The sequence below is a fragment of the Micromys minutus genome (genome assembly GCF_963924665.1).
Source record: "Micromys minutus genome assembly, chromosome: 1".
NCBI classification, from domain to species: Eukaryota; Metazoa; Chordata; class Mammalia; order Rodentia; family Muridae; genus Micromys; species Micromys minutus.
In genome coordinates, this window is record NC_137969.1 from 243,216,006 (window position 1) to 243,285,615 (window position 69,610).

Sequence of the window (69,610 nt, forward strand, 5' to 3'; positions counted from 1 at the left end):
CACCAAGGAAAATAGTTTCCCCCACCCAGGGACAGCAGGGCTCTGAAGCTGAGGTTTGCTTTGGGTGCCAGACTATCATCTCAAGTAACACATTAAAGAAGTTCGTTTAAGTAAAAAATTAAAAGTTCATTAAATTACAAAATTGCTGTCCAAAACACATTTAAAGAAGTTCATTCAATTTTAAAAAATCAAAATGCTTTAATCCAAACATATAGCATGAATATTAAAATTGCCTCAGGCCCCTTCCAGACATTGTGTCTCATGTGAGCAATCTCAGCACACTTCCAGTGAGACACAAGGAAAAGACAGAAGCGTCCATTAGAAGCATGCAGGCTAGCTAGCCTGGAGTGTGCTATGTAGCCGCAGAAACAATGAGACAAGACCAAGCCCAAAAAGCCGTTCTCTGGTTTACACATGCATGCTGTAACACGTGCACACACACACACACACACACACACACACACAAATGTGAAGATACTTTAATTAAAAACATAAAGCGTGTAGACAATGTAGTAAGTAGTATATGGCGCTGAGGTGCTTACATATGTTATGTGATATTTAAATGCATAGAAGAACATCTGAATTTTTACTATTAATCACTTCTTTATAGTTAAAACTTGAAACCCTTTCGACTAGCTTTCTCAAACACATGATTTACACGCCGAGGTATTGTGTGAGGCTCTCTGGGTGTGAGACCCAACTGAAGAAAAGCAGCCTATGGTAAGACATTCTGGTGATTTCTACCCACACCTGCCGTCTCAAGTCCGACACCCCCTCCCCCCAGGGCTGCACAGTCTTTGTCCCGTCCAATTATCTCTATCACATTTATTATCGTATGGCATGCTATGCAATTTATTTACCTGCTAATTATAAAATTCCTCAGGGGAACTTTGTTTTCTGCCTGCTCCTTACAGTAGTTCCAGCCCCCTGGGGAGAGCCTGGGGCGTGGTGAGTGTCCAGGAAGAGCGAGTCCAAGAGATCTGGGCTGGGACAGTGATGGAAGTGGCACAAGGTGACCATGAGATGCCCAGACATGGGGGAGGGGAAGCCTCGTCTGGCTTGGGTCTCGTTGCGGTGACGTTCGTTGCGGTGACGTTAGCCAAGATGTTCTCCAACCACCACGTGTGACTATAATCTTATCCCTCTCCTTCCCCTCCCCCATCCTCATCCCCTTCTCTGTATCCTCACCCCTAACTTCCAAAGCATGCAGCTTCTCCTTGGCTGAATCAGTACCAACACCACCTCTCTCTGAAGGACCCAAGAAATAGAAAATAATAGGACAACAAACAAACAAACAAATAAACAAAAAGCCACAAAGCTTACTTTTACTCCATGACAGACAAGTTGAGTTAGCTAAGTCTCTCCAGTGCCTGGGGAGATGGAAGGGGTGGGTGAAAAGAGAGAGCTCCAGCAGTCACTGTGTGGTGGGGGAAAGGAAGAATTTGTTTTTCTGTTTTTTAGTTACATGAGGAAGGGGAGGCTTTGTCTGGCTTGGGTCTCATTGCGGTGACGTTAGCCAAGATATTCTCAAACCACCACACCATACTGTAGTATGTCCCATAGAAGGTAAGTCTTAAGCATTGGTGATGTGTGGCCTCTTAGTGATCCTCCTGTCCTTTCGGTCATATTAGGGTCACATCCCTAGGCATCCCAGGCAATGCCGGCCTTGTAGTGTGTCACATTTAATAGACCAGAACCCTTAAAAACCTTTTCACTTGGAACTTTTTTGCCTCTGAGACGGAGGCTATTTAGCCCTAGCTAGTCTAAAACTTGCTATGTAGGCAAAGCTGGCTTCCAACTCACAGACACCTGCCTGCCTGTGGAGAAAATTCTTGTTCATTTCTTCCCTCTTCAGTGGGGTCCTGGCAGGCCTCGTGCCTCTGCCCACTCTGTGCCTTTCCAGCTTTCCAGTCCTTCTTGCCAGTTCTCTGCTTCTATCACCCCTCTTCCCCACCTCAGACTGCGGTCAAACCAATTCGGTTGCCACCCACCAACTGTTCAGCTGCCAATCATGCGACCTAAGCATTACTGTGGCTGTTGGTCCACCGCCCGTGCTGTCGCCGCGGATCTTCGTGCTATCGGTCTCCAGCCTCCCAAGAGGCTGAGGCGATCTACTGTGATTGTGTAGAGTTTTCTCAGTATGTCTGTGGAGTATTTAAAATAGCCGTTTGACTAAGCGTCCTTTTGTTCGAAGTAGCTATTAATTGTGGATTCAGATTTCCTATCCCTCAAACTCTCACTTAGGAATAGAACGTAAGGAGAACTTACATTGACAACATATCATTAACACTAAAAACACTAATTAATAGCAATGTATAACACCTGCCCAGGGTCCCAAACGAAGTTTGTGTCCCTCCTCGGTGGCACTTGGACTCTGCCGTCTTTCAGTGTCCTGTCCTTTTTTTTAAAAATTATTTTATTTATGTTTACATGTATAAGTTTGCACACCACATGCTTACAGGTGCCCTGGATGGTTGTAGCCACCATGTGGGTCCCCTGCTCTTCCCTGCTGAGCCGTCTCTCCAGCTCCTCGAGGGTAATTTTAACACAGTATTGCCCTCATCAGCCCCTTGTCATCAATGGGAAGAAAAGAAAATGCACACATTTAGATGACTTTAGGCAGAGAAATATTCTCAAGACAACTGGCAAATGACAGAAAGTAAAAAAAGAACATAAATGCTGTGAACACATCAACTTCTCAGTCCCAAGTGCCATTGCTGCCTTTTTTGCATTCTTTTGTCTTAACTTACTGACAAAAGTCTAACAGCAGCTACTATGGATCCCCTCGAGTGAACTATTTTAAGTTTGCCCACGTGTTAACCCAAATCGCTGGAATAAACACTTAGTTCGCAACTTCTCCCGTGAGAAAGTTTGTCCCGATAGGCTTCCGTAGCCTCGCTCTCCTTTTTTTTTTTTTTTTTTTAAAGTCACTTCCGCTCCGGACGGGGTCGCGTTAGTGGATGCACTTCCGGCGGTGGCGACTTGGACGGCTGAAGGAAGATGGTGAGTGACTAAGGGTTTCGGGTGGTAGTCGCGGGTACCGAAGCGCCCCAAGGCGGGAGGACGAGGCGATGCGGCGCTCCGGTTCATTGCAGCCCGCGGGTCGGAGCGTGTCTCGCTCCTCGGCGGGCACGGCGCCCGGGGAGCTACGGGGCAAACCGGCTGTGAGCCGATCGAGTAGGCGCCGAAGGGCTAGAGCGGAGCGACACAGCCCCGGCCGACGCTGGGGACAGCGGCCGAGCTGCAGAACCAGTGTTAGTGTTTATCCGCCGACGGCTCAGCGCTCTCCGGTTTGGTTTGTTGGGCTAGATTCAGATGTGGGCACTCAGAGTACCGGGCGAGCACGGTTGAGGTCGCTTCCTCCGTGGCGCTTCCATTCTAAGGAAGGGAGACAATAAACATGTCAGTGCCAGATCGTTATGTGGCTGTGTTGTAAGAAGGTGAAGTCTGAGTAGAGGCCCAAATTAAGGGAGTAGTAATCCGTGGTAATATCTGAGTGAAGCCGGGGCCGGGCAGAGGGTCAGAAAATACAAAAGGAGAGAGCCCTTTGAGGGAGTACTGAAGTCAGCCTGAATCATAGGCTGCTAGGCCGGTGCTTCTGAGTGTGGGTGAAGACCAGAACACACGAAGGATCTGTGAAGACTTTGAAAAGTATTCCAAACATGCGCCTGACATTTCCCCAGAGTTCTTATTTTTAAGAACAACCCCGAAGATTATTATTAATGTCCCCATTTTAACGAGGAAACAGTGGCCATATAGGTGGGACACAAATCCTTTTCTAGAGCAGTTGAGAAACACTCAGGGTTTGCGCTAAGTCACTTAGTGTGGTTTCTAGCAAGCTTTGTAACAGTATACAAGTCCGTTAACCTCTCTGGACCTTGGTCCTTTGATCTGTCTGTATATCAGGGGTACTTTAAAAATCAAATGGCTCAGGGGCTAAGAACACTTGCTGCACTTTCAGTAAACTCAAGTTTGCTTCCCAGCACAAAGGCCAGGAGACTCCAGAACAGTCTGTAACCCCCATCTAACACCTTCTGGTATCTACCGCCTCGCCCCCGGAAAAAAAAAACAAAAAACAAAAACAAAAAAAAAAACCTTAAAAAAAAATCATTAAAGTCAAATGAGGTATTATTCCAAGGGTGTTTAGTGCTCTGCTCAGCATATTTCCAGAGCTTTATAAAAGGCTTAGCTCTTATTCTTTGAGACTGAGAAGCACGTGAATTGTCTCAGAGATGAGGAAAATATCTTTGACTAGAACCAAACTGGAAAGATGTGGGAATGGTAAATGACCCTAGGAAGGCTAGGTTTGGCAAGGACTGAGCATGCTGAACTAGAGAGTTTAGAGCAAAAAGAACAGGGAACAGCTGATGGGTTTTGAGGATTGAGGGACAGGGTAGTAGCTCTCTGGGGGAGGCTGGAGGCCAAATAAGACATAGACAGGAAGAGAATGGGGTGTGGAGAGACACACTATAACCAGGGTGGATTTGAACCAACCCCTGCGAAGCTGCACTGTAACAATCCTGACCCAGTTGGAACTTAATTCATAGACACGATAAGGAAATACATTTAGTGTATTCATTTTCAGCAGCGAGTGAGAAGAAGCTAGAATCCACTTGACATCCAAGCTCATGGAGGAGCCTGACTTACCCCACAGGCCACATTCCCAGGCTTGTCAGTAATTCATCTGTGACAGGAATCATGAAGCCTGTTTTGGGATTGTGCTGAATTAATTAGTGAAGGAAAAATAGCTAGCACACACATAGACCCGTACTGCCTCCCAGACATTGGCTGTGTCAGCCATGAGCAAGATGTCCTAGGACGTAAGAGGTTGTTAAAGGCTCTAACCTGCTCATCCCATTTCAGCACAACTGAGTCCCCCAGAATCTCTCTTCAGCCCTTAAGTATTTTCAGAGTAAACCACAAAGTTTTAAGAACCTTGCATGTGGTGGAATATGTTTGGCAGCATGTCTGCTTGGTAACCTTGGTGTGGTGGTTTTGTCTTGATACTAAAGCTGCTAGTATTGTAGTGAGAGGTGCCTCCCTGGGGTGGTGAATCAGTAGCCCCACTGTTATTCCTGTTTCAAAGCCCACCATTGGGTGGACGAGATGGCACTTGAGTTTTATGTCCAGGAAAAGAATCAATCCCTAGAAGTTTGTTGTCTGGCTTCCTCACGTGTGCCCTGGTGTGCAGGCACAGATCCACACACACACACACACTAAACAGCGTATTTTGCACAGGAATGTAAAATTCCATCATTTAAGTCATCACCCTGTGTTAAGCATTGTTTTAAAATCAGAAATCCCGGTAAGGTTTTCGTACATTTTAAGATGATAGCTTTTAGGATGAGAGACTTTTCCAGGCATTCCAGGCTGTCGGAGCTTGGTACATAGCTGTCAAAAGTCTTTTGGGTCCTGTGGGCCTCTGGAGAGAGTAAATGGCCATGGATATGCAAGATGTGACGTGACAGCTTTCATAGTCTGGGGTGTAGCTTATATCAGAGAATGGCAAGTCTGAACCTCCTGGTTGAGAGGGGTGCTCTCTGACTGATAGCTTCCTTATGACTTGGTCATTGGCTGGTTCCTAAGTCATGCCTCCACAGTAAATGCGTACCTGGGCTTCCAGGTACTCGATTTCTACACTTCAGTGGAGATGTGCTTGTGGTTTAGAGTCACAGCACCAATAGGATGCTCTTTTGAACTGGTTGTATTCTGAATTGATCTGTGCCTGTCTTTTTTATCCCTCAGGGTCAAAGTCAGAGTGGTGGCCATGGTCCTGGGGGTGGCAAGAAGGATGACAAGGTAAATAAGTAATAAGCAAGATCTGACTGTGCTGTAGAAACTGCCTGAGGTCTCAGCAAGTTCTTTATGGTGCCACCAACTTTAAAAGTGAAGAGCTGCAGCTGTTTCAGTGACCTTGTGTACAGATGGGTACCCTGCTTCATTTTTAAAGAACCTACTGCCCTGAGTTAGTGATATCTTTTTAAAGCATAAACATTGTGGAAGTTTTAAAGTAGATCACCTGTAAGTGTTTGACTTTCTGAGGTGTGAGATGTGCATCATCTAACCAAACAGCAAATAACTCAACTCTGACATCTGTTTATTTACTGAAACAAATCGGACTCGCTGCCATTTCTCTAAGGAAATTACACTTACTTGCTGCAGTCAGATTGTACTAAGAGAGCGGAATGTAAAATCTACTTTTTGAAAGGTGGTCATTTTGCAGACTCGGGTGTGTGTGTGTGTGTGTTTGTGTGTGTGTGTGTGTGTGTGTGTGTGTGTGTGTGTGTGTGTGTGTGTGTGTGTGTGATTAAAAAGAGACCATCTGTGTGAGGTGGGGATGAGAGGAAAGATGGAAATAATGTAACTATATTTTAATTTAAAAAATTAATAAAAGGAAGTTATTTTAAATACCCTAAAATGTTCTAGGGGAGCATTTGTACCCTAGAAATAGATGATAGCAATACAAAAGTAAATGTCCATTTCCTGGTTTCCATGTAACATCTTTTTCCTACTCTTCTAAAAACTGAAGGACAAGAAGAAGAAATACGAACCTCCTGTCCCAACTCGAGTGGGGAAAAAGAAGAAGAAAACGAAGGGACCAGATGCTGCCAGCAAACTGCCACTGGGTAACGTTCTGCTCTTCTGCTGTCCCCCAGCCCCCAGGGAGAGGACTCTGCGTGTATCGTGTATCGTGGAGTACAAAGGAGGGCAGGAAGTGGAAAGACTTAAGCTAGCTCTGGTTATAACCCATGATTAGCCCTCTACTGGGTCACCATAGAAGTTACATTTTATCTTGAAATACAAAGTTACATGAGTCTCATGCTAACCACTCACAGTGAGCCAGGGTGCAGGTCTGTAATCCTAGCACTCGGATCCCGGAGGGAGGGAGGGAGGGAGAGGGGGAGAGAGGGAGAGAGGGAGAGAGAGAGAGAGAATGACATCCTATTCACTGTCTAAGTAGCTAACCTCTCTGAGGTGTTACACATGTAAGTCATTTATCATTTATCGCTTTTTAATGTTTTCTTATCCTATGGAGGGCACACACATGGCATGCTACAGTGTGAGGTCAAGGTCAGAGGGCAGCTTTGGGAGTTCGGTTCTCTCCTGTCACCGTTCTGAGGGTAAAACTTAGATCATGGGCTTGCACAGAAAGTCCTTATAGAACCTTTATCTTGATGGCCCTGTTTGTTGTGAGGCATGGTCTCGGATTTTCGATCCTCTTGCATCAGCTTCCCGAGTGCTGGGTTAATGCACCACAGTGGGAACAGAACTTGAACTGCTGACTTTCATACTGGAAAGTGAAGTATCACTACATTAATGTTGAATATGTCTGAACTAACATTTATTTTAAAATGCCAATCTTTTAATGGACTTCTGATGACCATAAAGTAAATCTTTATTGTAAATTTCTAAGTTCCAAATGTCTAAAGCCTTATTTTTTAATTACAGTAACACCTCACACCCAGTGCCGCCTGAAATTATTAAAGCTAGAGAGAATTAAAGACTATCTTCTTATGGAGGAAGAATTCATTAGAAATCAGGAGCAGATGAAACCATTAGAAGAAAAGCAAGAGGTGAGTGGAGAAGGTTCTGTACTTTTCTTTACTGAGTGAGTTCTGCTGAGAACCTAAAACTGTCATCAGGTGAGAGTCAAGTGGGTGAGCCTGTGCACACTTCTGACTGCCTAGCTTTTAAACCAGGGAAATAGCTTAGCAGGTAAGAGTACTGACTGCACCCTGGCAACCACGTTACCTGTAAAGGTAAAAATCCACATGCAGTGCACACTGGCACCCTGAAGTAAGACAGGAGGCGAGACTAGACAACACAGCCACTCAGGAGTTCTCCAGGTAGCCAGGAGTACACACGCAGCAGGTTATTCTCTGGTCTCTGCACACTCGTGCACTTACACAGAAAATGAATGAATGAGAAAAGCAAGCATTTGCTGCTTTGTAACTCAAGGCAGATGCTTTGTAAATGCATCTTCTGCCTTAAGGTCTAATCTGCTTTTTCTTCTTGGCTATTTAGGAGGAAAGGTCAAAAGTAGATGATCTCAGGGGGACCCCCATGTCTGTAGGAACCCTGGAAGAGATCATTGATGATAATCATGCCATTGTGTCCACATCTGTGGGCTCAGAACACTACGTCAGCATCCTGTCATTTGTAGACAAGGACCTGCTGGAACCAGGCTGTTCAGTCCTGCTCAACCACAAGGTGAGTTGTGGATCTTTAAGGAGACTCATAGGAGTGTGTTCTTTCTCTTAGACATGGCTGCTTGTGCTGGCATTGGGTCAGCAAAGCACTCAGGAAAGGGGGAAAGATACTGGTACTGTTTGTCATAAACAGAGATTGAAAAGGTCACATGCTAAGACTTGATCCTTCGTAGGTACATGCTGTGATAGGGGTGCTAATGGATGACACGGATCCCCTGGTCACAGTGATGAAAGTGGAAAAGGCCCCCCAGGAAACCTATGCAGATATTGGGGGACTGGACAACCAGATCCAGGAAATTAAGGTATGGCGGGGACCAGGTCTGGGTTTCTGGAGTTGTGGTTTCTTAGAGCTGTCCTGTTTGGATGCTTGGAGGTTTGCTTTTTTTCCCTTCACTGAGCAGTTCCAGCTGTGGATCTGTATGTGCTCAGTACTGTTAGGAACTGGGAACCACAGTAAACTATGCTAGTCCTGTAGTGCTCTAACACTCTGCATAGTTAATATGAGTGAGCATTGGGTGAAAATGTGGTGTTCCCAGCTGTGCTGACTTGTGCTGTTATATGGAGGCCCACAAGTGCTGAGGCCCAGGCCATACTCCCTGCTTCTGAGTGCTCCTGGAGCCTGGGGATTGTGGCTGTTCAGAGTGGCTATGTGCCAGCTCTTCCTTCCACCCATAAGGAAGTCGTCAGAACTGCCAAAGATCTCCACTGTTTTCCTTCAGTTTTATTTTGTTCCTGAATAGCTTAAATGTTCCTCAAGGTTGACCTCTGGAAAGGAAAAGGAAAACTGGGTGTGGCTTGGAAAGGGAAGTTGATTAAAAAAAAAAGAAGAAGAACTTGGTGAGACAAAAAAACTCAATGAGACATACGTCCTTTTTAGCATGTCCTACCCTAAGTGGAGGTTCAGAAGAAAGATTTGTGCTTATCTTTGTGGAAAACAAGATATTTTCCTGTCAAGTACTACTAATAACCTCAGTTAAACTTTCCTTTTTACCAAGTGTTTCTTCTCTGTAGGAGTCTGTGGAGCTTCCTCTTACCCATCCTGAGTATTATGAAGAGATGGGGATAAAGCCCCCTAAGGGGGTCATTCTCTATGGTCCTCCAGGAACAGGTATGCCTGCTGAACACTGTGGGCACTCCACTCCTCTCTCCAGCAGCACTGGCAAGACAAGACACCAGTTCCTTAGCTTAGCTCTGGAGCTAGGGTATGGAGGAGAAGTAGAACATGCTGCTTAGCGTGCACAAAGCCATGGGTTGGGTCCACAAGCCGATACCATTCCCATACACACAAAACAAGTTCTTAACCTTGGTTGACTGTGTACACTGACATCAGCTTGGGGGCTCTAAACATTGTTGCTGCTTGTCCCAGCCTCAAAGGCACATTTGCGTTCACCTGCAGCATGGCCAAGCCTCAGACCAGCAGTGAAGATGGCCTTCAAAGTTATTGTGAGGTGCTGGATCGGGTCCATTTCCTGCAATAGCACTACGAAAATACTGTTGGACGATGATAAACACACATTTAATACTACAGTTGGTTGGTTGTCCTAAGCTGTAGAGACCAAAGCTTGGCAGTTGATTACCTTGCAGATTAAAACGAGAGTGGTCATTTGCTTAAGAGAACTCATGTTGAGTTCCTACTGACCTGTGTTGATAGCTATGAAGAGACTGAGAAGTACTTTCCCTAAGAAGCCTGAAGCTAGAAGAAGCCACTCTGCTTTATCCCAGTGGAAATTAAAGCCACAGAGAGGCTGGTGATGACTCAGGGCCACAGAGCTTTTGGCATTAAACTGGTAACAGCTGGAGCTGCAACACTGTCGTCCTGACCCAGCAGTGCACACCTCATGAGGTGTGGACAGGTCTGTCAGAGCGGGGGGCTTGTTCACTGATTCCCTGTGGCACTTGAAGTAACCAGCAGCTTGCCTTGCCTACTCCTATACACTAAGATCTCATTGTCCTAAAGGCCCACCCCGTCTTTACCATCCCAACTTGGTCTCCAGGAATCCTACTGCGTCCTTAGGCTTTTCACCAAGCAGACCACAAAGCTTAGCCCCTGTCATTCCCCAGCTCTCCTTCATTCTGAGCTAATACCCAGCCCTCCTCACTCACTTTCAAATGGCCATGGTCTTAACAACTCTAAAACTCTTCAGCTGGGTACTCTTTGGTGACTGGCCTATGTTAAAGGCTGGTCTTTGGAGCTGGGATGAGTATCAGCGTTGTTTAGTGCTCCCAAAGTGAATTCACAGTACATGGTCAACCAAGGCTAATGGTGTGTGTGTGTGTGTGTGTGTGTGTGTGTGTGTGTGTGTGTGTGTGTGTGTGTACAACCTGAAAGAAAAAATACCAGTGATAGAGCAATGTTAGAAACACTATTTGAGGGGCTGGAGAGATGGTTCAGTGGTTAAGAGCACTGACTGCTCTTCCAGAGGTCCTGAGTTCAATTCTTAGCAACCACATGGTGGCTGACAGCCATCTGTAATGGGATCTGGTGCCTTCTTCTGGTGTGTCTGAAGAGAGCAATAGTGTACTCAAACATAAATTATTTTAAAAGTTTGAGATCCATGAGAGGAAGTGCCTCCCTGGGGAAGAGAATGCCAAGTCTAAGACGTCTTTTGCACTCCCCAACTCCTGTCTGTGGGCTCCGTCGACTGGTTCTGCTTCCAGTATTTTGAAAACCCACAAGCCTACCCAGTACTACCTTCCTGTGGTCTGTGTTGAAGGCTGTTTTGTGTCAAAGTATGTTATCACTAATGGTTCTATGGGAGTTTATTTTGTTTTCTAATCCTGGGTTGAATAAGCCAGATTAATTTTTTGATTTGTTCATTTATTTATTAGTTTTGATATAGGTCCTCATGAAGGCCAGGCTGACTTTGAATTCACTGTCGAGCTCAGGATGACCTTCAACTTCTAGTCCTCCTGCCTCCACCTCCCAAGTGCTGGATTCTAGATGTTTATTACCATGTCTGATTACTTTAAGTTAATTCTATGTGCAACTTAGAATGGATTCAAGAAAAAGCTCCCTCCAGAAAAAAACAGATTGTATTGCTGGTACAGAAAGCTAGTACCTTTCTATAGGTCATTATGGTAATTGTTTAGATCACTGGTTCTCCTAATGCTATGACCTTTTAATACAGTTCTTCATGTTGTGGTGACCCCACCTATAAGATGATTTTTGTTGCTACTTCATAACTGAAACTTTGCTACTGTTATGTTTGTACTATAAATATCTGATATGCAGGATATCTAATGGGTCCCAAGTGGGTGTTGACCCACAAGTTGAAAGCTGCTGCTTTAGATGACACTTTGGGCTCACAAAATGTCTCAGTGATAATAGTGCCTGTCACACAAGCCTGGCAGCCTGAGTTTGATCTTCAGAACCCATTGAACATGGAGGAAGGGAAGTGTTTTTGCCAGGCTGTCTTCTGTCCTCCACACACACTCCATGCCACGTGCCCCATACACAGATACAACATGCACATAAATATTATGTTGTTTAATGAGAAAAACTAAGTAAAGATATTGACAACATTGTCTTGATGACTTTAAGGAAAGCTCAAAGTAGTCAGAGTTTGTATTAGATTAGGAGAGCTGAACGGCAGACAGCGGTGTCTTGTCTGTGTCCGTCCATCAGGTGGGATGCTCCTAACAGCAGTTAAATGGCTTTCTTCTTTGTCTTAATCTCTTTTCCCAAAATAGGTAAAACTCTATTGGCCAAAGCAGTAGCGAACCAAACTTCGGCAACTTTCTTGCGTGTAGTTGGCTCAGAGCTTATTCAGAAGTACCTAGGCGACGGGCCAAAACTTGTTCGGGAGCTCTTCCGGGTTGCTGAAGAGCATGCGCCGTCCATTGTGTTCATTGATGAAATCGACGCCATTGGGACCAAAAGGTAGACTTGCCCTGAACTGGCATGTAAGTTAAACAGCCCTTGCTGTGCGTGGCCCTCTGGATTCTTTGTGCTGGCATGGAGCTCGTACCTTCCAGACTGGGGACTCAAGGGATCATGGTGGTCTTCAGGCAGAGTTGCTGTGCAGTGGAGGGTCTAAAAGTGTGTCTTTCCATCTGTGCCACTGAAGACAAAGCACCACAGCCTGGGTGGTTTAAAAAATAGAAATTTGTTTCCCCTCTGTTCTGGGCCATGAAATCTAAGAGCAGGGCTCTAGCATCATTGTCTACACAGGGCTACGTCTGCTCTAGGAGCATGCCTTGTTGCTCAGTGCTCCAGCAGACAAGCATGTCTCCATCCAGCAGAGCAGCAGAGAAAGAGGGCCCATGCTCACCCCGACCCCCCCTCCCCAGCCCTTTCAGAAGGTGATCATCACAGTGCCCGTTGTCAGGTGTAAACTGAGGCGAGTTTGACCAAGCATGTCGTGCTGCCACTGCTGTACCGGAGACTAGGGAGTGGCTGAGGCTGAGGAGAACCTGTCCTTCTAACAGCGGTTTGGTCTTCTTTGTCTCTTTTTCCAAAGATATGATTCAAACTCTGGCGGTGAGAGGGAGATTCAGCGGACGATGTTGGAGCTGTTGAACCAGTTGGATGGATTTGATTCCAGGGGAGATGTAAAAGTCATCATGGCCACAAACCGGATAGAAACTTTGGATCCAGCACTTATCAGACCAGGTCAAATTTGCTTTCGTTTCCTTGTGGGAAATTAATGGGTTTGTGTTTGAAGTGTACACTGGGGTCGTTGTGCAACAGTACAGAGAACGGAGCACTACTGTGCAGTGTAGTTTACCAGAACACAGCTTCTTGATTGGAGAGATGGTCGGGTTAGGAAAGCGCCTGCCCGTGGGCTAAAGGGCCAGAATTTAGTCTGAGGAACCACATATACAAGGTGGTTATGATGTGTGCTGCTGTGATCCTAGTACTGGGGCAGGGGACCACACACACACCAAATTCAAGTCTCTGACACTGAAGACAGACGCGAGCGCGCGCGCACACACACACACACACACACACACCTAATTCAAGTCTGTTCTCGTTCTAGTTTTGCGCTATTTTCCTCCCATTGCTCAGAATTTCCTTTTTAGCTTAGAGCACTTGCTTTTTACCCTGAAGAAAAGATTGGTAGGCCATGACTTACGATTACATTCAGGAAGCACGAGAAGCCGTACTGTGGAATGATTCTGTGGTGGGATTGCTCTGTCCCAACCCCATCCAAGTTCTCCTTGTGTTTATTCCTGAAGGTAGCAGAGTAGGGCTTAAGTGGGGTGAGCTCAGATGTAGGTACTCACAGAGCACAGAAATGTTCTTTTTAGGGTTCAGGTGGTGTTCCCCACAGCATCGTCTGAGTAAAGCTGCCCTGGTGGATCGGGCTCTGAGTGGGGCCGAGTGTGGGTCTGATGAAAGTAGCTGAAGCTTTGTAACCTGCAGGCCGCATTGACAGAAAGATCGAGTTCCCCCTGCCTGATGAAAAGACCAAGAAGCGTATCTTCCAGATTCACACCAGCAGAATGACTCTGGCCGATGATGTAACCTTGGATGACTTGATCATGGCCAAGGATGACCTCTCTGGGGCTGACATCAAGGTGAGTGGCTAGGTGGGCTTGCCTCTGGAAATGTAGGCTGTTAGACTGCAAACTCTAGGAGTGGCAGTTAGGCTGAGAGTGGGTGCCTGGGTTTACAATCATTCATGCGGCTTTGACATTGCATCCAAATGAAAGATTTGCTTTTTATTAGAAGTCATTTAATGTGTTAATTTATGAAGTAAATGACCCTACCCCCATAAGCCCACAAGGATCAGTTACTAACATTACCACCTGTGCAAGACCTGGGTGACCTGCTTAGGAAAGTCAGACTTTGCCTTTGCCCTCTGTGAGGGAAGCGCCTGCTGGAAGGTCCCCAGAATTGCAGAGTGTACCTACACTCTGCGCTCTTCTTCCCACCCTGTGTGGATGGGCTATACTCAGTTTTACTGTTGGTTTCATTGCAGATGTGAGTTAATATGCTTTTCCACAGCTCTGTGAGCAATGAATGCAGTGCAGGCTCCCTTCCCTCAAGGAGCGGGATCCTCCCCAGTGTGCTGCCTTGGTTAGGGAGGAGCAGCACAGACATTTCCAGACCAGCGCCTGCAGTTGGTTGCTGAGGTCACTGGCATCAGGCCTGTGAAGCTAGGTTAAATAGGTTAAATAGCTGAGGGCACTCTTTCCTATGGACAGTTACTTTAATCGTGCTATACCAACGTTTCAAGAGTTCAGAATCAAGAGTTACCAGGATCTGTGCACCCACACACCCATCACCTAAGTTTAAATGGCTAACCATTTCCTGTCCTCATGCACACCTACTTTTTGGTTGAGCCATTTCCACAGCAACTTTTAGTGCCAGGACTGGAGTCTTTTAGTCTTGTTACTTTGGATTTTTTTAGGTTTAATTTTTTTGTTTTGTTTCTTTTTCAAGACAGGGTTTCTTTGTGTAGCTTTAACTGTCCTGGAACTTACTCTGTAGACCAGGGTGGCCTCAAACTCTGAGACTTGCCTCTGCCTCAAGTTCTAGGATTAAAGGTGTCCCACTACCACCTGGCTCTAATTTTTACTTTGAACTATATTTAAATGTGTATTTGCATGTGGGACTATGCCTAGAAATAGAGGCAGGAAGAGGGCATCAGAATCCCTGAAGCTTGACTTAGTTTGTGAACCCAAAATGGGTGCCAGGAACCAAACTCAGAGACCTGCAAAATGTCAGCGTATTTACGGCAATATATGCTCTGATAAATAAATCAAATGGACATGCACTCACCTCCCTGCCTTTTGGCATATTACTTTTTATATTTCATAGAACTGTTTTTAATGAGGGGACCAGAGTTCAGAGCACTGTCTGCTCTTCCAGAGGACCCAGGTTCAATACTGAGCACCCACATGGCAGCTCCCATCTGTCTGTAACTCCAGCTCCAGAGGACCCAACACCCTCACACAGTCACACATTCAGGAAAAGCACATGAAATAAACTTTTAAAAAAGAAGAAAGTAAGAAAGTTATTTTTAGTGAAAGTAAAGCTACAAGAATTAACTCACTGCCCAGAACTTGAGCCACAGCTCAGAATCCCAGATCTCTGGGCCAGTCTACCCCCTACAGTCTTCCCAGTTTATGCATCTTGGATTCTCAGAAATTATGATACATGAGACATTTAAAAAAATAACCTGTTCCCAAATGAGCAATTTGTGTTTAGTCTGTCTTTTACTTTATTTCAAAATATCTCTGAATTCCTTAAGTTAAAAATAAGTGTTTCAGTCTGAACATACTGTTCTTTTTTCCCCCTTTCTTTGTAGACAGGGTTTCTCTTTGTAGCCCTGGCTGGCCTGGCTCTGCAGCTGACCTGCCTGGGATTAAAGGCGTTTGTAGCACACCCGGCCCACACTGTTCTTTCTTTCAGGCAATCTGCACAGAAGCTGGCTTGATGGCCTTGCGGGAACGCAGAATGAAAGTAACAAACGAAGACTTCAAAAAATCTAAAGAGAATGTTCTTTATAAAAAACAAGAGGGCACCCCAGAGGGGCTGTATCTCTAGTGCCGCAGAGTCCGCAGAGTTGTCTTCAGGGAACTTAATGAGTTTCCCCCATCTGGGAGGATGGGAAGCTGCCCCAAGGAATTATTTTCCAGTTAAGTTTTGCTAGTAGAAAGCCTGTATCATGGAGGATGCCGTGTGGTCTGTCTCCATTGTTGTGGTCATTGTCCCAATAAAGGACTGGTTTGCTTTCTATTACTGTAACGAATACTGTGTCCATAAGCAACTGGGGGTTGGGAAAAGTCCATCTCATCTCAGCTTAGGGTCCATCGTGATGGGAAGTCAGGGCAGGAACCTGGAGCAAGAAGCAGAAGCTGTGGTGGAATCCACTGCCTGGCTTCTCAGTCTGCTTTCTCATACACCCACTAGGGGCGGCACCACTCATAGCAGGCTGGGCCCTCCCACATCAGGCATTTATTAAGAAAATCCAGTACTCCTGCCTATAGGCCAATCTGATGGAGACATTCTCTCAGTTAACATTCATCTTCCCAAACGACTGTAGCTTCTGACAAGTTGACAGAAAGGTACTCAGCATAAGCATGCACTCTCGGTCTGGCTGCACGCCCACACCGCCCTGCAGCAGATGTTCCTGTACTAGGGAAGCTCATAGACAATCACAAGGAGCCCCAGTTCATATTTCTTAAGCCAGTGCCTTGGGCAGAGCCATAGGCCAGTAGTCTTTGAATAGTAAAGGCTAAGTTAATGTGGCTGAAGGAACTGCTTTACTGTGGGCTGTGTAGGGCCTCGACACTGGGCTGAGAGCCCCGAGGAGTCAGGGAAGAATCTTATCCCAACCATGCCTGGCTCAGTTCTGGGTTATAAACCTCCATTCTTAACAGATGGTTTCTTAAAGCCACAAGGAAGTAGGTGGCCTATGGAGGGAAGGTGTATTCCTCTCCTGTTGCCATGACTCAAGTACAAATGTATCGTAGCTTATAGGTCAGAAGGCCACTCAGAAAGCTAGAATCTTGGTGTCCACTGCACTCCTTCCGGATGCGCAAGACAAAAACACATGAGGTCCATATTGGCAGAATCAGCTCCTTGTGTTTGTGGTCAACTGAAGGCCTTTCCCAGCTTGCAGAGGCCATCCTGACTCCTGGACCCCATCAATCTCCACCTTCACAGTCAGAAGGTCACAGACAGTAGGTCAAGCTCTGAGTCTTGTCTTTTTTCCCTCCCCCCCCTTCCAGTGTGTTCCTTTCTACTTTTCCTTTTCACCTTCCAAGAGTCTTCTGACCAGACTGATACCCTAGGACAGCCTTCCTACTTTTTGTCATTAAGATCTTCATATGTAGCCCAGGCTTCATTGTAATCCAGACTTACTGTGTAGGCATTAAGTTCTCAACGTTCCTTCTGCCTCTGCCTGGACCATAAGAATTTGACAGCATCCCTGACTAACCCTCCATAGGTTATTCACAGGTTCCAGGTCTAGAATGTGGCTACCTTGGGGATGGGGAAAGAGTCTGCAGTGGGTAGTCTGTTTGTATGGTCTCCATGAGAAGCTACACAGCATCAAAATTCAGCCCTGAGGGTGCCACCTGGCTTGAAGTGTCAGAGACCTGGGCTCCTGTGAAAGGCAGACCCATGGGTTCTTATGGATGCTCCTGGTCCAAGTCTACCTGTTGGCTAGACTTGCCACACCTAGGACCCAAGACAGGAAACATTAAATAGCCTTCTCCTGTGCTGATGGAAGACAGAGAACAATGTATCAGCCCAAGGGCAAGTAGCCAGACCTGTGACTCCAGGGTCAGAGGCCTAAACCAGGATCCTGGACACATGCAGTGTTGGGCTGAGCGGGCTAGGGCAGAGAGAGTAAGAAGCTGCACACACCTCAACCACAAAAGGTTTATCGCTGGCATGACTCCATCTGTACATACAGATCACATATATAATATGTAAAACAATACATCCAAGCCCCACCAGGACAGTGGAGAAAGCCCCTGCACAGCTGCGGCTCTGGGCTCTGTGGGCAGCCTGGCTGCAATCTAATCCTCCAGCAGCAGCTCCAGCTCCTCAAGGGGCAGGCGCACACGGAGTTCCTTCTCAGTCATCACATCCAGGATCTCCTGCAGCTCATCTGGGAAATACTGCACAGCATCCATGTACAGCACCTGGTGGCAGAGATAACACTGGCCGTAAGCGTGGAAGAGTCCCAGCGTCCCTGTCCTGCTGGTGTCCAGGGAAAACGGGATGGCAGTAAAGACAGTGAAGCCTTCGCCCTGATTTGCTGAGCAGGGTCAGCAGGCACTGCAGTGACCCTGTCTGGTCTGGGTAGGACACGGGCATCTGGGCACTACAGGGGAATGCCGGGAAAGCAGCTCACCCGTAGAGAACCATCTCTACCGCTACAAGGACAGGTACAAGGAACTCATGCTGTGGGGACGGTGTCAGGGGACGGTGTCACGAGGAAAAGGTGTTGGAACAGGGTACTGCCCCGCAAAGCCACACACCCTAACACTCCTAGGCAGGAAGCACCCTGGGAAGCTGAAGATAGCAAGCACTGAGTAAAGCTTACCTTTGCCCAAGGACAGCTCTGGAGGGCCTTGTAGAATACACCTTTGCTTCTTTCCTTGTTTCCCAAGGAAACCTGAGTTAGGAAGAGATTAAAGTGAGCCATGGAGGCAGGGAAGCTAAGGCTACTGTGGCACAATCTACCCCTGCCCTGAGATAACGGAAGATAACCCTGCATGTGGGCTGACACCAAGCAGGGGATGGTTCCCAGTGCCAGAGAACACTCTTGGGCTCAGCCGTGTTAGGTCCCCTTTATACACTATCATATCTGGGTGTTAGAGAGAGTGCTTGGGGGTGAGATGCTCATGGAAAGCCATCTGCTATCTAAAGAACTTTATCTTCAGAGAACCAAGAATCCAGGATCCCCTGGGTACTAGTTACATCATTTCTCTGAGAGGCATTACACATCAAGCATGATGGCACGTCCACCAGGGGAGGCTGAGGCAGGAGGATAACAAATCTTAACTGTTAAGAGGTCCCATCACACTGAGACTGCCATCTGCTGAAGTTCAGCCTATGTAGGAAATTTATCTGCTGTTTGTCTGATTCCTTTTCTTTCTATATCCAACCAACAGTGAGGCTTAATGCCCTAAACATTTCCGCATGCTAGCACGCAGCAAGTGTGCAAGCCACCATCCTTGACAGCCTCACAGAGCAGCTCTCTCCTATCCTGACACCTCTGCCCACACCTTAAACTTTAATTCTTCTTTACTTTTTTTTTTTTCTTTCATCTGTAGTTAATTAACCAAAGTGCTAGGAGCCCACCCAGATGCCTCAGGAACTGCCAGGCAAAGTCACTGCTCTAATTAATCCTTGGTTTTAACACTACTTCAAAGATACAAACTTCTTAAGGGTCCAGACCTTTCTTTTCAAATCAACAGCAGTTTTTTGTATACAACCCAAGCATATCCACTCCCTAAAGTCTCAGTAAAAACACTGTCATCTGACCTGTCCCTGTGTCCATCTAAACACTTGGGACATGAAGCTGACAAATATACAAGTGTCCCCACTCCACTCTGAGACTCTTTCCTTTGCTTAGGAAGGTTGGGAGACAGGGAAAGGGAAAGAGACTGACTAAAGCCAGAGTTTCCTGTTGGCTGTATCAGGCTGCCAGGCAGTCAAATAAGGACACACCATAAATACCATCTCCCCACGCAACCCTCTGCTCTGCATGGAATTCAGCCATAAACCTAGGCTTCCAACCCTAAAGAATTCCTCCAAGTGTTGGGGACACAGTTCAGCTGGTAAAATGCTTGTCATAAGCACAAAGATCCCCAGAACACACGTAAAAAACAAAAACACAAAGCAAGTGTGGTAGCAGAGAGCTGTTATCCCTACACTGGAAGGCAGACCCCAGTGGGCTTAGCCTATTTGGTAAGTTCTAAGCCATGTGAAAGACCCTATTTCAATACAAACAGTGAAATGCACCCAAGGAACAGTGCCCAAGGTTGACATTTTGACCCCCACACGTGTATACACACACAAACACCTACCTAGACAGAAGAATGATTGTGAAGGCTACAACTCTGCACCTAAGAATGTGCCTGCTTTCGCCCCATGCACTAAGAGCTGAACTGGGTAACACATCGTCTGGGTCCCTTAGGCCTTCAATACAGACCGGGCTGATGTGGAGACCAGGGAAGGCACCTTGGTCTAAGAAGTAGGTCAGACTGAATTCCTCTGCCTTCTCCTCTAGTGGTACTGGAGACTGAACCCAGGGCCTGGCATGCTAGGACTGAGCTACATCCCACTCAAAATTTCACATTCTTGATGGAACCTTATCTTTTAATAACAAAGTTAAATCAAGACCAGGAAGTTCTTGTGAATCGAATGGCAGGAATGTCGGCTTCTCTGAAGTAAAAGCTCTTGGACCATCTTCCAAGGCACTACTAGCTTAACAAAGCCAATTCAGAGAAAGCAAATGCCCAGTAATTACTCTTGAATTTCGTTCTTTCAAATATCCTGAAAGAGGAGACACTACTCAATCTGGTCCACATAAAACTTAGCCAATGCCCAAGAGAGGGAAGGAAACAAGGCCCTCCTTCCTGGGCAGCAGCTACAGACGGCTGCAGTTTTGCCTGCTTATAAATTTATACACTGGGCTTTAACAACAACAACAAAAAAAGCAGAGTCCAAAAGTATTTTCTTTTCTTACCAGAAAGTTCAAATACATCCTCCACAGAAGGGGGCACTGGCTGCCCATGTCGCTGCGAATTGCATTTTCAAACAAAGCTCTGATCCGATGTGTGAGGCCAGTCTCGGGGATTGTAGCATGGACCTCCCTGCCACCTACCCTGCAAGGAAAGAACTCAGGTCACTCTAAGACAAGTTCTGTCCCCAACATCACAGCGGGAAAGACATACTTCAGCAATGGCAAAGGGCAGCAGCACCTGAATCCATTTTTCAGGGAAGCTCTGTCCCCCAGGTGTGGACATGCTGGCCGTACACTTGTGGCTCTTCACTATGCCGAACCTGCCCAGCAATCACACACAACCCCATTCATCAGAATGCAAAGTCCTCCCCTGGGAGAAAAAAAGGCCTTCCAATTTAAAGTGGACAAGACTCGGACCAAGTGAATATCACTGGATAAAACAAAAACCAAGCAAAATAAAGTTATCATTCAAAGGAATCCTAATTTATTAGGACTTCACTGGTGTGAAGCAAAGCAAACATTCCAAAAAAAACACAATGATTCCTAAAGCTGACGTGCTTCCCAAGATGATCATCAGCCTTCAGATGTGCCACACTATGTCAGAAGACAAGGAAAGCCTGACTCGGTTCTCAGTGACTGCCAGCAGAGGCCTGCAGCCTCTGGGCCGCATCTTCAGGCCACACACTTGCTGTGCTGGACCTGAGGGGAAACCCCTGAAGTCAGTTCTTCTGTGATTACCATTTGACAGGAGGGAAAACTGAGAGGTGACATGCTTGCCCCAAATCACCCAGGTGACAAGTGGCAGAGCAGGTCCTGGCATCAGAGCCTCTAGAGTGTGTACACTTGACAGCACAGAGCTCTCTTTACAGCTCCTCAGACACACCAGAAACCAGTCAGGGTGAAGCCTGGCACAGGAAGATAGTCGCCACCGGTTCTAAGAGGATGGAGCACTTCCTAAGTGTCTTACTCACTTTTCAGTGACACAACTAGAGCAGTCACACCGGGTGTGGCAGGGCCTGGGCCATGTCCACTGCTATACGCCTGAGACCTGGCAAGTGGCTGCAAACACAGCAGCCATCCCATAAAGGTCTGTGAAGCCCATGCAGGAGACTGCCAGTAATTACCTCTGAACAGATTCCACCAGCTTTTTCCTCAGCTTCTCAGCTTCGATTGCAAAAAGCCAAGGCTCCAAATGTTTGGCAGACCTGGTAACTGTGTCAAAAAATCTTCTGGTCTTGTTAGCACTGTGGGACTTATTCTGAACCTGTACGTAAGCCCTCCAAAGGACCTGGTTGCCTGGATACAGCTTTAAAGCGTCAGAGAGGGTCTCTCGGAGAGGGGCCAGAGGGTACACACAGACGTTCATGTGGAATCGCAGCAGACTTGTGTGCATCAGGGTGACAGCCTCCAGAACACTGGTCAAACTCTGGGAGCTGGTGCTGTCCTCTGGCCCAGGGCCTTCTAGGGGAGCAGAGCCCTTCAGTCTGGAAAATACCTGACCATATATCTGCACAGCAGCATCGATCCCTACGGTCAGATACTGGAAGAGCATAAAGCATTTGACCAAGCTACCCAGGCAGTCCAGAGACTCTGCAGTCACTGGGCTGGAGGCACAGCTCTGTCCCAGGCAGTCCTGCAGAGCATGCTCATAAGCCTTCCGAGCTTTCAGAACCTGAGTGGACGAGACCTGCCCAGTGTAGGGCCCCCAGGGACTGCTCTCCGTCAGGCGCGTTAATATGTGGAGAGCTCGGCCTACGGTGGCTCCTCTAGAGTCGGGCGACAGTTCCATCTCCAGCTCGGCATAGAGCAGACTGAGTTCACAGAGTTCACGGTCCTTCCACTCACTGCTGCCCGCCGTGCTAAGCGCCGTATCGAACACTTTTCTGGCATCCTCTGTGTTACCAAGCAGCCACTCCAGGTGTGCGTACTGCTTCCAGAGGCAGAAGTTGTTGCGGTTTTCCGGCTCCTTAAGGAGAGTCTTGGCTAGTTTCTTGCAGTTCTTTCCCTGAGACTTCAGTCGCTTCTTTTTAGTGTGCAGACACCAAAGGACCTACAGCAAAAAGAAAAGAACAACTCTGGGTCCCCAAACACTCCCTCTGTCTGTCACGCTGGGAGGCACTGGCAAGGCAGCAGTGCCTACACGCCTCAGCCAAATCTGGCTAACACCAGATCCCTGAGCTGGCGATGAAATCAGGGTTTACCATGGCCACAGGGCCCAACATGATCGAGGCTTTTACTCAAACTCCCAACACACAAGCCTGACCCTCTCCAAGTGCTCGCCTCCAAAGGGATGGGCCGCGTTTTCCTCTGAGCAAGAGCTTGCTGTGGGTGGGGTATGATGAAACTTACCATAACTCCATGTCTCTTTCCCACATTTCTGGTAACTCAATCACTTGGTCAATAACATCTTCCAAACTTGTTGTACAGGATGGTATGAGGAGATATGAGATGGGGGGCATGGAAACGATATATATGATCTAAATACATTGTGTTCATGTATGAAATTACCAAAGGATATATTGTTTTTAAAAAATTGAGAACACATTATCCAAAGTGAACAGAAGTCAGTACTAATAATGGCCAGCAGAGGGCGGAGCAGTGACTGGGAACCCGCTACAGAGCACAGTGAAAGTAGCTTATTTCCTATCCTAAGAAGCCCTGCTTAGGCTGATGCTGCCTCTTGGCACTAAGTGCCTGGATAGTCACAGACAACAGACAGCTCTGGCCACCAAGCACGGGGCTGTCTCCTGCCTGCCTGCTGTTCCTCCACATCTGAGGTGACTGCCAGAGTCAACCTAAGGAGGAAGTTTTGTGAGGATGACACACAGGTGCATTTGGGGGAAACAGTGAGATGCAGTGAGGGAGGAGACCGCGCCAGTTACCTTTGCAATCTCGTACCGTAGCCAGGAGAGGCAGAGCTGGGACTTCCGCTTGCCTGAGAACAAAGGCAGCACCAGGTGGAAGACATTGCGGACAAACTCCTCGCCCTCTCGGCTGTGACCTTTGGTCCAGCGAGGACAACCCAACTGCTCCATGTAGCCCACACAGCTAATGCCCGAGAATGAGGGGTTGAAGTAAGTCAAGGGCTTTTCATCATAAAGCTCATTCTCAAAGACGCTGCTCTCGTCCATAGCCAGGTAGAGGCAGGACGCTGGGGGAAGAAAGCCGCAAGGCACGCCCAAGAACTGCAGAAAGGCCTCAATGAGCTGGAACTGAAGGCCTGGGCTGGAAAGTCTGATCAGAGATTGCCCAACATCATCAAACAGCACCTGCAGACAAGACAAGACACGGCCAGTCAGACAGAGGCTCACAGGACTCAGCACTGTGGACAGACAGTGCCAATTCAACTCCAGTCAAAGTAGAGTACGTTTTTACAGACAGTAGCTAGGTTTTCTTTCAGCGCTAGAATCAGAAGGCCTCCCAACGCAACATGGACAGCTGGAGAAAGACAAGCTGAAGCCCGGAGGGGCAACCTGGGGACTCACGGAACCTGGGCCCTGTTCACTCTAGAAAGCAAAGGACTTCGCAGCTATGCCGGCAGATAACAGTTAAGAGACCTTTGATTCTAGGGTGGGAGATTTAAATTCGTAGTTTCTTTCTAGGCAGTTGCTTCAGAAAAGAAAACAGCTCAAAGACAGATGAACAGGACACGGTTAAGACAACAGGCGCAGTGGACCGTGCATGCTGCTGGCTGTAAACGCTCACGGGAGCACTGAGTCTCTGTAAACGTGACTTCCCAGCATCACTTTCAAACACACAGCCAGGGACACTGTCCGGTCTCAAGGTGCCGTCATACTGACTGCTTTCTTTGCCTCCCTTAGAGGAAACAAGCTCAAGCACAACCAAACTGGACTGCCCAGGATTCAACAAGCGGAACCATTAATTAACCAGGAAGCTTTTCTCCCCTGGGTTTCCGATTAGAGAAAATGCAAAGTGGCAGGAAGTTCCTCAGACAGTCTGCTCCAGAAACCAGCTCAGCTGTGAACTCCTTGAAATCCTCCAACGCCCAAACAAGGATCCCCCCTGCAGACATCCAGTAGCTCCATCCAGGGAAGGGCTGGGACCTCCCAGCAGCTCTGCTGCCCACAAAGGCCTGCTGAAGTCTCATCGGAGGCTGCTTCCGGTCCACCTCTACTCTCGAGGTCCTAACTGCAGTCTGACCACTCCTTACACCTCAGGCACAGAGGCCTCCATGTTCCAGTGTCAGATGCCCTTTCAGCACCCATGAGCTCTGGACCAGAGCAGAGGCCATGGAACAGCGTGTAGGTAGGAGTGGCAAGCAACAAGCAAGAGGCAACGCACCCCTTAAGGCACCTCAATTGCAGGAAAGCTCACAAGAGCCTCGTCCACTGAGAAAATCTCCTGATCTACACACACGGCATCACAAGACAAACAATGAGCTGGGATCCTGTAAAATGGGATCAATTCCAGGCATCAAAATAGCACTTCTTAGCCGGGGGTGGTGGCACACACCTGTAATCCCAGCACTCGGGTCACTAAAGGCAGGAGGATCATGAGTTCAAGACCAGCTCTGACTACACAGCCTCAATACAACAATAAACAAACAAAGTAGCTCATCTTCCTTTATTTTAAAGTCTCCAGAGACACTGGACACTAGTAGCAAGTCTCAAACCATTTAATGAGATAATTATCAGCACCAGCTCCTTCTCCATCCATCATGCCCAGGGGATGGAGAAGGCTCAGGGGTTCAAAACCATGAGACCCATTGTTCAGATCTATCATTGTCTACTTAACAAGATGGTAGCTTTGCATGTGCCTGTAACCCCAGATACAAGAAAGGTAGGATCACTGGGGTGTGCTGGCTTTCAGCCCAGCCACAAAATTTCAAATCCCTGGGTTAAGGAAGAGACTCTGCCTCAAAGGAGTAGGTGGAGAATAAGAGGAGAGAATACTTGATTCTCTCTTCTGGCTATCATGAGCACACACATGCATGAACACATGCACACACTCACGCACACGGGCACACGCGAGAGCACACACTGCAGAGTACATGCCTGTCGCTCGGGGTCCTCACAGTCTTCCTCTGTTTGCTTCTTGGTCTTATCAGGGCGCCAGGGACGCCAGTGCCGCTGGTCTCGAGAACGTTCAACAGCAAGCCAGATCTGCCACCTGGGCAGGGTCTTGTCTTTTATCTCCTGGTCCTCCTCTTCTGGTTCCTCGTCCTCCTCATCTAGACAATAATGAGACACCTAGTTCACTGGAGCAGAAAATAAACCCATCATCACCACCATCACCTCCTGTACCAGCTCAATGTGGGCAGATGACACAGAGAAAGATCACCCAGGCTGCCCCACCCCCACCTCAAGGACTTTTGTGAAGCAGAGAGTCCCAGAAAAAAAGAAGCAGATAAAGGATGAAACGGTGATTCTTTTTTCTTAATGCTTTCACCAAAAACAAACAAACAAAAACCTGGGAATAGAATTCTAGACTGTCACTGCCCAAAAGAACTTCCTGAAATGATAAAAACACTATCTGTGCTAAAGTTGCCACCACCTACATGTGACTCACTGAATTCTTAATTTCATTTTAATGCACTTTAAGAATAGACAGCTAGACGTAATTATTTCTGAACACCATTTTTGAATAAATGGAATTTAATAACCGCACTGGTTAACCCACATGATTTTTAGGCAGTGGCCTCCTATTTGTGACTTATCATTATTGCTTGACTTAAAAACTGTTAATCTAGGAAATCCAGCCATTTATTTCACTGTTTCCTAAGTCTGAACATGTAGTATTAAAGAATAAAGACGTCTCAGTTGCCTGCAAAGCCAAGTATTTCCAGGGCATAGTAAAATGCAGCAATCACATCCAGAACAAGTTTGGTGGTTTCTTTTTTCTTAAGATTTATTTATTTATTATATATAAGTACTCTGTAGCTGTCTTCAGACACACCAGAAGAGGGCATCAGATCCCATTTCAGATGGTTGTGAGCCACCATGTGGTTGCTGGGATTTGAACTCAGGACCTCTGGAAGAGCAGCCAGTACTCTTAACCACTGAGCCATCTCTCCAGCTAGTGCCCATCATTGCAGAAAGATGAAGGCTGAACGCACTCACACGCACACACACACATATGCACACACACACACACACACACACACACTAAAGCAAACAACAAAGCCTGTGCAAGCATGCTCAGGGCAGCTCTGCTCATCACAGCCAGAGACAAAACAGCCTTGATGTCTAAGGGAAGACTGCAGACTGGCTTACCTAGACCACAGACTGATGCTCAGCAAAAAACGACCAAACCCCTGGCACAAAAGCAACACACATGCGTCTCTGAGACTTGGGCTAAAAAAGTAAAATCACCCTAAACATCACAGAGCAAACAAGGGATGCCGGAGAAGCAGACCAGGTGGCAGCAACATAAAATGGTGCCCGCAGCTGTAAAGGGCAAGATGGAAGCTCCAAGAATTACAGGACTCTCACGTGGCTGGGCAGTTCTACCTTAAAAGGCTCAAAGTAGACTCAGCCATGGCACACGGAGGTTCGCAGCAGCCCAAATGGAGCATGCAGGGGAATATTATACAAACTCGAAGTGAAAGGAGATTCTGGTTCATGCTGCAACACAGACGACTCCCAAAGACACTACAGGAAGAAGAGGCTAGCTACACAGGGACAACGATGTGGCTCCTCTCCTGGGAGCCTCCTAAGTCATCAACTGTAACTGCCAGCGGAGGAGGGACTCGGAGGCAGGTATGGTGATAGCCGAGGCTAGTCCAGCTGGAAAATGGAAAGGTCTAGAGATGGCCGCCAGGAACGGCTCCGTACTGTGTTTGTGTTCATGCAGTTAACGTTACCAAACTGCATTCTGAAGAGCAGTTACCACTGTAAACTTTATATTTTGCAACTCATTTTTTTAAGTTGTATAGCAGCTGGGGAGACAGCTCAGTGGGTAAAGGGCTCACTGAGTGCAGATCACCCAGTGTACACCTATAACCCCATCAATGGGGTCAGGAAGAGAGGAGAAAGACACCAGCAGATCCTGGGGATGCTCTAAATTCTGTGGCAAACTTTGTCTCTAAAACAATATTGGAAGCAACGTGGTAACGGCTGGGCAAGCATCACCCATTCATACCTACACACACATGCATATATCACATGCACACAAATGATTCCATTTGTAGTATTATATATCGGAACTGATCCTTGTGTTCAGTAACCATGGGAAAGGAAGGATGGATGTGGCTGAAAACAGTGGCAAAAAAACCCACAGCCTTGAAGTGACGAGAGAGCTGTCGTGACGGTGAGGACACCAAGTGGACTCGGTCACAGCACATCCATCTTCACTGCAACACCCCAACCAGTGAGACTGTCTGGTACATATATGTATAACGTGTATACACACACGTACATGCACGTATTACACAGTGACAGAAACACACACAGGGACACAGACTGGTAAAATCTGAGTTTCTGGACAGGACACACTGTCGCTCTCTGTTATCTAGGTACATACACATGCACAAGTACTTCGAAATTAAGAAGCAAAGTCCTGATAATTTAGGAAAACCAGGTTCCCAATGTGTGCTTCTTGCCCAACAATAGCTGGTTTCTGAGCAAGCATCTTTCCCGCTGAGCCCTGCTCTCTTCTTGCTACTAAAACTATGGCTAAGAGATGGGAGCCAGAAGTCTGCCTTGTATTCATTCTTACTGGCTGGTTCTGTTGTGGGTATAAACCTAGAAAGTACTTTGGTGTCAAACACAATGACAACTATGAACAAGCTAGTTGCCTCTTGGTTCCTAAAGAGGCAAGATTTTGTCAAAAAAAAAAAAAAGTTAGTCTGAACCCTGACAAAGACTACCTTAAATCTATGCCCAGAAGAATGGGAAGTAGGGGCTAGCAACACTCCAGCCACTTGAGAAGCAACTCGGAAAAGCCCTTCTGGAGGCCTCAGACTCTGGATGCTCAGAGTGCTGCATGCTGGGAACGGGAGCTAAGTGCTTGCAGTCCAGCGTCTGATGAAGCCCTTCCGACACTGATGCTTACAGTGCTCTTAAGCCACCTCAGTTACACAGCTCCTACAGAGAGACAGTCATGAGGAGGGAAAACCTAGCCCCACAGTGGAGGCAAGCCTCACTCTGTGAAAGTACTTACCTGGGTTGACGAGTACCCAGCCACCACGCTCCTGCTGGTGCATCCACGCCCGCCAGCCGCGGGCTCCCTTCTCCCCAACACGTGGCTCTCCGCTGTCCCAGAAGGGCTCAAAGAACTCCACCTGGTTCAGGGTAAAAGACAGAAGTGAGGCCAACACAAGTCAAACTCCTGAGACTCCGGACCAAGTAAGTGCAGGTGGTTGTCTGGGAGCATAGGATCCCTAAAATGTCACACAGCCGACGTCTATAGTCAGCCCACAATACACACAACAGGACAAGCAATTACGTCAGCAGGCAGCCTCGAAATGAGCTCCATCACCCCACCCCTGCCTGGTATAAGCGCTAAAGTGTGAGCTGGACTTAGTGACTTCTTACATCAGGCTATGAAAGGCTGGTCAAGGTTTGGTGACAAGAGCCTGCAGCTGGGTAGGAAGGCACTTCCCAGTTCACACCCTGCTGGTTCAGTCTAACCACCACCAGCTCCATTCATGCTGCTTGACCCCCTACCTGACACCTGAGGTCATGTTGTTTTCAAGACATTTTGAGAGAATAAAATTCTAATTATCAGTGGGGCAGAATGAGCTCTCGAAGGGACAATCACATCTTAGGTAACTGCTTAACACTAACCTAGCTCAGCACATAGCAGGAACTTGAGAGATGCCTTTAGCACAGGCGAGTGGAAGGAAGGGAACTGTGGGACAAAGCCATCTGCATTTGGAGGCTAGGCCCTGGTGTCACCTGGACTTGAGATCTGCAGTGTATGAAAACAGATTATAGGCAGTCAGCCGTCCCCAGGAACAGAATGGATGGAGCACTGAGCAGAAACTGACCCTGTTTTTCATCTTGTTATCATCGACTAGCAATAGGACTTTCAGAAGCCAACAATTTTCTCTACTGAAAACTTTCTAGAGGAAGCTTTGGAGGGCAAGCAGGTTTCTGGGAAGTACGTCAGAGGCGGACAGTCACAGGTACCTTGAGGGGAAGAGTCCCTCCAGAGTCACAGGGCCAGGTGAATGACACTATCCTTAGAGAACAAATGAGTGACAGTCACACGAAAAAATGGGATGGAAAGACTACAGACGGGCTTCTGAAACAGTGACTTAAAGATAAACAGATAACTCAATGCCTACCAAGTGTAAAGGCCTGGGTTCAATCCCCAGTACTGCCTAAAGAAAACAAAATGTGCACTCAAGCAAGGGCTGACTTTTGAAGATGTGATATTTGTTTATAACCTGAAACAGACAAACATAGCAACCCCTGCCTGCTTTGTCCACTCACCACAGATCAAGAGCCTCAGCAGAGGGTGAAAGAAGGATTCAGACCCTCACCACAGCACCCCAGAGCTACTTCTGAGCATATTGAACACTTAAAACATCACAGCACATTTTAAATCTGCCCTGTATAAAAGCTAATTAAAAATTAGCTGCGCCAGTATTAACAGGTTTGTATTTTAACCCCACTTTGTCTAAAAGTAGCATCATAATAAAAATGTCTTCCTTTTTCTCACTGCTAGTCCACATGAGGTCTTAACTTCTCAGAAATTCTTTGGGCTCACTGTAGACTCAGATGCTCTCGCTACCTTCCCCCAGGCCCTTTCACAAAGCAGAAAGCCAAGTTTTTTTTCCCAGTGGACAAAGGGAAGTGGTTGTTTCATAGCCACACAGCGCTTATGCTGTATCATGTTACCACATGGCACCGATATGGGAGAGGTCTTGTCACCTTAAAGATGAACCCCTTCTCGATGAGGACAACTGCCAAAATGTCCACGTGTGACACAAGAACAGCTCAAGCACAATTGTAGGCAACAGGGAGGTAGCAACACTGCCCAGACAAGGCAGAGTGACACATAACTCAAAATGGGCTTTACGACTATGCACGCAAGGCTGCATTTAAGCAAGGAAGCAAGACTGTCGGCGGACTTCATGTGGAGGAGGGGGGCTCCCCCTTTATCTGCCCAGCACACCCCCTGTCAGCCTAGAGGGATTCTCCCTGGTCGCTGGAGTATTTCTGAGAGACGGAGTACCATACCTGTACTTTCGTAGGCAGCTCTTTTACACTGTCAGGCTTGAAGAAGGTGAAGTCAACCATGGCCTGGAACAAAGAGATGACCCTCTCCGAGTGGCCAGCCTGCCGTAAAAAGTGGCACTGCTGAAGAAAGAGCCCTGCAAAGAGAAGCAAAAGGGGACAGATCTTTGTTGATACCACAAAGGGAGAAAACATGAGCTCTCAACATGCAACTCAACACCTAGAAGTTACTGTTATGTCCTCAGGGTCCTGGTTTAAAAGCACGAACAGGCTGGAGACACGGCCCAACAGTTATGAGCACTTTCTGCTCTTCCAGAGGACCGAAGTTCAGTTCCTAGCATCAACAACTACACCTCCAGAGATCTAGCACACTCTGCTGGCTTCCTCAGATACCCACACACGTGTGCACATAGAGACACATATACATACACAGTAATAAAAGCAAAATAAAACCTTATTGGATTTTGAGACAGAGTTTCTTGGTGTAGCCCTTGGTGTCCTGGAACTCACTATGTAGACCAGGCTGGCCCCAACCTCAGACATCCTCCTGCCTCTGCCTCCCTAGGGCTGAGATTAATGACATACACCACTATGGCCAGCTTAATTGTTTTTGATAAACAAATAAAAGGACTCATAACAGCACTATAATCTAGGTAGTTTTTATTTTTTGTATGAAACTACACAAATATTAACAATAAAACCATATACGGTATCTAAAACAAGGCAAAAGGTATGCCTGAATGACAGCTACCCAATACTCAAAGCTTACTTACTATTACAAGAAAAATGGTAGGAAGGGCTGGTACCCATTTCTGTCAAAGGGCAAAGAGCTGAACTCAGTCTATCACTAGCAAGCACTGTCACCATTCATTCACCCTATATTCAGCCAAGAGTGAACAGACCACAGTCCTGAACATTTGAACTGGGCATTCTGAACATCTGAAACATTCAATTCATCTGAATGGTGGTCTAACCCCATTTACGAAACAGCATTAAGATATGTAAGCATATGTAAGCATATCTCACTTCAAAAGAAAACTCCCATGTTTCTTGTTTTAATCGTGGTGTTAGCGATTAACGCCATGTTAGGGCATCACGAGTGCAACCGTACCTTCCGGCCACAAATACTGACTCTTTGTGTCAGTGAGGGAAATTCTTATTATTTCTAGAGTGATGCTTCTGTGTCTCTAGATTAACATCCAGATAACTAACTCTTAATAACAGGGTTTCAATGAAATGAATGTTGTCACATGCAGGTCCATCACCCAACAGCCCACTTCACATTCACGATGGGCTTGTAAGGCAAGTGCTAGCCTACTGTCCTGATAAGGAAGCAGGCTCAGACAGGTTCAGAAATGTGCACACTGTCACAGATCAGTATCTGTACACTGTCACAATAAAGAATAGATCCAGAACCCGAGCTGAAGAGTGACATTCTCCATCTCCGACACGAGACGCCTGCTGTACCTCGTGACTGCCAAGATTTATTCTACAGTCCTTGAGGACACACCAAAAGTATTCACACTCACTCCCATGTACGTAGTCAGTACAGCATCTCATGAACCTCACTGCCAGAGACACTGTAACTGGGGGTCTCATCAGCTAAGGCCACTGGCAGCCAAAGCAGTGAAGGCTGAGCTGTGTTTATTTGGTGACTAAGCGGCAAGGATGTCCAGTCATCTTTTTCTAGCTCTGCTAATGCTAACAGGCTGGCCACCCACCCTGCAAGCTGGAGGGGGATCTGTTCAAATTAGACACGAGTGGTAACACTTCAAATAAAACCCCCGCTCTGACAATTTAGACCTTTCTAAAATAAGCGTGAAAGCCAAACAAAAACAAAACCCTCCCACACAACCACTTCTGTTTATCTCCTTACCAAACATGGCCTCCTCGGTGCCTGGCAACACAGGGTGGGACAACATGCTGCCGTCTTTAACAGCAGACAAGGTACTCAAGCACTTGCCATATAGACTGTGGAGTTTGGACACAGAAAAGGTGCCAAACTGACTCTGGCAAAAGGAAAGATAGCGCTGCCACAGGCTGGTGTTGTTGGGGTGCAGGAAGAGGAGCTTCTGCCACTCCTTGGCCAGCGCACTAGGCTCCCAGAACTCTGAGCACAGCTGCAGCTTGGCGAGCTTCAGGTCCACGCTGCTTGGGTTGCTCTCAATGGCCCGCTCCAGCACAGCCAGCTTCTTCTCCAGGAGGAGCTTCAGGGACTTCCTGTGCTTCTCTTGCTCTCCTTCCCCAAGGGCATAGATGCCAGGACTCCTCATGACCTCGTCCTAGACAAGAACAAAAGTTACTAATATAAACTACACATACATGCTCCTCAGTTAGGAAGTGTTCCACCTGCATGACTTCTGGTGGGTTTCCACCTTTATAAATAAGCTACTAGTAAGACTGTTGGTAAACCACTTACAACTCCATTTAATAGCCCACAAGACAGTTCCTTTGGTGCCTCCAACACGTGGTGTATTCTCTTTATTTCTCCAGACAGTCCTTGTCATTAAGATTTCCTTATTACTACTTATTTGATTTATTTGGTTATGTGTGTTCCTATGCTATATGTATGTGTATGTATGTATGTATGTATGTATGTATGTATGTTTGATGACCAGAAGAGGGCATTGGGTGTCCTGCTCTATCACACTTCTGCCTTATTCCTGAGGCAGGATCTCTCCAGCAATCCTCTGTTGTCCGCAGACATCCACACCCACACACACCTTAGAGATAAGAGTCACAGGTATCTACGGTCTCTTGTGACACCGGAGCTTGGATCTGAATTCTTGTTCTCATGAGTATGCAGCAAGTGCTCTTAAGCACTGGGTAATCTCTCTGGCCTCCATGTCATTCGCCATGGATTTATACATCGATAACTAGCACACAGAGTGTTGAACAGGGTGGAGCCAATGGTACCAATAAAACAGCTGTAACCTACTAACTCGGCAGATCGCAGTGAATGACAATGACAACGCTGTGCCCCCTGTCCTCTCACAGCCCTGTGCCCTCGGCCTGTGTGCTCTGCACTTCAGGGCTGCCTTGTCACTGTCAGTGCATCTCCTCTCTCACTGCATTCCTGGGCTGAGATCCCAATCAGTGAGAGATGTCTGTCTAATCTGTGAGGCCCTGTTCTATCCCAGCACCACCCTACAGCCACCCATCCCTACCCCCTCATCACCCGCCCCTCCAACCACACCCCCACATCTACTAAAAAAGAAACGTTCTATTCGACTTTCACTCCATTCCCAGAATACACATTCCTACTCTGTGCTGCATTTTTCCCTCGATGCTTGGGCTCTGGACAATGGCTACAAGGAACAAGAAGCCAGGCCCAGACTTATTCAGAGCAGTTCAGAAAGTGCTACAGGACAGGACAAAGAAAGTGTAGTGGTGCACACCTACAATCTCAGCTACACTGGAAGCAGAGGCAGGAGGATGGCAAGGTCAAGGCCAGTCTTGGCAATTTAGATCTTGGCTCAAAATAAAGCAAAAAAGCTTGGGGAGTGGGGTCCGTAGCAGACACTTGTATATGCAAGATCCATGGGTTCAATTCCCAGTATCAACAAATGGGTGAATACATGGATGGATGGATGGATGGATGGATGGACGGACAGACAGAAAAGTGCTATAGAATAAATGAGTCAGCTCCAAATCAGCAATGTCATTTCTAAGTAAGAGGACCAGGGCAGTGACAGTTACCTGAAAAGCCACAAATGCCATCCACAGCTGCGTATCCCGGGGATTCTCCCGAACCTTCCTGTTAAACTCTTCCACTCTGGCCTTAAGAGCAGCACTCTCCCTGTCCTGTTGTGAGTCTGGCTGCTTTGATTCTTGCTCTGCTGGACCCTGCCCTTGTAACCACTGTGTGGTAGACTGATCATAAATCCCCAGAGGATTCAGCCATGTTATAACAGGAGCAGCCGCATCAGCAGAGTCCTTCACTGGGATGAAGGTGACTGGCTCGGAGGAGGGAGGCTCAGGGTTACTGCACACAGCAATCCCCTCAGTTCGCATTAATCCCACATTCTTCTTGGTAAAATAGCGCTCCAGGTGCCTGTGTGAGTGCCTCTTTGCTGCAGAAGCCCCTTCCCAAGATATACACTGTTTCTTAGGATTGATACCCAGGCAGGAGTCTCCCTTCCTCTTGTACCTAGTTAGGAAAAGAAATTGAGACAAGATTTTTGTTTCCCATGTACAACTACTGACCATCCTGAGACCTATCTCTTCTTACACACTCACCTCTTATGTAAAAATCTAAACAGACAAAAAAAAAAAATCTAAACAGACAGACCCTGTGATCTAGCAACTCTATTCCAAGGTTTTTACCCAAGAGTAAATAAACCACATGTCTACACAAAGCCTTGTGCTCCAATATTCTCAGCAGCTGAAGACTGGAGAGAATCCAGGTGGCCATCAACCGGAGAATGCATAACAAAGAGCAGTTCTGACAAATGCCACATGCTGACTTTCAGAGACACCTCACTGAGTGAAGAAGCCAGGCATGCTATAATCCCACTTACAACATTCCGGGCAGACAGAGGCTGAGGGAGGATGAGAATCACGAGAGCAGCAAATGTGGCTGGGACCCGAGGGACCATGGAGAAACATATGGGCGTCACAGGGTCACGGTAGCATTCATCAATGTGCAAGATTAACTGCATGTAAAGTTTAAACCAAAGGAAAACCCCAGCAAACTAATCAAGTCTAGTTACTAATGTACATATTCAGGAGGCATTATCCGTGGCTCATTCTGAAATGTATCAAACCTCTGGCAGGTTGATGAACAGACGGGAAAGGACTCAAGCATGAAGGGGTCAGAGGTAAAGTGTGAAGGAGTACCTGAGGGTTAGGACAGCCCTCTCATTCCTATGTATACAGTAAGTTCTTTAAAAGCTATCAGTTCATGACTACACAGTGAGTGTGAAGCCAGCCTGAAAGACAGAGGGAGCTCAAAACAGATACAGAACAAACAAAAAAGAAAACTGACTTCCAAAGGCTTGGAGCTAAACTGCATGATTAAAACCTCTGATCCTCAAGACCTGGGAAATGAGAGTAGGGCTCATTCATACCTTTGTCCTCTATGTCCCAAGTTCTCTATAAAGTCCTAACTGCCCACAGGGGGTCAATAAACACTCAGTTTTGTTTTGCTGCTGCAGTTTTCTGACAGGCCACTCCCCAAGTTGCCTAGGCTCCCCCCAGGCTGACAATCATGACTCTGCCTCACAAGTAGAAGGAATTAAAAGAATGCACCACCCCACACATTTTTTCAAATATTTTTGATAGATTACAGAGAAGAGTTCTAATTCATTACTGAGGCAAATGTCACCCCCTACTTTTATGCTGGTGTCTGCTAGAAATAATGTGACAAAGGCATTACCACCAAATGTCATTTGTTAAGTGGCATATGTGTGGGGCTGAATAAATAAAAATGCTCTTGCCACTTTTCAAATGGCATGTAGATCAGACCACACAGTTCCTGGATACCCTACGGCAGCTAATTACTATATGGTATTTTTAGATTCATTCCCGAACAAACATTTATTGAACACCCACTCAAACAGGCACTATGCTGTGCATCAGTGATAAAATGAACCCTAACTGACCTTCCAGCTGAAGCGTTCATTTTAGAATAGAGAAGAGCCATGTGCATTTACCACTCAACCACGGGCAAAATCCAACCGAATCCATGAAAGACAGACAGTGCTGAGAGTTCAAAGATGTTATTTCTAATAGAAAGGAGGAGAAGAAAGAAAGAAACCAAACCAGGGACTACAATGGCTACCTTGCTATATCTCCACGATACAGAGATTTATACTCCCAGTTGGCAGGATCTGGTTTCTTATCTGTCCTAAAGAGGTCTGTCGGGGTGTGAATATCTTCCAGCCAAATGGAGTGATGTCCGTCAGCAGCAGCAGCAGCAGAAGTGGCATTACTTCCTTGTCTATCACACAAAGAAAAAGGGAGAGGAACTTTGAAACTTTCTCAGAAACATTTGGCATCCTCAGGAATATGTAAGCTATATCTATCAAACCCTCATAGCATCAAACACACCCAGGTCCACAGCAACACACAAGCAATGAAGGGAAGAGGACTTTCACTATGGGAAGGGTTTGAAAATGAAGCAAAACCTGCAACCACGAAATAATACTTTAGCAAGAAAAGAACCCATCCTAGTAACTACCCCGAAGGATACAGTCATGCCTTTTAAATATTTCATTTCAGCCAGGACTGCCAACACAGCCTACACAGTCCTGGCTACTCAGGAGGCTAAGGCAGAAAGAGTATAAGCTCAGGGCAACTTAGCAAAATGCTATACTAAGACAAAAAAGTTAAAAAAGAGAAGGAGATCCAGCTTAGTTGCCCTATGAAATAAACCCTGAGAAATAAACAAGAAAACATATAAAAATATTTAAGTGCCTGTAAGTATTATCTTAGTTACTTTATTATTGTAAAGAGACACCATGACCAAGGCAACTCTGAGGGCTTGCTTACAGCTGCAGAGAATCAGAGCCCATGACCATCACAGCAGGGAACATGGCATTGGGGCTGTAGCTGAGACATCACATCTTAAGACAACCACCAGGAGGCAGAGAAAGAGCTATCTGGGCCTGCCATGGCCTTCTGAGACTCAAAGCACACCCCCAGTGGCACATTTCCCACACAGCCACACCTTCTAATCCTTCTAATCCACCTAGGGACCAAGTATTCAAGTATGAGCCTGTGGAGGCCATCCTCTTCCAAACACCACAGCCACAACTGCAAATGAATCTCCAAAACAAGCCTGGTTAGAAAAAAACATTCCTGCTCTACCTAAGACACTCTAGGGTACTAGCCAAAGAACATGACCACACGCCCAAAAGCGACAAGCCTTTACATTAAAGTGCACTGTCCTCACCTCACATGATGTATTTTAAAGGATTCGAAGGTTTTATTACAAGTGAGCACTTTAAAAAAGAAAGACCATAACTACTCTGACTTGCTTTATCTAATGTCACTCTGGCATGGTCTCAGTCTTCACCTGGGCTATATGGACATATGGACATACATACATACATACATACACACACACGCACACATACATACATACATATAATGGTGAGAGCGTCCAATAAGACCCTGACCTGTCTCTTAGAACCCATCTATGGACTGGCAGAGGTTCAGCCCAGACACAAATAGATTGGAACCACCTCCTTGGAGTGAAGAGAGGAAAGGAAGGTTTTCTGGTCTCTAACATCTTTTTTTCTTCCTCTGAAGAAATGAGGTCACAAAGCTACAAAATAAATTTGGTAGCTCTGTCCAGATACTGTTAAAGATTTTGGAGACTTCTAGATCCCTAATGGCAGGAAATAGAAGAAACTGGTATTTCAGGGGTGCAAAATAGCTGCTCACTAAATAATTTTTAAATGGCAAGCCTTGGGTTGAAACATATATTGAAAAAAATTTCACAAATGCCTGCAGGACAGCTGTGGATTTCTCTACCAACTCCTATGAAGCAACGGAAGAAAAGCAACCCTGTGGAAATGACCAAAAGCATCCGCAAAGGAAGAAGCCTCAACCCCAGGGGGCAGACAGCAGCCACAGAGCTCACCCCAGGAAACAAAGGTCAATTCACGGCTATCACCTCTAGGGATTTGTCCCTCCATGCCCTGAAGTGGAGTCCCACCTGGTATGCTACCTTCTAAGAAGCCACTTTCCTGACATCACAGAAAGACTTTCACAACTCACTAATATCTTAGTCCTTACTGTGTGGAAACAAGAGCTTTGTCCAGCTCAGCTTTGCCAGAATCCACTAAAGTTATCAAGAAAGCAGAAGAAAAACATTAGGACAATCTATTTTATCTTAAAAAACATTATTTAATAAAATGGCGTTAAAGAATCTATCTGGGAAATGGGTAGATAGATACCAGACAGTGAGTGAAATGCTTGCTTTGAAAGCATGAAGCCCAACCTCAGATCCCACGTAAAGATAAGGAAGCTGCACACTCCTCTAACCCCACAGAAGCCGAAGGAGCCCTGGAACTTACTGGCCAGACAGTCTCTAGGGATAAAGTGGACAACCATAGAGGATGACCCAGTATTGACCTCTGGCCTTCACGAGCAGTAACAACAGCAATGTTACCCGGCTCTGAAGTTGGAGGCTGTGTGCAGGCCTGAAGACAGAGGCAAGAGTTCAAGCAAGCCTGGGCTACGTGAGACAAGTCTGGAAAGATACAGTGACAGAGTACTGTAAAGTGAAATGAACAACCTTTCAAGCAAGTGCTCCTGGTAGTTGAGGAAATCCTTTTAACTCATTTTCTACCATCTAGGAAAGGAGAGAAAACGAGAAGTTTCCAAAGCTACAACATAGGCTGTTTTAAAGGCATTAAAGTTTAAAGACTGTTAAAAAGTAACGGGGGCTGGAGAGAAGGCTCAGGGGTTAAGAGCACTGGCTGTTCTTGCAGAGGATCTGAATTTGGTTACCAGCACCCACATGGCAGCTCACAAATGTATAACTACAGTTCCAGGGGATTCCATGACCTCTTGGGGCCTCCACAGTCACTAGGCACGCACATACATTATGTATTATGCGCATACATACATGCAGGTAAAATGCTGATACACACAAAAGTCAAATAAATAAATCTTTAAAAGCAAGTAGAATGAGTACTATTAAAACAAACAAATCAGCCCACAAAAGATATAGAGCGTGTCTGAAGAGTAACACCTAACACACATGCACACGCACACACTCATACAAGAATACACAGAGTAAAAGATACTACATTCAACCATTGATGCAGCGAAAACGGATGAGGGATGAGGGTCAGGAATATAATAGTCAGTCAGCAAGGCAGCTACGATCCTGTCCTCCTAAACTTAGTCTGTTCCGAATGTTTCGTTGCTAGATGCCTCATTCCCCACCTCCTACAGCGAGCATGGGTGGCCGCCATGGCCCCTAAGCTATGCACTATTGGACAAGTCAACTCTCCTGAGAACCTGGTCACTGACACTACCTGGGATCCCGGAAGACTGCAGTGTTGGCCTCTGATGGAAACAGGGCCAGGTTCCAGGCCCTCAACTACAGAGCGCTCTGACGTCAGCAGGGCTCCTAAGCACACAGCAAAAGTACACAATCCTCCGGGAGATACAAAAATCCCAATGGCACTATGTTCTTGTGTGCCATTAAGAAAAATATATATAAATATATATATAATTTCTCTCTTGTAAAACACACAAGCAAAGCAAAACAAAAAGAAAAAAAAGTTAAATGAATAACGATTCAGGTATTGTAATGGCTAACACTGATTCTAAAATCAACACGATCTAGAATCACCTAGGAGACAAGCCTCCTGACACCCTGACACAACAGCCTCTAAGCCAGCAGTTCTCAACCTGTAGGTCGAGACCCCTTTGGGGGTCATGTATCAGATAGCCTGCATATCGGATACTTACAGTTGTGAATCAGCAACAAAATACAGCTATGGCTGGGGTCACCACAACTCGGGGAACGGTGTTAAAGGGTGGCAGCACAGGGCCGCTTGAGAACCACTGCCCGAGGCATACCTGTGGGGCCTTTTCTAGACCAGGTTAACTGAGGGGGGAAGAGCCGCCCTAAAACCGAGCTATGCTATTTCATGGGCTGAGCCCTGGACTGAGAGAAGGGAGCAAAGAAGCAGCACAGGCTTTATCCTAGAACTGTGAGCCGGGACAAATGCTCCTCCCCCGTAAGCTGCTCTGGTCGGGGGATTTTATCACAGCAGCGGGCAAGTACCTAATGCAGACGCTTCACCACCTCCACCTGCACCAGCTAATGTCCGTTTCCACGGAGCAGGACACTCACCTGAGCACCCACACTGTTCCACGTAAGACCTGAGCTCCTTGGCAGAGTGGGGCTGGGGTAACTAAAGGCCCCACAAAGGGAGCACCATGGTCATCCACACAGTGCTTCCAAAGAAATGTGAAGACAGGGAAAAGGAAACACCAGTTACTTAAAAGTGGTGCTAACTCTAACCAAAAAGAAAGTAGGGTATGTGTGTCCGCAGGAATGACTGGACACTGAGGCGAGCCGAGGGAGCCATCTGACCCTCTCTAAGTGTGGGATCTGCTGCTCCACGGTGCATGCATGGATCCACACGCCACAGATGGCACATGCGTTGTCTCCCAGAATCAGGCCACATGTGCTGACGCACACTAGTGATCCTTCCACATGGGAGGTGGAGACGGGGGTCAGGAGTTCAAGGCTGCTCTCTGCTACACAGCAGGCCTGTCTTTTGATCAACTGGATAAACAAACATCCAGATGTCTGACTGTTAGGAACACTCAAGAAAGAGCCATCGCATGTAAAACACCCGTGTCTGAGAGCACGGACCCACCGGAGTTTCTCAGATTCCTTCCGGCCGTCCCTGAAGCTTCGGGACGCCCTGTCCTTCCCAGCCTCGGTGTCAGACTCGGACCCACTGCTGCTAGACTGCTCGTGTCTCCTCTTGGTTTTCTTGTGGTGCTGATGTTTCCTTTTCTTCTTTTTCTCTTTTTTCTTTTTTCTGCTTATCTGTGTGAGCTTCTCGCTAGTGTCACTGTTATCTGAGAGCTCTGACTTCAGAGGACTCCTGCTGGAAAAAGCAACACAATTTTCAAAAGAGAAACAGGAAGAAAAAAATCACACATAGACAAAGAGCCAGAAGCATGAATGCCCGCACCTGCTCACTCCTAGCCCGTACACTACACGGTACCTTCCGGAATTAAACTCACCTTAGAGACTTCAGGTGAAGAAACGATCCTAAGACTCTCTGAGCCAGTGACCCCCCAACCATATTATTTTTGTTGCTACTTCATGACTAATTTTTCCTACTGTTACACATAACACACAAATCTGTGTTTTCCAATGGTCTTAGGCAACCCAATGGTCATTAAACCCCACCCAGCCAAGGGGTAGTGACCCCCAAGGGGTAGTGACCCATAGGTTAAGAACTGCTGCTCTAAACCCTTTCTTCCCTATGTACAGAGCTGAAATGGAAGCAATCTACCATTCTGTCACGCTGTTTGGCACCATTACTAGAGGACTGTTATCCCAGTGAACATCCTAAGAAGAAAAGCTTTACAGTGGTCATGGTCCTTCTTTGTAAAAGTGACAACAGCTCATCTTCCTCAGAGAAGAGGAGCCAATTATGAACTCCCTCCTGGTCGTCAGCTGTTTCCAGAGGCTTCCTGTGTACGTGGTATATGAGGCTTTCACCACGTTAATGAGGCCAGCTAGCCTATATTTATGAACGCACATTTCTCTGTTCAATGGTCTACAAAACCCTCTGCAGCCACAGAAGATGTATGTCATCCAACTCCCCGGTGGGCTTAGGAGACTTTATCCTCTGTCATCTTATATCAGCTATTTTTATCCTTGTTGAAAATGAAACTAAGAAATACCCAAATTAACAATGTTCTAAAGGTCACTAGTGAGGTCAGTGAAGTTACCAGAGAGTCACAGTGATGCAATGTGGCCTGATTATAAGCATTAACTGTGTCAAGTGCTTTTGTCACTGCCACATAAAGGGGAAAAGGCAGAATCCACAGGAGCTGAGTGAGGGAAGATGGCCAACTGCCCAGTTACTGTGAGCAAAAGGGCAAATGCGACTCTGCTCTCCTTCTCAGGGCTTTTAGGGAGCATCACTGAAGCTAAGCTAGGAACAGAACAAGACTACATCCACCTCTCAAACAGGCACCTTGTCGGCGGTGACCCTTCAAGGGCCGTGACCTCTTCCGTTTGTTGGCTCAGAGACGTTAGATTTCCAACACGAAAGCTTGGGTTGTTCAGCCAGTCTAACTCTGCACAGGCAAGAGAGAAAACAGAAAGATGACATTAGTGCCACAGGCCCTCTAGACCAGGAACCCACCCATCCTATCAGCTGGCATCTGCATGCACAGCCAGTATCAGCCAGTATCTTGGGCAGTCCCAGGAACCCAAGTGGAATCCATGAAATTTTTATTTCACAGGGCGTGGTGCCTTAGCACATTCTGAAATATTTAAGATTGAAATCTTCTTGCAATCCCAGGCTGTGGCTGGAACAAAAGCCACACAACGAACGTGGTCTAAAAGACAAGATTTCATGGGTGAACACCCCGTTGCATCTGGTCTTAGAAAACTAGTTCTCTCCCCGGCACATGGGTCCAGGGAATCAGAATCAGACTATCAAGTTTGGCAGCAAGTGCTTTCAGCTGCTGCACCATCTCTCCAGCCCTCAAATACCATTGAGAAACTCCCAAAAGTTAGAAAGCCAGTCACACACAGCTGCTCAGCACAGCTCAGCACATGGGAGACAGAGACAAGGCCATGAGATCAAGTCCACCCTGAGCTCCTCGGTGAGTTCTAGCCCCGCTTCACAACATGCTCACCATCTGGAGGGACATGTCCCACTCAAGAAACACCCCATACTCTACACTAATGTGGTCAAGAGCAAACTTTTGCTTGCATCGTATCCTTTAGAAATATAAATGTTGAACTTTAAACCTAAAAGGTATCAACATTAATAATTACTTCTGGATAGTGCGATTAAATGTTTAAAATCTTTAGCTTATCTATAATTCCTGGCTTCTGTTTTTAAATGATTTGTTTATCTTTACTAATATGCATTGGTGTTTGGCCTGCGTGTGTGTCTGTATGAGAGTGTCAGATCCTCTGGAGCTGGAGTTACAGACAGCTGTGAGCCACCATGTGGTTGCTGGGAATTGGTCCCAAGTCCTCTGGAAGAACAGTCGGTGCTCTTCATTGCTGAGCCATCTCTGCAGATCCCCCGACCTTTGAAATCATTTTTATTCCATTATTTATTTAGTTGGGGGGGGAGATCAGAGAAGAGCTTTTGAGTGTGAGTTCTTTCTATCAAGTAGGGCCCAGAGATTGAACTTGGTGACAAGCACTTCGCCACCAAGTTTCTAAGTCTTGACTGTGAAAGGAAAGAAAAAGGCGTGGGCTGGCATCATGGAGGAGCCACAGAAAGATCCTGTTCCTTCACTGAGAACACAAAAGGCTTGGGACATACGGGAGGACGGCAGCTGAGACTTCAAGTATTACTGAGATCAAACTGATGGATCATAAAATTCACCCCTGAAGCAATAACAGCTTTGAGTATATTTAGGAGTGTGCCGCCACCTCCGGAACTGTACATTTTCATCTTCCTGTGAAGAATAGCCCTGACTTGTTCCTCACCCATGCTCTGTCGCCCCCCTCCCTCCTCGGCCTTATGTAATCACTCACATCCTGCCTGTCTCCGTGGATTTGCCTGCTTGGTACGTTTCAGTGAAACAGCTCATATACTATGTGGTGTTTTGTAGCTGGCTTTTTTCACTTTCTGGTTTGCAAGGTTCATTCAAGCTACAACCATATATCATTATATCATTCTTTTTTACTGCTAAATAATACAGCATTTGATGAATATAGCACACTGTGTCTATTCATCAGCCAGCAGTCACTTGGGTTATTTCTTTTCTGTGGCTATTATGACAATGCTTCTAAGAGAATACACACACACACACACACACACACACACACACACACACTAGTTCTCCAAGGTGCATATTTAGACAATTGCTAGTCATATTGTAAACCACACTAACATTCCAAGGAACTAACAAGACTATGTATTTTACCAAATAGTTGCATCATCTGATTCCCATTACCAGCACTCGAGGATTCCATTTTTATGCATCTAACACACACTTCTGGTTGTTTTTCCAATTATCATTCTAGCAGGTGAAATGTTATTTCATTGTGGCTTTGTTTCAATTTCCCTAATGATGATAATAACGTCAACATCCTTTTACTCAGATATGGCCATTCTTGAATGACCTCCAGAGAAATAGCTATTCAAATCCTGTACACATTTCTAAATATGGCCCTCTTATTATTGAGTTCCACAAGTTTTGTTTTGTTTTTTTGGGGGGGTTGTTTTGTTTTGTTTTATATTCTGGAATCGAGTCTCCCACCATAACTACATTAATAAAGAGAGACAGACAGCAAGCAAGCTCCCTGAAGACTTTGCCTAATCCACTGCCATATTCCCTGCAGCTCGGACAATGCTCAGAATACAGCAGGTGTTCAACAAATATTTATAGGAAAGTGAGGGTGAGGAAGAAAAGATGAGGATGGGAAGATTCCAAAGGAGAAAATAAAGTTATAAGCACAGGAAAAAAAGAAAAAAATTAATATAAGTGCCAACATGTATGGTGTACACATCTTAATCCTCATGAGCTAGTTCGAGGGAAGTACCATGCTTTACAGACATGGAAATAGAACTCGAAGGGAGTAATTTGTAAGGCCCTTCTAGTAAGTCCTAAACAACTGCTCACACAATCTTACTCCTCCTGTCTCCATGTCCTTTCTGAGATTGGTTCCTTTCCCTTGGGCCTAATTCCTGGCAAGAGATAAGTGAAAATAGTCCTTGTTGCTCACTGAGATCAGAGTTTCCACAGCAGATTCGATCATAAACAAAGGAAAAGTGGGAGAGATGGAACAGTGTACAGGGAGAGATGATCTCCCAGCAGCAGCCCAGTGGACCCTCACACCACCAACACTCTGTAAAGAAGCACAAGGCTCTACTCAAAGCTGCAGGGGTACAGTGTGTGAAGGTGTGTCTCCTCCATATTTATTTGAATTCAATGTGCTATTTAACTGCTAATTCTTACAGCAGTATGTGGCAGAGAGCTATGTGCCAGCAGGACTCTGGCTTTGCCATTTCTGCGGCCCATCACACTGGGCTTTCTAGTGTGTGAATCTTCAATCCTTCCCACCTGCCTAAGGCAATCTAGAATTGTATCTGATTGGCTTGAATAGGAACTGATAGCCAATAGCTGGGCAGAAAGTAGAGGGCAGATCTTCCAGGCAGAGAGAGGGATGCTGGGGGAAGATGAGCAGTGGGAGATTCGACAGGGACCTGGAAGTGAACAGAGCAGAGAGATGGAGCTGATGTACCAGATGTGCCAGGATTAGTCAGGTTAGAGTAGCTGGGAGACTGCCCCACAAAAATGCCTAAGATTTTAAATATTAAAAAGCCTTTGTGTCATTATTTATATTGCTGGCAGATTCAAGATAGTCCTGCTATACAAGGTAACACAGATAACCAAAGGACTTCAAAGAGGGCCTGCCTGGCTTCTTCTGAAAACAGCTAAGGGTCTACCACATGCAACCACTAAGAAGTCATCTCTAAAGAACTGAAACCTGAGTTCAATTCCCAGCCACCACATAGTGGCTCATAACCATCTATAATGAGATCTGATGCCCTTTTCTGGTGTACAGGCAAACATGCAGATAGAGCACTCATATACATAAAATTAACTAATTAATTTTTAAAAACTAAAACTCTTTGGTTATGAACTCAAATTACCAGAGACACTGATCTGATGGGCCAGTCTTGTGGTAGCACATTAACTGGACACACATATTACAAGTTCTATACTGGAAGCAGTTGAGAGATGCTTCCTTCCATACCTGTGATGGTTTGTATATGCTCAGACCAGGGAGTGGCCCTGTTGGAATAGGTGTGACCTTATTGGAGTGGGTGTGTCACTGTGGGCGTGAGCTTTAAGACCCTCATCCTAGCTGCCTGGAAGTCAGTCTTCTGTTAGCAGCCCTCAGATGAAGATGTAGAACTCTCAGCTCCTCCTGTCCCAATCCTGCTGGGATGCTGTCATGTTCCCACCTTGATGATACTGGACTGAATCTCTGAACCTGTAAGTCAGCCCCAACTAAATGTTGTTTTTATAGAGTTGCCTTGGTCATGGTGTCTGCTCACAGCAGTAAAACCCTAACTAAGGCAATACCTCATCCACAGATTTTAAACTTTTTTTTAACCAAGGAACTGTGAAACAAAACTCTCTTGAGTTCAACACAGAGAACAGTAACAGCAGGGATGCCCTGGCTGTAGGCTTGCTCCCCACAGAAGCTGAATCACATGGCCAAGAGTACACATTTAAGCCTGGGTGGTCCCTTCTTCCTTTAGGGCTCTGCACCATACCATGGGACTTCCTGACAGGTACATAAGCAAAGTATAATGTGTGTGTGTACTCACATCACTAAGCAAAGTGTAATGTGTGTGTGTGTGTGTGTGTGTGTGTATACTCACATCACTAAGCAGGGTGTAATGTGTGTGTGTGTGTGTGTGTGTGTGTGTATACACTCTTACATCACTAAGCAGGGTGTAATGTGTGTATGTGTGTGTATACAGTCACATCACTAAGCAGGGTGTAATATACGCACTTACATCACTAAGCAGGTATACTAAAGAAAGGAGCAGCAGGAAAGCAAGCATCTGGAACTTAAGAGGGAAAACTGGGAAACCTTTTGTCCCTAGGGATCAGCACAGAAGTCTCAGGTTAGAAACTGCTGAGAGCCTGGCACTGTACCTCAAACATACATACGTATACGAAAGGAAGAGAGGGAAATATCCTCCACAAAAGCCACCTCGCCTGCTGCCTACCTACAGTTGGGACGCACAGCACCTACACACACCTTCAGAGAAATCTGACCGAGGTAAGCTGACATGCATGCTCTGTGATGAGCTTCCTCTTCTAACTCTCTGTCTCTACGGAAAAGGCCTGTGTTCAGGTCCACCAAAGACAGAGGAGCAAACCAGTATGAATAAGCTCGAACTTTAAAAACCGGAAAACTTTTTATGTGGATATCACATCCAAGTTCAATATCCATTTCTGTAACTTGTCCTCACAACGCAGCATAGCTTCAGATTCAGAGATGAGGGGGTCACTCCTCCAGAGGTAACCATTCAAACAGCATTTCTAGGGCTGGTGGTAAAAATAAGTTAGCGAGCTGGAGAGATGGATCAGCAGTTAAGAGCACTGACTGCTCTTCCAGAGGTCCTGAGTTCAAATCCCAGCAACCGCATGGTGGCTCACAACCATCTGTAATGGGATCCGATGCCCTCTTCTGGTGTGTCTGAAGACAGCTACAGTGTACTTATTTATAATAAACAAGTAAATCTTTTTTTAAAAAAGTTAGCAACCATATTAATGAAGATATTTGTTCTTTTGAGAATAAGCCATTTATTTTTATTAGGGCCCCCATTTTCTGATTACTGGAAGCTCAAACTCATTTGTACAAAAAACACCAGCAAACACAGGAAGAATGGCATTCAAGGTGGTGACATCTTCGTGGGAGTTGATCTACCCCACGGAAGCAGCTCAGGAACTGCGAGGATGTTTAAATCACTAGACCTCCCCAACCCTGCAATAAAAGTTTATATTGCAAGTTCTAGAATCAGAAGGACCTGTGCTCTTTGAGTCTCTTTTTGCTCTTTCAAGGTGATTATGTGTTGGGTTCCACAGTGAGTCCCTATCACAAGAATATGAAAAACATCACTGCTAAACCATCAGATGAAGGTGTGATGGTGTGGTGTGGAGAGATGGGGCAGTGGCTAAGTGCACTGACTGACTTCCAGCATCTACACTGAGGCTCACAACCATTAAGATGTCCAGTCCCAGGAGATCTGAAGCCCAACAATGACCCTCTTAATATCGCTGAAATCAAAGATTGGACCCTCCTGACATGACTTAATGTCATTTGTGCAGCTACCTTCAACAACGACAGAAAGAATAGCTAATCTTATCAGCTCCTTAAATCTAATCATCAGTTTACAAGAAATAATGGGACAGATAAAATAAAGGCTTTATTATAAAATAAAATAAAATAATATAATATAATATATATAATATATATAATAAAATAAAATAAAATGTTACATGAAGATTTGGTGGGAAACATCTTCAGGATAAATAACCAACCAGTTTCTTCAACAAAAATATCACCTGAGAGCAGGAGAAACTATTTCAAACTCAAGGAGACCGATGGGTACATGCAGAAAATGCAATGTTTCTGGGTATGGTAGCACTTGTCTTTAATCCCAACACTAGGGGGGCAGATTTCTGTGGGTTTCTGGCCAGCCCTCTTTAAAATAAAGTAACAGAAAGAAAGAGAGAGAGAATGAATTCTGACTTCTTTTGGATCCCTACAAACAAACCAATTGTAAAAGGTTGAGACACTTTGAGAAAGCTGAATAGTAATTCACAGTTTTAAATAATTTAAAATATAGTTAATTTTCTTGCTGCTTTTATTTTTTGGTATAGGGGCTCTCTATGTTGTGGCCCTGGCTGTCCAAGAATTCTCAGTGTTGACCAAGCTGGCCTTGAATTCAGAGATTCACCTGCCTCTGCCTTCCAAGTGCTGGAATTAATGGTGTATGTCACCAACCCCAGCCCTTCAAATTGATCTTCCACTTTCAGTATCAAATGTATTTTTTCATTATGAGTGATAGTTGTGTTAACATTTAAAATACACATACTATTCTCTTAAATCTCATGCAGTTTCTCTTCCACGGCCCCTTATAGGTCCCTGAATCCTTATCTATCCAAATCATATCCTCTCGAAGACCATTCCAAAATTTCGAACGTTCCATTTTTATGGAATGACTGTGGCTCACCTATGACATTTGTAGCATACTACTACCTTATACTGGTGCTATTGTTTGTTGTTGTTGTTGTTTTGTTGTTGTTATTGTTTTGTTGTTGTTATTGAGTACCGTTCATGCAACAGGTTGCATTATCATTCCTGACACATTTCTTGAACAGGTCTCTATCTTGGACCTGTGCTGCCAAGTTAAGTGTGCTACAATGAATAAACAGTCTCAGAGTTTATTAAGGGTTACGTACAGTTTAGAAAAGAAAAATCAGAATTATGCTAACCACAATTACAAGTATTTTAAGATGGTTTCTCTTGCAATGGAGTTGCATCATTGCAGCTTCTGAAAGAATGAAGTCCAAAAATGCGGTAATGTTAGTCCCAGACCTCACCCATGCCTTTGTTTCCCCTTCCCTTACTGGACCACTTTAGTGTCCAAAGAGCTTTTGGACCAACACTTCAGACAAGACCCAGAAGGCTTTGCAGCGCCGCAGAGAATTCTGGGATACAAGTGGATAAATAAATGAAAAAAGGCCATGACCAAGATCCGAAAACCTGCCGTTAATTTCATCGGTGTCTTTTTCGACTCTTTTGGGGTACTTACCTTTCCTAGATGCCCCATCACCGGAGGCCTCACTTACGCCCGCAAAGGCCGGGAACAGCGCCATGATCACAGGCCGCACCACCACTCCCTCCACAGAAATGGCGCCGTCTGGAGAGCTCTGGTTGGAGGACGCTGCCTCGCGAGGCTCTCTGGGAAATGTAGTTTTTCCTGAACTCGCCGAGGCTTAACCCCTGGGCAAGCGGGCACCGCGGAGATTCAGAGGGTAGAAAGGTGAAGAGGAGAAAGGGTGAGACCGGGAAAGAACTGTTTCCCTGTAGTTAGTGCCCTCGTGCTTTAGTAAAAACTGTAAAAGCAGGAACCGGAAGACGATGTTTAGGGGGTGTGGAAAGTCGTGGAAACTGGAATTCCTGCTCAATCGTAAAGGCACACTGCCACTTTTAAACTAGGTCAAAGTCATCAAATTCTGCAAGCTTCATTTTCCTCCTCTGAAAGATTGCGTGTGTGAGCATCTGTATACGTACACATATACATGTACAGATTACATTAAAAGCATTTAAGAAAAGTTGTCTTTAAACTAGATGTGGAGTCGCACCCCTTTAAATCTCAACACTCAGTGGTAAAGACAAGTGGATCTCTGTGAGTTCGACGCCAGCCTGGTCTACATAGTGAACCTGTCTCCAAAAAAAGCCGAGAAAAGGCGGGGGCGGGGGGTCTTTTATGTGAGATGTGACAAGTTCCATGGCAAAATGTGACCCAAATTTAAGTTGCCTTTTTAAATACCCTAAGAATACAGAAGAGTTCAAGGAGTTCGAGGTCCCAAGAAGATAAAGGTCTTTGACAGTAAATACATGTACTTGCCTATAAAGTATTTTTGACATTCTCCTTTTTAAAAAGGGTTGGGGGGAGGAGTCAATGAAATGGCCCAGATGATGAAAGTGCTTGTCAAGCAAGCGTGGACACCTGAGTTCCGTCCAGACTCCACAAGTGATCTTCTGACCAAGTGCATATTTATACACATAATGTACCCCACAATATGCCACACAATAATAATAAGGTAAAAAAATAAGCCCAGAGATGTGAATCTAATTATCTAAACAAAGGATGGAAACCGGTCCAAGCAACATCTGCATAGCATGTAAACTGTGTGTGTCCAAAACGAATGTCCCTCAAGTTTTCAGGTCCCTAAAAGTGGTTGGAAAAGGAGGGCAGTAGAATCCAACACCTATCTTCAGCTGTAAATCTCAAGTTCTGCCAAATCTGACAGATTTAATCTCAATAGATTAAATCCATATCTGTAGCAGGGCTTGGTGGCACACACCTTTATTTCCAGCACTCTGGAGGCAGAAGCAGTGGATCTCTGTGAGTTTGAGGCCAGTCTGATCTACAAAGCAAGTTCCCAGACAGCCAGGGCTACACTGAGAAACCCTGTGTCAAAACAAGACAAAAAAAAAATAAATAAAAGCAGTATCTACCTTCTCTTTGGGTAACTAAGTTGGTAAGTCTTTTCCCAATTTGTCATCTCTTTCTACTCCAGAAAAATAAGAATTAAATGTGAAAAAAATATTTTTCATAGCCATGATAATGTATTGGTAATAAGGAGTCTTGTTATAGTGAGAATTTATGTATTTACAAACATGTAAAAGACTTTTCATAAGCAAGTCTTCATAAGAACATCTTAATATGTAATCAAGTTAGTGATACAGATTTCTGAAGTTTTGTTTTCTGGGTATATTTTTTAAAATTGTGTGTGTGTGTGTGTGTGTGTGTGTGTGTATGTGTGTGTCTGTGTGTGTGTGTGTCTGTCTGTCTGTGTGTGTCTGTGTGTGTGTGTCTGTGTGTGTGTGTGTGTCTGTGTGTGTGTGTGTGTCTGTGTGTGTGTGTCTGTCTGTCTGTCTGTGTGTGTCTGTGTGTGTCTCTGTGTGTGTGTGTGTGTGTGTGTGTGTGTGTCTGTGTCTGTGTGTGTGAGCTGGAGCACTCATTCTAGAGCAAGTACATATTTATGCATATGTGCAAGATAAGGGGCACTTGTGCCATGGCTCATGTGTAGAGGTGAGAGAACAGCTTTGTGGAGTCAGTTCTCTCCTGCCTTTTTGTGGTTTCTAGGGATCAAAGTCAGGCCATTGGGTTTGCATGGCAGGAGCTGATGGCCACTGAGACCTCTCACCTGACCTGTTTTACTTTGGGTGTTTCTTTGTTTGTTTGTTTTTTAGATAGATCTCACTATGCAGTACAGGCTCAAACTCTTCATCCCCTTGACTGTCTCTTAATTAAAACAAAACTCCACTTTAGTTTAACATAATAGTAAGTGTACAAAGGTCTAATACACACAGCCATGTAGCCTTCACCCTAACAAACGTTGAAAAAACAAGGATTCTCTATATAGCCTAGGCTGTCCTAGAAATCTCTGTGTAGATCAGGCTGGCCTCAAAGTCACAGAAAGCTGCCTGTCTCTGCTTCGCAAGTGTTGGGTTTAAAGGCATGTACCACAATGTCCCGTACATTTGAAAATGTACAAAAATAATTTTCGGTGTAGCTGTCACAGAGGCTGCAAATCCTTTTTGGTCTCCAGTGTTTCTATGTGATCCTTTTCTGAAAAAGTGTGCTGACCCCTGGTGTAAGTGATCAGCACTCAAGTGGTTAAGGTCAGTGTTTAAGAGCACTTGCAACTCTTACAGAGGACCTGCGTTTTTTATGTTTTCAACATTTGTAAGGATGAAACCTACATGCTTCACACAAATGGGCAGGGGATTAATTTCCTATGGCTATGTCTGCTAGACCTTGCAAATTTTGCTATTATATTAAACTAAACATGAAGTTTTGAGCTAGGCCCAGTGGTGTATGCCTTTAATCCCAGAACTCAGGAGGCAGAGGCAAGTGGACCTCTAAATTGAAGAGTGAGTTCCAGGACATCGGGGACTAAATGGAGAAACCTTGTCTCAAGAGAAAAAGGAAGTTTTGAATGTTCTTTTCTGCATAAAAACCCACCACAAAGGGTGTGAGAACAACCAACTTTACTGATTCCTGCTCTGGTTTCCATCTGTAACCTCTGGGTATTTCCAATGCACACGCCAGGGGTCTCTCAACGTAAACCAGACAAGGTTACAAATGACCACTTGGCTCTGTGAGTATGTAGCTAAAAGAAGAGGTGCGCTAATAGTCACCCAGTGTGTGTGCAGACTACAATAGCACAGAAGCTGAGGAAACTCAGCCAAGCAGAGAAGGGAAGAAAAACGGCTGGAGGCGAGTTGAAGAAGACCCCGGTGGTTTTGAACTGCTACTTCTCGTTGTCCCTGGAACCCAGCCTCACTTCTGTGTTTGCTCTAAAATAACAACCAAATATGCTTATTTTTTCCCAATTTCCCATGTTGGGAATCAAATTCAAGTTCACTTTCTATCACTGCAAGGGGCTTAGAAATGCACAACAAGTGAGTAAATTTCCATACGCAGGGTCATGATCCCAGCACCTGGACCTGTTCCCGGTTAGCTTGAGTGATGACTTCTAAACTGGTCTACCCAGACCAGGCCAAAGTCAAACTCCCTTTCATCTTTCTGCAACAAGAATTCACACTAACTCAGGGAAACTGGAGAAACAGGTCTATCAGCCCACTACATTCTAAGGAATTTTTGGTTGGTCCCTATGGAGTAAACAAAAATATGCCCTTGGGAAACCAGAGCTAACAGCAAGAAAATAAAGGTCTGGATCTGCTTCAGTGTGTGGGAGTGGGGAGGGAGGGGGGACTGGGAGTGGAAGGGGTTGCTTTTTACTAGACCTGTTTTCTTTGGAAGCAGTGGGGGGGGGGGTGGAGCCTTAGGTTGAAAAGTTGTTTTTTGATTATGTTCATATTTATTCAATTTTATACAGATGTGTTTGGCCTGTTTATATGTGGACCACATGGCCCATGGAGGCCGGAAGAAGGCATCAAATCTCCTGGGTGTGAATAGCCACTAGATAACTACAAAAGCAGCAAGTACTCTTAACCACTGAGCTGTCGCTCCAACCCAGAAAAGCTTTTAGTGATCAGAAACCATTTCAAGGACCATTCTTTGGTTAAACCAACCTGTTAGTGCATAATTTAAGATCCACATAGTCTACATTCTGTCTCAAATGGAAAAAGGTTTAGAGAAGCCCCTCAGAAATACACAGAAAGGAGCAAACCTGGGCCCTCTGTAAGAGCAGCAAGTGTTCTCATCTCTCCAGCCCCCAGTGAGATCACTCTTTAACCAGCACTTCTTCCCAAGATGATATGTGGCTTGGTTTTTGTATAGGATGGTGAGTTGAACCCAGGGCTGCTTGCATGCTAAGCATTCTACCACTGGGCCAACTCCCCCACTCCGTTACTGTTTTCTTCTTTTATTGATAATAAAGGAGATAATTGAAACCACATACCCAATTAAAGATAATCTTTTAAAAACCAATCTTTTAAAAATCCTCACACTCATCAGACTACCTTTTTTTGACAAGGAAAGTAACATTTTAAAACTTTATGATGATGATGATGTGTATAGGGGATATTTTGTCTCCACGTGTGTGTCTGTGCACCACATGTGTCTGGTACCTACAGAGGCCAGAAAAAGATATCAGATTCCTGTCCTTTGGGATTAAAGTTACAGACAATGTGAGCCACCACGTATATGTACTGGGAATTGAACCCTGGTCGTCAGTAGAGCAGGCAATGCTCTTAACTGATGAGCCATTTCTCCAGCCCTAGGAAAGTGACATTTTAAGAGGTGAGTTAGTCTCAGTCTCCATTTAAAAATCTCCTTTATCTTGCTGGCCTTTGTTGCTCTGGCCATTGTCCTGGCTTAAGTGAAGCAGGGGGAGATGGTTTATTATCTCTCTCCCTTTTTTTCCCATTAGTATCTCTCCTGTCATTGTCTTCCCTCAAGACCAAAAGAATGCACTTTCCACTGTCCAGACCACTATCCCTTGCATTGTTCTCAGAAAGAGAATTCAATCCAGAGAATGTAAGGATGGAGGCTGACCACTTACCCTGACCGAAACCAAAGATTCTGGAATCCTCAACAGGTATTTTTGTTTCTTCTGTTGTGTTGTTCCCAGGTCTTGGATTGATGTATATTTTTTATTATACCTGTGACTATTTTTCCTTCTAATGTTTTGAGCATCTCAGTTCCTCACAAACCTAATAAACATGTAGTAGAGAAGCCACCATATTTCATCCAAAGGATAGGCTCATGATACACTTACTGTGATAATTTGTTTATGCTTGGCCCAGGGAATGGCACTATTAGGAGGTGTGGCCTTGTTGGAGTAGTTGTGTTACTGTGGGTGTGGGCCTAAGACCCTCACTCTAGATGCCTGGAAGTCAGTCTTCCACTAGCAGCCTTCTGATAAAGATGTTGAACTCACAGCTCCTCCTACACCATGCCTGCCTGGATGCTGCCATGTTCCTGCCTTGAGGATAATGGACTGAACCTCTGAACCTGTAAGCCAGCCCCAATTAAATGCTGTCTTTTATAAGACTTGCCTTGCTCTTGGTGTCTGTTGACAGCAATAAAACCATAACTGAGATGCTTACCCAGCAGAATTCACTTTTTTTTTATCTTCTTACCTTTGTCTTTTAAAGATTTGTCAGAATATCATCTCACCTTTGTCTTTTAAAGTGTGCAGTGGTCCCAACAGTCACAAGACCTCAAGAGATAACTTGTCCACCAGTATTCAGGAGAGCATTTGTAACACTGAAGTGGTGGAGGGCTATTTCCCTGGTGCACAAGGTGATAAAACGCATGGCCAAGGAAGGTAAGATGATACTTCTTCAAAGATAAACAATTTCAAGTAATAAATCCGAGGCTCTGTACATATGGACCACAAAGGTCCTGACCACAGCTAGTAGCATCTCCATAGGAATTCCTGGCCTGAAGAATGAAGTGCGAAGATAGCCCTCGTCAGAAGATAAACTTGTAACACATCTCTATTGAAAACCTCACTTGCAATTGTGGAATCAGGCAACATTTCACCTTAGAAAATAAAGTGAGTATTCATGTACACCAAGAGAGGTGCCTGGTTTTGCAAACAGAAAAGTATGGAAAAAATTAAGGCCAAGTAGCATATCGACAACTTCCAAGTATCAGGAATACTGTCTGCCCACATTAGGTTAGTTCAGGTTCCTTGACTGGTAAAGATCAAAACAGTGCCAAGTGCCATGGTCACGTGACTTCAAACCTGGCACACTTGCATATGTGCTGGCAGAATAGGCATACACACATCTAAAAAAATAAATAATAATAAAAGGTAAAAAGAAAATTGTTCCTTGTCCCTGGGAACATTAAACCCTCGAAATTCCCCAAGTAACATGATGGAAGAATAGGTTGGCCTTGATTATAGCTAAGTTTAAGCTTACAACATCCTGGGAGGGAGGAGGAGGCCATTCCAGGAAGACCAGCTATGGGCTTGCACTAGAGCTGTTACCAGAGACTCCCATTGTGTCTAAGTAATGAAAAAAACAAAAGCAGGCAAACAAAAAACCCAAGAAACTTCCAGAAAGAGGCTGAATGTGCTTCCTGAGCAGGAAGCAGGGTGCTGTGGCAGGAGTGGTACATCTCGATTCCACAGGAAGAGGGCACGCAAGCTCCACGTTTGGGACCCTGTCAAAACTCACCCTATGTGTCTCACTTGGCTGATCCTGCCAGCTAACATTTGGAGTAAGACTGTAAAGTAGGTACAGTCACAAATACGCATGAGAGAGTCGTTCCTGACTCTGCAGGGATATAAAAACCACTGGGTGCTCTGAAGTCCCACTTACGACATATATGCCACTTCCACATACACACGTCCTCTGGTACTCTTTGGATCCATCCAGACTACTTGTACTACCTATGAGAACCAACTACAGAGCCCACTTTCTGAGTCCTGCAAGCTTTTCTAGCAAATTATTGAATCCAGGCAGTTGTGAGGATCCCCAAATTTGTAGCCAATTGTGTGTGTGTGAGAGTGTATGTGTGATTGAGTATATGTGTGTGAGCGTGTGTGTAAGTATGTGTGAGCATGTATGTATGAGTGTATGTGTGTATGAGTGTGTGTGAGTGAATGTGTGTGAGTTAGTGAGTGTGTGAGTGTGTGTGAGTGTGTGTGTGTGAGTGAGTATGTGAGAGTGTGTGTGTGTGTATGTGTGTGTGTGTGTGTGTGTGTAATGTGCATGTAAATGCTGGTGTCAGCAGAAGCCAGAGCTACCAGGTCCCCTGGAATAGAGTTACAGGTGTTTGTCAGCCACCTGATGTGGTACTGGAACCAGAACTCAGTCCTCCGACCTTAACCTCTGAGCCACCTCTGTAGCTTGTCACTTATATGTTCTTTTTAAAAGAAAAGAAGCAGATCTCAAATCAGGCCTGCCAAAGTCAAGGTCCTCGGCAGTGAAAAGTCACCTGGCAGTGACTGTTATTCCAACATAAAAGCAATCCTCTGCTCCATCACTGATGCTGACGTCATCAAACCTGCGTCATGCAGTTTCAGTGGCTTGTGCCGGAAGAGCCAGATCTTTCCTCGGTAGATTAAAAGGCCAAGTGGAAGATGGAAACCTGCCCATTGCTTGTTCACAAGCCTCAGACGTTTAGTTAACTGATTCATTGGAGCAGGTTTTTAATGTTTCTCAAGAACACCAAGCAGCCGATCTCGGCTTCTGCCATTCCTGAAGCAGGTGTCTGCATAATCTGTGGAGGGGGTTCTACAGAAGATGATCAACATGGTTTCCTCCATGGCCTTCTAGTTAATTATCACTGTTGAATCTTTAATGCTTTAAACGTATACATCACTTAGTTTGCTTCCAAATCAGCGGCTTAATAAATGTCAACGCACGCATTAAACTATGTTAATCTTTAATATATTTTTGAGCAGTCAAAAGTAGATTAAATTTAAAACAAAATTAATCTCCATCTTCTCATTCTTAGGCTGCTGGCTAATGTCATTTCACAGCATGTTCTAGGAATTGGCATTTTGCTATGAATTAATGAACTCAGTGTTTATTTACTGCCTCTGGTGTTCCCCGTTATGTTTCCTATTACTATAAAACACCATACATCATGTTATGAGAACCCAGGCAGTCGGGCGAACTGTGCTGGGGGAGATCATGTACTAACGGCGAAGTGCTAAAGAAATATCTTTAATATGTCAGTCAGCCTTGCTGGGGTCCACGGTGGTGGGCTTGTGAAACCTGAAATGTCGAATGCATTAGGGGAAAACTTAGCCTCCTGCCCTTGTGTAACTGAAAGCTTGGCACCACCATCATCCGTGGAGCTAAAAACCAAGGCTCCCTAAGGTCTAAAGTACTGGCCAGAGGTAGCTGGGATTTTGGAGGCTCTGTCTTGTATCAAGTCGCCCTGCAGACTTTTAGAACTGTCAGAATGGCTACAATGTTCCCACACCAGGACAGTGTATCCAGGCAATCATTGTCTTTGACTGTTTACTTAAGCCCTGACAGGCCTCTTAGCACTACCGTGGGCTTTGTGGATTGAGCTCACACAACACAGAGATAACATTTCCGAGGGGAGGGTATTCAGTCTCGGGAAACCCCAGAGTCGAGGCAGGAGAGCACCCTGTTTAGAACACAGTCCCTCCGAGGAAATTCACAGGGAGGTGAGGCTTGGCCGGGAAGGCTTGGGGAGTCACTGTGGGGGGGGGGGGGAATAATCACAGAAGCACTGGAAGGAAGAGCGGGGAGGGACTGAGTGCAAATAGACTCAGCAGGAATTCGGCTGTAGCACCAGCCGGACAGGCTGACCTGGCTTTGTATAAATACCTAAGCCACTGAGAGGAGACTCCCTACAGGCCTCCAACCATTCCACTTACGCTCCTTTATCTACTCACACTGGAAATGTACTGCAGGACTAGGAAAGGTTTCAAGGTCGCAGCTCAATGAGAGTACACTTCCCCAGAATGCTTGACACCCTAGGTTCAATCTCCAGCATTTAAACAAACAACAAAAAGGAAGGGAAGGGGAGAGGAGGGGAGGGGAGGGGAGGAGAATGGAGGGGAGGGAGATTAAAGACAGAATGACTTACGGGATTAAAGACAGAAGGAAAGACCTGTTACTGAAGCAGAAAAATTGCACCAGATCCATTTGCACAGCTGACTCAAGAGCCTGAGAGCCCCCGAGGCTGTGCAGGAAATTTGAGAGCCGTGCACTGGAAATGCAAGAAGAAACGTTGTGCCAGAGAGGAAGTAGTCACTGTTAGAAGCATTCACCAAGTTATGCAAAATACCAGCCAGCCCCACAGGAAACAGCAGTGATTTCAGGAATTTCATTTCTACATTGAAATATATGGAACCTCAGAGTTTTTAAAACTATCTATCTATCCTTTCATCCCTCTATCCACCCATTCATCTACCCATCCATCCATCCATCCATTATTTATCTATTCATTCATCCACCCACCCATCCCCATCCATCCATCCTCTATCTACCCATCCATCTACCCATCCATCCACCCACCTGCCCACTCACCCATTCATCCATCTATCCTCTATCTATCTATCTATCTATCTATCTACCTACCTACCTACCTACCCATCCACTCATCTATCTATCTATTGGGGCAAGGGAATACTGTATGTACTAAAGCACATAAGAAAAGTTCAGAGAATCCAGCACATGGGTCCTGAAGGATGGAACTCAGGGCCATCAGGAAGAGCAACAGACACTCTTACCCTCTGAACCTTCTACTGGTCTCGAATCTCAGCTTTCTAAAATTTTCTAGAGAATGGTATTCGCCTCTTGACCATTCTCAAGTTAGCAAGGCCCTTCTGTTGTTGGGATCTCAGCCCCGGGCAGGTGAAAGCAGAAAGGTCAGGAGCTGTCCCAGTTACTCCTGCTGTCCCAGTAGTAAAGTACGCGACGAGAGCAAGCGGAGAAAGGCCGACTTTCTTTAGGCTCACAGGTCATTGGCACAGTCCATCACGGGGCAGAGGTCATGGCCGCCGACCACATGGCATCCTCGGAGATGTGTAGTGCTCTGCTCACTTCCTATGTTTTCAGCTCAGGACCCTGGTGCACAAGATATTTCTACCTACATTTAAAGTGGGTCTTTCATCTTGTTGAACCTCATCTGGGGTTGCAGGTTGTGAGCAATGTGATATGGGTGCTGGAAACCAAATCAGGGTTCTCTGCAAGAGTAACACATGTTTTTAACTGTTACACCATCTTCACCGTCCTTCGTTATTAGGCACTAATCTGTTCTTTCTTGGCCCCTTGGGCCTGATACTCAGGTCTGCTGTCTTACATCTCTGCTTCTTCCAGGGACGACCCTCTAGGAATCCCTCACCTACTGGGCTGGTCCTGGTTTCTCCTACAAAGCCGACCAAGGTAGATATGGGCTGTTTGCTTTTGGGAGCCAAGAAAGCTATTTTCTCTCCTTCTTTTGCTTCAGCTCTTATTACACGCATCCTTGTAAAGACCTAGTGTCTGGCATTCTTTGCTGATGAGGGATGCTGTGTATTTCAGGCTCCTCTTGCGAACACCTGTGAAAGCCAAGCAGGATTTCGACTCCTCCAACCTCAGGCATCATCAGGGAACAAGACCGATGTTGGAATCCTCAGCTTCGGAGAGCTCTTTTGCCAAGAGACCAACGCTATAAAAAATGCAGTGGCGACAGGATTCGAGTTGTTCCTGTTCTGGAAACCTTTTAAAGGGCCAGTGTGCCATAATTATCCCAATAAGTCCCAAAGCTGTGAAGAAGCTGAGAAAACAGATAACTTTAAGCCTTCAAAACTGACTGTTTGAATCCGATGTATCCCCATGGGTTTGTGTTTTGAACATGTTCCCTGTTAGTGACAATGGTTCAGAAACATGGAACTTTTAAGAGGTAGGGCCCAGGTGGAGGAAATGGGCTGCAAGGGTGGGCCTTGTAAGTTTGTACGCAGGTCCCGGATCCTGCTTTATTCCATTCCCTGGCCCAGCATCTTGAGACTATACCCGTCACATCCTCCAGTGAAGATGACTAAGCTCTTAGTTAGTTTGCCCATCGTGGCAAACCAAACCCACTGAAACCGCAAGCCAAAATAATTCTTGGCTCACATTGATCATAGCACACAGAGGTAAGGAGCAAAAGAACCACTTTTAGGGAAATGATCCTTCCCACCTGGAGCTACCCAGGTAACCAAAGGCATCTGCTTTCAGTTACCTGAGGAACCTGGGTGGAGGAGGCTGACAGACATGGTAGTGACCGTAGCTTAAGCTCAGTGCAAGTCAGGACTGATGCTTAGATCTAGAAAACTGACCCGGGGGCTGCCACCTCTGCCTCACCTGTACAATGACCACTAGACCCTTACAAAAAAATAGCAACAGCCTGGGATGCTGACAAAAGCAAGATTCCTGCTTGAATCCAGTCTTAGCATCTGAAACAAATGTATCTCTTTGGCTCTGCTTAGAACTGGTGATTTTCTCAAACTCAAATGTCCCTCCCCCACAATGATTTCTTGTAACAATGCACAACAGTCCCGAGATATTTTGTCTGGTAAACAATCTTATTGTTCTTCCTTATCTCCACTGAGAAGTTCCCAAGGAACTCTCACTCGAGTGTAGATATAGTGTCAAAAGAGGTTAGTACCCCAGCTGCTACCTTGCGGATGATTTAGAGAGAACTTAGCCAGTAAAGAGGTTCTTGTGATGCTCGGCCCTGTGCAGATGCTATGAAATGGCTGGAAAAAGTTTAGAGACCTCATTGGATCATGTTTATGTTTAGTTTATCCTAAGTAGGATCAGTGTAACGGAGTCACACATTTAAATACTGATTCTATCCTCCTCCATCTCCTTCCCACCCCCTCTGTGTGTATGTGTGTCTGTGTGTGTGTGTGTGTGTGTGTGTGTGTGTGCAAGTTGTGCATACACATGTAGAGATCAGAGGTCAACTTCAGGTAATTGCCGTCTTAGTTTTTGAGACAGGTCTCTCAGTGGACCTGGAGAGCCATCTGAGCTACAGTGACTGACCAGCAAAGCCCTAGGATCCTCCTGTCTCTCTGTCCACCAAGCGCTAGAATTACAGGTATCTGCCACTATACCCAGCCTTTTTAGTGGGGATCTGAACCTAGGTCCTCGTGTTTATAAGGTGAATACTGTACCCACTGAGCCATCTTCCCAACCCTTGCTCCTGACTCTTGTACAAGTTTCATGTTTAGGCTTTATGATATATTAATAAAACATTTAATGAACAATTTTTAATCACAGTGATTGTAAGTTCTAGACTTAGTATCTGCACAAACATTGCCCCAACATTCACATTGAACAATATGTCTCAGTGTTTTTATTTTTTAAGAATTTATTTATTTATTTATTTATTTATGATACATACACTGTAGCTGTTTTCAGACACACCAGAAGAGGGCATCAGATTCCATTACAGATGGTTGTGAGCCACCATGTGGTCACTGGGATTTGAACTCAGGACCTCTGGAAGAGCAGTCAGTGCTCTTAACCACTGAGCCATCTCTCCAGCCCCCGTCAGTGTTTTTAGTTGTGGTTGTTGTTGATGCCTGGGGTTCATTCATTCTCAAAATGAAATCTCTCGTGAGCTTCCAAACCTGCTACCCAAAGTCCAAGTGTAGGACAAAACTCAGCCATTCTCCCTCATGCTGCCAGCTGTTCCCGGTCCCCTACTGATTGCCATCAGCTCCACAGTGCAGTCATTCCTAATCTGGGGCAGGGGATTTGTAATTCATTCATTTCTTTGTCCACAAGGACCCCTGAGCCCCCAAACCACACATCATCCTTGGAATATGCAATGTATATTTCTCATAAGGAGGATTCACAACTCCAATTTTCTTCTCAATGAATCCATCACAATCTTCTCCAAGCAGACTGGCTGTCGTTTTGATCAATATTGTCATTGCGTGCTTGGAATAATCAGTCAGTATCCTGATCTGTCCCTTGCCTCCAGTCTCCTCTGCCAGGTCGTTCTGTACAGTGATGTCATCTTCCTGTCTCCATCCAGCAGACAGAGGGCTTGACGGCCTCAGCTTCTTTCCACTCTGGCCGCCTGCGTAGTCTCTCTGAGGCTGCCATATATTCGTCCCTCTTCCCTCCCCAGGATGGCTTCGTAACCCTTTCTCTTCAACCAACCCTTGACCAAAGAAAGTCAAGACCAGTCTAGAGATGGTAAAGATTTTAATTTCAGGAAACCAAATAATTGAATGAGAGAAGAGGGTTAAAGAAGAAAATGCCAAGACCAGCCTAGTCTAGAGAGAGTTCTAAGACAGCCAGGGCTACATGGAGAAATACTCTCTTTCTGAAAAACAAAGTAAAAACAAAAACCCAAACAGCAAAGTTCAAGTGGGAAATGTCTGTCTACTACTTAGATCTTGAAAAAGGATGAACTGTCCATGGTACCCTGAGTTTGAAAGTGCTCCTAAGTAACTGAAAGTCCAAAACTATCAATAGTTCTCAACTTCTGTCCTTCCACATCCCGCTAGCTCCAGCAAACAGCATCATTTGACACTTATAGAATGGAAATAGAGGCTGGCTGTGGTGGCTCACACCTCCAGTCCCTGCATCCCGGAGGCAGAGGCAGGTTCCAGGCCAGCCTATTCTACAGATTTCCAGGACAACGGGACTACACAGAGAAACCCTGTTTTGAAAAATCAACCAATCAACCAAGCAAGCCAAAACCAGAATGAGAACAGCACTAAAGCCAGTAAAAGGGAAGAGCTGGTCCTGTAAGTGTGGAGAGCAGAGCTCAATCCCTGAAGCCCACACAGGTAGAAGGAGAGGAACAGCAGCACAGGTCTGACCTCCACACATGATGTGCTACATGTGTGCCCTACTTTCACTTAATACACACATAAACACACACACTCACACAGACACACTCACACATAAACACTCGCACACACAAATACACATACTCACACACACAAACACACACACTCACACACTCACACAAACACATTCACACACACTCACACAGACACACACACAAACACACACACACACTCACACAAACACATTCACACACACTCACACAGATACTCACACACACAAACACACACACACACTCACACAAACACACTCACACACACAAACACACACACACACTCACACAAACACATTCACACACACAGATACTCAAACACACAAACACACACACTCACACACACACATACACACAAGAACACACACTCACACACATGCGCACGCGCAATGAAATTTTAAAATACCTCGAAAATATAATTGAAAATAAAATATAACTGGAACCTAGCACAGAATCTGTCACATGCCTGTAAGGACAGCTATGGACAAGGATCAGAATTGAGAGTTCACAGCCAGCCTGAGTCATAAAGAAAGACTGTATCTCCTCCCTTCCTAAAAAGAGTGGAGATAAAACATTTTTAAAAGGTAATCCATTTTTTAAAACTATTACTACATTTCTCACATCAAGATATCATTATTTGTAAACTATGGTTGAAAAGAATTAATTATGTAAACCAAACAGATGGCAAGAGGAATTTGAACACTCCTAACACAAAGAAAACCTAAATATTTGAGGTCTTGAGTTTGCCAGTTACCCTGGTATGCGTTACATTCTCGTCAGAGGTCATGCTGTGCTCTATAAGTACAGTAACAATTAAAATGGTAGCCAGTGCTGGTACACACCTTTAATCCCAGTACTCAGGAGGAAGAGGCAGGAGGATGTCTGTGAGTTCGAGGACAGCCAGGTCTCTAGATCGAGTTTCAGGACAGTCAGGGCTACCCGAAGAAACCCATTCTCAAACAAAGCAAACAAACAAACAAACAAACAAACAAACAAAACAGAACAAAACAAACCAGCAAGCAAACAAGCAAAAGCAAAGTACTGGGGTTTGTAGCGATGGCTCATCAGTTAAGAACACTAGATTCTCTTCCAGTGGTCCTGAGTTCAATTCCCAGCAACCACATGCCAGTTCACCATAGAATGCTCCCTTCTGGTATGCAGGCATGCAAGAAAGTGAAGCACCTATATACATAAAAATAAATCTTAAAAAAAAAAATGGTGGGTTGGAGAGATAGATGGCTCAGTGGTTAAGAGCACTGAACTTCCAGAGGTTCTGAGATCAATTCCCAGCAACCATATGGTGGCTCACAACCATCTGTAATGGGTTCTGATGCCCTCTTCTGGTGTGTCTGAAGACAGTGACAGTGTACTCACATGCATAATATAAATCAGTAAATCTTTTTTAAAAAGTAAACTAGGACCCTTGAGATGGCTCAGCACATAAAAGAATTTGATCCTACTAGGTAAAAGAAAAAACTGACTTCTACAAGTTGTCCTCAGACTTCCATAGTCCTCTGGCATCTCTCTCTCTCTCTCTCTCTCTCTCTCTCCCTCCCTCCCTCCCTCTCTCTCTCTCTCTCTCTCTCTCTCTCTCTCTCTCTCTCTCTCTCACACACACACACACACTAAAAGCAATTTTTTAAATAAAATTTTAAATATAAACTGTATTTTAGCTGGGGAAATGACTCAGAGGTTAGGAGCATTGGTATTTTTTGCAGAGGACCCAGGTTCAGTCCCCAGTACCCACATGGTAGCTCACAACAGATCAAGGGGATCCAACCAACACCCTCTTCTGACCTCCTTAGGCAGAAGGCAGACACATGGTTCACATGCATATATGCAGGGAAACCAATCACACATAGGAGATAAAAATAAAACAAATCTTTAAAAAGAAATCGCAGTTGCCAAGCAGCTGAAGTCCGGGGTCACAGACACCGGCTCATTTCCATTAACATCGTTCACTGGATGATTAGAAAGCAGATCTAGAGTAGAAAGAAGGAAAATTGGCTTTCAGTGAATAATTAATGTGGTGAACAATTATCTCTGATACTTGCTAATTACTGCCACTTAAGTGACTAACCCAGGGCATAAATATTTTTTTAAAGGACCCATATTCTCAGTAACAGATTCTAAACCAATGGTATTTGTTTTTCAGGACTTAATCCTCAGTAGTCAGCTCAGACTTCAGTGCGATGAATCGTGTCCCAGTATCCAGGTAACCAAATATTGGTCCAGTTATATTTCAAATTCCCCAGGACTTAATCATGCTCTGTGGCCTCATGGACAAGAAGTCGAAAAAAACAAAACAACAAAGCAAAACAACAACAAAAACCTTGCAGGTTGGGCTGGAGAGATGGCTCACGGAATAAGAATATTGCAGGTCGTCAAGCATGAGCGCCAGAGTTTAAACTTCAACACTCCTGTACAAATCCAGTGTGGCGATGCATATCTGTAACTCCAGGGAGGTGGAGACAGGGGACTAGCTGGAGTTTGCTGACGAGTGGGCTAGCTTCAGTCTCAGTGAGAGACACTGCCTCAAACAAAACAAAATAAACACACACACACACACACACACACACAGGAGAACAGTGGAGAGCAATCCAGCATCCTCTACTGGCCTTAGCATATGTACATATAGATGTATGAATGTGCCCATACATCACACACAAACACACTTGAAAACAATTTTTAAGTCAAAAGAATTTAAAAACACCTTTCAGTTATATTTCTGAAGGAAATCACTAAAGAGCTAGAACACAGCTCGGTGCTAGAGAGTCTGCCCAGCATGCAAAGCTATGGACCCAATTTCTAGCACAAAACAAACAAAACAGAAGAACACCAAAACACTAGACACTCACCTCTCAGCCTCTTGTCCACAGCATTCCCTCGGCATCCAGACCACATTGCTCAGCTGTGCCTCAGACCCGGAGGAGAGTTTTAAAACACGGAGAGCCCTCAACAACTGCCATGCCTCTCATTTTTGATAAAGATGAAACAGACTCAGATGCCCCGAGACCTGGGCCAGACATTGGGATACTTAGCAAATCAGGGCCAGCTTTTCTAGAGATACAAGTTATGTCCTTTAGGAGCCCTGAATACCTGGGAGCTTTTCACCCATTACTGGAAAGACATTACCTGTATGTAGTATTCTGAATTCTTTTCCCTATTATAAGTTGATTTTTCGATCCTTGCCAAAACCTTTCCATTCTTGTCCTTTGTAAGTGGTAACCTTAATGGCCCGATACGGCTACACTGCCGTATACTTGAGGCTGCTTGCCTATTAGATTCCTTTGTAAAGTTTAATGAACGCCAAGGAAGAGTGGGAAGAAAAGGTCAGAACTTCAGTGTTGTAAGACAATCAGAGATAAGACCTTGAATGGAAAAGCTACCCAGAGAGCCCAGCAGAAGAGAGACTCAAAGCTTCCTCAGCAGAGCAGTTGACTCTGCCCTTCAGTTGACTCTGGCTTGCTCCTTCCAATGAAAACCCCCTGTCCCTTTCCACACTTCCATACTGGTTGAGACAGATGGCCCAATTTGCCAGCAACCAAGGCAGGGACCACGGGCTGAGCCGGACTCATTCACAACAGTAATGCCTCCCAGAGACCATTCCACATTCATTTAGATGCCTGAGCAATTATTTGTGGCTGACAGCTGTAATTACTTTTTACAGCAGGTGGGTAACTATTTCTAAAGGGCTTTGAAAAAAAGTAATTTTCAGGCAGCCAGCACAGCATGTTGAATAAACTGTCCTTGCAGGCCAAATGCTTTCCCTTGTGGTGAAGAGCCACAGGCAAAGTGTGGATTCCTGGGTGAGACACTTTGGACCTGTGTTGTCATTCCTGAGGCAACTCATTTAGGTCACACGTTGTTTGCTCTGATTTGAGTATGAATTGAATATGAATATGGCTCATGGTTGAGTGTTTGGTCCGGGATGACGACTGTTATTTTGGGAGGTTCTGGAAACTTCAAGAGTCAGGACTTAGCCTGAGGCTGTAGCTCACTAAGAGTATGTCCTAGAATGTAATCATAGACCACCCCCCCCCCTTTTCTTGATCACTATAAAGGACCTGAGTTCAAGACCCAACACCCAAGTAAAAACAAAACAAGAGGGCTGGTGAGGTAGCTCAGAAGCTGCTCTTCTACAGGACTCAGGTTTAATTCCCAGCACCCACATGGCAGCTCACAACTATCTATACGTCCTGTTCCAGGGATTCCTGACACCCTCATACAGACATCCGTGCAACACCAATGCACATAAAATAAAAATAAATCAATTTAAAAAACCCAAACAAACCAAACGAAAAGCCAGGCACCATGGTGGGTATTTAAATCCTGGCCTGGGAATATAGAATTAAACTTACGGCACTAGAACCCCCATTCGGTAGGAGAGAAAGCAAACTAAACTTTGAAATAAAATAGATGGCCATGAAATTAAATAGATAGCTAGAGCTTTACATTTTGAGACGGAAATTACACCTTTGCAGTTCCTCCCCAAGGCTCGGCTTCAGTTACTGCAAAGGCTGCCATTCTCCATGCAGTTTGGACCTGGTGGATCTTTCCTACCGTGACTTCCTTCTGTGAAGAGTATCATTTCTGCAACACCTATCTTAGCACTTGGTTTGGTCCGTTTGTTTTATGATTGAACAGTTAAAGAGCAGAAGACTCGGAATGGGCATTAACATTTTAATCAGCGAATAAAGGCCCGATGAAAGGACCTTTGAAGAATTTGGGATCTAGTGGATCCCAGAGATTGGTTTGTGAGAACAGGGACCAAGAAGTGGGGGGAGGGGATGGAGATGGCGCCCACAACGATGCGCCGGATTCAGACTCCCGAGACCAGCAGCAGAGTGCAGATCTAACTTTATTGTTTATTACATGAGTGTGTATTTAGCTTTTTAGCCTACTAGGGTATGTTTATGTATTCAAGGGCCAATCGGAGGGCAACATGTGTTGTTTACAGAATCTGACTGGGTCCCCTGAGCCTCTAGGGAGAGGGTCCAATTTGTGGAGATTTCCATGGGGCAAGGGAAGCAGCCACCGCCCTGGCCTCAGGTTCTTTGTATTGTCCCACCCGTACTCCTGGAGCAAGTTAGATCCTACACTGAGTACAGTGAATCCGGACTCTTCAAGGAGACGTAGGAGCATGGGGGAGGGGGGGCTCGTTCTCCGCCCCTCTTCTTCCCCCACATCACCCACATCTATGAATTATTAAACACAACCACAGAATAAAGGGGGAGGGGGAGACACAGGGCCAAATGTACACGATTAAGAAACTTTGTAACATGATCTGAGCAACTGGAAATAAAACTCCAAAACATTTCTCAAGTGTGTGCAAAGAAAACCGTCAGAGCTGGCATGTGAAAGAATTCCTTTTAACTTTGGCTTGAAGTTTAAAACATTTAAAATATTCATAAAACTCTTATATATGTAACTAAAATAAATGGGAAAATGTAGAGGTCACTGCCTTCTGATAGGAGAAAACTAAGACTTTACACAGCCTCCCGAAAATAACATTTCAAGGTCATTATAAAGGAGGTCATCCAATAAATAAACAAACAAACAAACAAACAAACAAACAAATAAATAAATGAATGAGGTCATCCAACATGAGGGGACATTATAAAGCAGTTGGTCTCTGCTTGTGGCTCATGACCCCTTCAGGGGAGTCGAACTACCCTTTCACAGGGGCCGAACATCAGACATTTATTTCAAGATTCATTAACAGTAGCAAAATTACAGTTATGAAGTAGTAATGAAATTCTTTTATGGTTGAGGGTCATCACAACATGAGAGACTGTGTCTGGACATTAGGGAAGGTTGAGAACCATTGCTCTAGAAGAAGGAGATCCGATCATTAAATCATGAGATAAGAAAAAGCATCAGCCTTCTGGGAAATACCAGGAAGTAATCTCAGCCAGGATCTCTAGTTAGCAAAATGTAAGTTTCAAAAGAAGGGGTGGGGTGAGGGGAGCCCAGAGAAGCTCTCGTTTTGACAGAACTCTTCCAGAGTCAGTCCTCTATGATTGACATCCCTGCTGAGGTCTGATGTGGATGGAAGAATCTACATCAATGAAAATGAGTTATAGTAAGTGCTTACGTTACCAGCCCGTCCAAAGGGCATTTCTACTGAGCTGCAATTCCATTAACTCAAAGGGATTGAAAGAAACCTCCATGAATAATGAAAGGTACTGAAAGCAAACGGAAAGCCCATGGGAACTGAGTGTGGTCTAGTAAACATCACAGAATCAGCAAGCTTAAAGACACCTACGCTACCCTATATGTCACGGGATGAATGGTAAGAATGTCCATCAACATCAATCCTTTGCAGGGGTGTGGGGGTCTGGACTTGTAGC

At 45.4% G+C, this 69,610-nt stretch overlaps 2 protein-coding genes across 5 annotated transcripts; one reads left to right on the forward strand and one right to left on the reverse strand.

Annotated features, from left to right (window-relative positions):
- The first annotated feature begins 2,944 nt into the window (after positions 1–2,944).
- On the forward strand, positions 2,945–15,897 carry PSMC1 (proteasome 26S subunit, ATPase 1). 2 transcript variants are annotated; one of them, XM_080919620.1, is made up of 11 exons: positions 2,945–3,003; positions 5,746–5,799; positions 6,530–6,626; positions 7,450–7,574; positions 8,026–8,211; positions 8,384–8,512; positions 9,222–9,318; positions 11,901–12,090; positions 12,671–12,822; positions 13,576–13,730; positions 15,571–15,897. In XM_080919620.1, exons 1-11 carry the CDS (start codon positions 3,001–3,003, stop codon positions 15,703–15,705), a joined length of 1,323 nt encoding a protein of 440 aa, XP_080775746.1. In that variant the 5' UTR covers positions 2,945–3,000; the 3' UTR covers positions 15,706–15,897. The 2 variants fall into 2 exon arrangements, with proteins under 2 accessions (XP_080775746.1, XP_080775745.1); XM_080919619.1 differs by lacking the exon at positions 2,945–3,003 and adding an exon at positions 3,050–3,254.
- A 1,636-nt stretch (positions 15,898–17,533) lies between these two features.
- Positions 17,534–49,635, reverse strand: NRDE2 (NRDE-2, necessary for RNA interference, domain containing). Of its 3 annotated transcripts, none has more exons than XM_080917144.1 (14): positions 49,545–49,635; positions 42,204–42,306; positions 40,863–41,096; positions 36,293–36,451; positions 34,210–34,660; positions 32,387–32,792; positions 30,514–30,647; positions 28,487–28,607; positions 25,381–25,556; positions 23,248–23,634; positions 21,490–22,415; positions 20,369–20,507; positions 18,218–18,289; positions 17,534–17,813 (listed from the first exon to the last, which is right to left on the reverse strand). In XM_080917144.1, exons 1-14 carry the CDS (start codon positions 49,606–49,608, stop codon positions 17,688–17,690), a joined length of 3,498 nt encoding a protein of 1,165 aa, XP_080773270.1. In that variant the 5' UTR covers positions 49,609–49,635; the 3' UTR covers positions 17,534–17,687. The 3 variants fall into 3 exon arrangements, 2 of the variants coding, with proteins under 2 accessions (XP_080773270.1, XP_080773269.1); XM_080917143.1 differs by having other exon boundaries at positions 40,863–41,099; XR_013975041.1 differs by lacking the exon at positions 17,534–17,813 and having other exon boundaries at positions 18,219–18,289; positions 20,369–20,502; positions 40,863–41,099.
- Between the last annotated feature and the right edge of the window lie 19,975 nt (positions 49,636–69,610).

Bases quoted from the DNA above. Each gene is read 5' to 3' on its own strand.
- PSMC1 (XM_080919619.1), top strand. From the start codon at position 3,072: ATGCGGCGCTCCGGTTCATTGCAGCCCGCGGGTCGGAGCGTGTCTCGC. The intron at 5,800-6,529 runs GTAAATAAGTAA...TAAAAACTGAAG, and splicing joins GTGGCAAGAAGGATGACAAG to GACAAGAAGAAGAAATACGA. The intron at 6,627-7,449 runs GTAACGTTCTGC...TTTTAATTACAG, and splicing joins TGCCAGCAAACTGCCACTGG to TAACACCTCACACCCAGTGC.
- NRDE2 (XM_080917143.1), bottom strand. From the start codon at position 49,608: ATGGCGCTGTTCCCGGCCTTTGCGGGCGTAAGTGAGGCCTCCGGTGAT. The intron at 32,793-34,209 runs GTAACTGTCACT...GTTCTTGTCTAG, and splicing joins TGGCATTTGTGGCTTTTCAG to GACGAGGTCATGAGGAGTCC. The intron at 25,557-28,486 runs GTAAGTACTTTC...ATTATTGTCTAG, and splicing joins CTGGGTACTCGTCAACCCAG to ATGAGGAGGACGAGGAACCA.